Raw genomic sequence first — 63,187 nt, forward strand, 5'->3', positions numbered from 1 at the left:
CGCGGCTGCAGTACCGCTTTTCGGTCACAGGGTGGCAGCAGGGAGTACGGCTGCGCCGCCGGGGCTGCAGTACCGCTTTTCGGTCACAGAGTGGCAGCAGGGAGTACGGCTGCGCCGCCGGGGCTGCAGTACCGCTTTTCGGTCACACGGAGGCAGCAGAGAGCGCGGCAGCGCCGCCGCGGCTGCAGTACCCCTTTTTGGTCGCACGGTGGCAGCAGGGAGCCCGGCAGCGCCGCCGGGGCTGCAGTACCGCTTAAAGCACCCGATTCCAAAATATACCGTTCCCATCCGACTTGGGGGGGGGGGGGGTTCCTTACATCTGGGATCTGCACCGCCCAGGAGAGATTCCCCTGAACGGCCACGGGAACACGCTATCAAAAGCCAGACAGAAATGAAGTACTTCAGAGCGCTCCCTCCAAATACGGGTAAAAACACCCGTAACATTCAGCAGCCTCTCTTTTTTTTTAAAGAGAGAGAAGTACCGAACTGCTTAAACACCCTCATCAATCGTACCCTGCAGCTCTCGGGTGGTTACAGTTTAAACAAGAGAAGTCCATTTGTATATTACACAACCTGAACTGTTTGGGTGCTTTTTGGTTGTTTTTTTTTTTTTTTCCCATCAGAAGTGAAACTTATAAAAAATTAGTAAGATAACAGATCCCCCATATTATTTTACTTGGTGGGGGGGGGGGGAAGACAAATCCCCCGTGCTGCAGTACTTAAGGCTACCAAACAGGACTAGAAGATTTGCCAGAGAGAGGTGGTGGGGGGGAAACAAACACACACACACACACACACAACAGAGCCAAGTTCGGAATGCCAACACATTATTGGTGCTGTGCAGTACTTGGAGAGGTGGGGGCACGGCCGGCGCCTGGGGTGGGGACAAAGACATTATATTCAAGCAGCGTCAGGCACATTAGGAAGGCTGCTAAGCCCCAACACCTTACAACGGCCAAAATCTACACCTACAAAGAAGCAGATAGCAGGCAATCCTCTTTATGAACTCAATTTCCAATGCATTCTTTAAAATTTATCTTAAAAGAGATAGGGGATTAGATACTTTGCATCCTTTATTAATTCTCAAGCATGGAAATGGATGTGGAAGAAATATACAACACATAAACAAGGAAAACTCATTCAGACAGCATGCTTGATTGTTCACCTTGAGAAAGGCTGAAAATTTTCAATTCTTTGTTTTTTTTTCATGCAAGCGGAAATGATCCACAAGTCCTGACAATCCTCTTCCCGACTGTTTTTAAAAAGGAAAAAGTGCATACTTTTACAGTTGAAATTCCCCATGGTACATGGTAAGCACGTTGTAACAGTTTCCTCTCTTCCCTCCGTCCCCACTGGGTTAGTGTGTTGGCACAATGGTAGGATAACAATCACCAGATTTCAAAAAACACTCAAAGGTTTGGGGTAGCTTTTAAAAATAAATAAAACTATTAAGTCAGATAGAGAATAGATTTTTTTTGTGGATAATTTATAACACAAATTCATAAATATGATCACATTCAAATTCCTAAAAACTTATGCAAGTAACACCACTTCCCTTGTAATGCATGGATTTCAAGTAATTACACAAAGCTCTATTAGACAGCCTTTCACATACAAATTACACAAAATTACAGACGTATATGCAGTAACACATCAGGGATAATGCAACACTTCTGACTACTTAATGGTCCAAAAGTAATAGAAGTAATTCAAAAAAAGCTAGTTTTCAGTTTAATTGTTGGAGTGGAATGTACTGTGGGTGGTGGTTGCCTAGCAGCTGCTTTTGCTTTGCTGGCCTGACTTGCTCGGACTGCAGTTTCTAGACGTGCTTTTAATTCAGGAGCAGCTCCCATTACTGTCTTGAAAGCATGTGGGTAAAGTGGACCAATGTGCATTAGATTCTGAAGTGCAAATTCGTGAAGATCCTTAGATGCTGTAGATGCAGAAGCAAAGGCATTTTCATTCAGTAAATAGGAGATCAGCGTGGGAACGAGAAGGGCAAGCAACTGGACTCCTATAAGTGGAAAAAAAAAAAAAGTAATAACTGTATCAGAGAAGAAAACAAAACAAAATTAATTTTATCAGTTACTGGACTGATAAGGGTAACGTTGTTTTCAGAACCAACAATAAACACTGTAATGAAAAAATGATTACATAAAAAACAACTGAAAAGTAGACGGTTTCCTATGCTTTGGTCACTCAAATCTTTCTTACCAGGATTGTGTTCCAGACTTCTACTACTGTTCATCACAGTTATTTTGTTCCTGCCATTTCTCTGAAGATGCCTTTGCACCATCTGATTGCAGAGCATTGATAAGAGATCGTAAGAGGTAGACTGCCTATCATATCAAAGGATTTCAAAACACTTTTCAGGCAGACAGAAATATTATTCAACTTAATCCAAGTATCAGCCTCCCCAGTGAGCATAACAGAACTGCTGTGAGTACACAAGTTTGCTCCTTTTTTTTTCCACGAAAAAGTCAGGGACAGTATCTGCTATGTTACTTCATGCTGGAAGATTCCAATCCAGAAACTAGCACCACAGCCATCCTTGGGCTAGCGTGACCTAATGAGGCCACAGCCCAAAATGGCACAGGGATCAAAAGGGTTTATCTTTAGAACAAAAAAGCATCTGAATTTAAGCAACAGGGCTAATTTTTTCATTTAGCAAGGATACAAACGTATCCTTTGGAATGTGGAACATGTTAATTGTAAATTTTAAGCTCAAAGAACTTAAACATTAATGGTAACTCATTTATCTAAAATTTTGGAGGCTATTGGAGTATTAAAGATTTTCCCCTAAAGGTTTTGGCTAAATCCGTACTCGTGGGGTGACCGTCTCCAGTCAGCATTAGCAAAACTCTGATGTCTTGTCTCCTCATTTGCTTCAGTTACTCTCTCATTTTACATGTGTTTCCAACAACTGTGCAGAAACGGAATGAGGCTCAGGAAAACATACACTTTGTGTTTTATCATCAATGAAGAGAAATACAAACAGGGACTACATTGTGTGGAAAAAAACCAACCCCACACAAACACAACAGTAATATTTTTACAAGGAACTTTATCAGCATTTAAAGCCAAATGTCTGCAGAATAAGTCTTTCGGAAATGCAGCTGCAGTTACAGAATAACTGAACTTAAACTATAAATACTGTGTTCTATCTACTGAAGCAAACAGGAATCTCCATCTACAATCAAGATATTCTGACCAGTACAATTCAATTTCTTGGGCTTTTAAGAAAACCTTTGTTGACCTAGTAGAAGCAACCTGATAAAAGTGATGAGTCTTCTAAAATAAATAGAAGTTAACAATGGGAAAAAGTAAATTTAAATGGTGTGAACTATCCATTTCTAAACAGAAGAAAACATCACTCGCTACTAGAGTTCAGAATCTTTTTTTCCTGCAATCACCAGAAACACAAAGGCTACAGCATGTCATACTGTATGTGCTACACTAGGCCATGCATACAAAAGTTCTCGTACTGGAATTACAAAAGCACGTTGCGCAGACATGGTCCATTTGCGACTATGTCATCAAGTTCCTAACTGCAAGATTTCTCATGTTCAATATTCTATTTTAGCATTACACATTTCTCTAATAAAACTAAATACTTACGGTTCTGCTCTTCACCAAGGGCAACCAACGTTTCAAGGACTTTAATTCCTTCCTGGACTGCTAACAGCTCCAGGTTGTTGTTTGGGCGGCTCCTTTCCACAGCTTTCAACTTCTCAACCATGATAGGGGCCAATGAATGAATATATGGAGTTGACAGGGCACGGTTGGTGTGTTGGAACACAGAAAGCAAAAGCTGGTAACACTTGGCTTGAACCTAATCAAATCAAGATAAATACATTGTCCTGAAAGTTATTTGTTAACTTAGGAAATTCTAATAAACTCTGTTATCTATGTATGTGAGATACACGTGATACCAAAAAAAAAAAAAAAAAAAAAAAGACAACTAAAGAGGAAGGAAACATACTGAATAAGAGGAAAGCAGCAACACAGCCCATCTGCTAAAATAGTATTAGCCCAGCTTTCAACAAAAGGAAGGCCAGTTAGAAAGAACATGCAGGTACTCAATAGCAGTAAAAATATAAACTCAGAGAAAATAAAGGAATAGTTAATGTCATACCAGTCAGTCACACAGGTTCACAGAGAACTATATCTTTAAGTCTTAGAACTACCAGCACTAACAGTAGCTCTATCTGCAAAATCACGGAACGCTATTCCCATCTCAGAAGGGTAAAACACCCCATAACAGCAACTCAGATCAAAATGATCTTATTGCTCTGACATGAGCCAAGACTGCAGCCCGAAGTGGCACACCTGTCCATCCTTCCTTCTCATTCTTCCTCTTGTGCTGGTAGCAGCACAGGAGTATATATGTAGCCATACAGTCAGCTGGATCACAGAACCCTCTCCTCTCCTTGCCTTCCTTCCATTTTCTTTTTCCCTCCTCCCTCTTCTCTGGAAAGCAGGGATTATTAAAGTCAACATTTGGGAAAATGACTCACTGATGATCTTGTTTAGATGAACTTACTCGGGTGTACAAAGATCTTCCTCCAAGATCCCACATAACCCACAACAAACAGAAGGATAAAACATCGCACACGCTTTCAAACTACACTCAAGCCTGAACAGGATGAGTTATTGAGCACATGCTGAGCAGAAACAGTCTAGGGGAAGTATTACTGAACACAATGATCTGCGAGAAATCTGGGGATGACTGGAAATACAGATGTGTAAACAAAAATATTGACTAAAAATGATAGATAATAAAAACTAATAGTAAGAAAATACAAGTTATGCACCTCAGGTCACTGTTAATTCACTAGTATACGTCTGCAAATTTTCTATACAACTCAATTTTTAAGGCCTGAGGTAGTAACACTTCTAACATCATTTGTATGTTTTCTAACAGAAGTCCATGGAAGAACATTTTCTCCTTATGCCTTGACCTGTTTTGACAAATCGCTCTTCTATCTCTCCATATCACTCCAAATAATTCCCTTCCCTTTCTGTCGACATTCTTTACACTTTACTCCTTTTTAGCTGTTAAGATTATTTGGCTTCAAAATAAAGAGTGGAAGTCTTTTTTTCTTACATGCATGCATAATTCAGAGTTTTGCGAACGCATCTGAGCAGAATTTCAGCCACGCTTCTTTTATTCCATCTACATAATATAAAACTTTTGACTATTCTGCATCCACAGAAGTCTACGAGAACTCCTGTGAGGTAAAATCAGGGCTTTTGAAAGCATGTAAGGCACAGCCTCCTGTAAAACTTACCCATTAGCACCGAGAGACAAAGGTCTCTCAACTGGAGTTCCCTTGCTGGGGCAAAATGAAACCGAGCTCACCAGCCTTCTGGTTATTACTATACACGATATCTAACCTTTCAGACTTTTGCAGGTGGTAACAGCTTAAAAAATACTCCTGTATTTCTTATGAGGCAGCAGTATTTCTTTAGAAGATTTTTTTCTGTAATCGGTTCAGTACTTTCAGTACAATCAATATAAAGCTTTTATTACAAACAGGTTTCTAGTTCCTGACTCCAACAATGAGTGTTTCATATTTAAAAAACTAGAACGAACACACAGCGAGTATTACAGAGTACATGTTCTGCACATCGGTGAGGACAGCGGACACAATCTGGCTGCTGTCAAAGCACCCTCTGTGAATTACAAAAATAGTGATAAGTTGTAGCCCCCTGACAGTTTTCCAGCAGGGTGGTGGGCAAAGATGTACCTCTCTCACTGCTCATGTGTTTATGCAGAGCTGAGAGAAAGTACGACAAAAATTTCTGCTTAATACAACTGAAATTTCCATTCACACACTAGAATTTTAAGTAGCTTTCCACCCAAAGTCAAACTGCAGTTGGTTCTGAAGCCTATGTCCACGCTGGAAAACACCAGCCCTGCTGCAGAGAAGAATTATCAGTCTAAACAGGATTTAAAACACCTCACTGTGACCCTAAACACATCGGCATTTTTTGCATGTTTTTCTTCTCAGGAATCTCTGCACCACTCACTTGTGAAAACGCTATAGATTTTTCTCTTTGGTCCCACCTGAAGATTTGTACACCCACTCAAACAAACGGATGTATACATGGCTGGAACAGTTAAGCTTAACTATACAGCGCATCAGTGTGCTTGAATGTCAGCCTACAACTTCTCAGTTTCCCTCTTTAATGAGAAAATAATTTAGAAGATGAGTGATAAAGACAAACCAAAGGGCAGAAGTGCTATCAGGACATAGATGATTCACAATCTGTAGATGTTCTGATGGTGACCACAAAATTACATTTTTGCACTTTAACTGAGTTTTGTACGAACATGTAAAATAAGCACAGGTTTTGCACAAACGAATATAAAATTATTTAGAAATGTGGGCTGTAATTTTATCTATAGAAATAGTGGTTTAGCCTGTATTATAAAAGATCAACATTAATGCAGAAAAGTCTCCACTCTCTGATAACCAATCTTTTAGTTTGCTGAAATTTCACATACCAAAGATTTTTTTTTTTTTTCCTTGTAAATAGCTGCAAGTCAAGAACCTGGCACAAGGCCACGAACACACACTATCTAGAACCACTTAGTCTGGGTTGTTTTGCTCACTAAAGAGTTTCTATAACGCACTGTTGAAAATTCTAGTTGTTTTGACAAGCAGTATCTGTCTCTGAAGTAAAGGCACCACGAAGCGTTCAGGAAATATCGTTAAATACATCACAGTTAGTTTCTCTCAGCTGTATGCCATTCGCATTCCTATAACATGATCTTACCCAAGGATCACAGGAATTTAATGCACTTTTAAATCTGTTCATACATCCATTTTGTAAAGACTGCACTCCAATTACTTCAGTGCTTGCTGACCAAAGGAAGAGAGTGATAGCTGTAAGTATGCTTACTTCATCAAGAATAGGTTTAGAGGCTTCTGAAAAACAAAAATAAACACGCTGTTAGCCTACTCCAAAAAGCATTTAGAATTTGTTTAGTAAAAGCCAGTGAACACAGATAAACTAACAAAGAGGAAATAAAGGTACTTGGAATTATTTGCAATTGCAGAAAAATATGCATCTACTTATTACAGAATCACTTTCTTATTATTGACTGTAACTGACGAAAAGCTGAGCAACTCTATTCTAGTAGTTGTTTTAATAAAGTCAAACTTTCTGAAACTCAACCATCAAGGAAAAAAACATCACGCAGTTTCTCCGACCAAGTCATAGTTTTTATTTTCAATGTGCAAACAAGAAAGGAAAAATGTATTTTTTACATTATTTCCCCATTAAAAATATATTTTACTTTTTTCTTTTTTTTAATTCTCTTCAGGTGATGCAGCGGAGTAATAAGCTGGTATTCAGCATGGCAACAACTTCTGCTTAACACGAGGTTTCACATAACTGACTAGTTGATCTGACAGCTTCCCGTTACCAATAAGAACAGTCCTACTTACTTTAACCTTTCATGCTTTTCAAATAGTCTGTATTTGTCATCGTCATCCATTTTTTCCTTGCACAAGCTCTGTCTTCATGGATTCACTCATGAATTTACATCAATGGGGAAAAAAAAATGACATTTATATATAATTATTATATAAAGTGCTGTTCTGCTGGTTTTGTAGGCCAGATTGGTTCTGCTCTACCTCGACAGGCACAGAGAAACAGCAGACACATAGTCAGCAAAAAGAAAACCAGCATGACTGCCCTTTACAGATGTCAGCTAGTTACTCGATTGGCTTAGCCATGATGTGAAACCTCACTCCAAAAAAACACCTGAAGTGTATTAAGTGACAAATCTTTTAAAAATATTTTTAACTTCTAAATTTGTTTAAACATTACTGAATGATGAGACTTGAAATCCGTATGCAGTAGACCTTGCTTAGATTTTTGTGCGTGTGGTATGTCCCACTCCACAGAAGACTGGAAAGGAAAACATACATTTTTGCAAGGAACCAAGAAACATTTCTGAAGTCCACAAAAAAGCCTAAGGCCAGTAATGTTTCTTGAAAGAGGGACTGGGAAATCTTTACAGTAACAAAAAGCCAGAAGACAAGAGCTGATGCGACAAATCAAATTAGAAGTTTGACTCTGTTAACACAAATCTACTGATCCTTCCCCTACAGACGTTTTCAGGATCATTTGCAATTACCTACTTGCTCCCTCTCTCTCACAAGAGTAACTCCATTCAAGCCTCTCTTCAATCTCTCTAAATGGCTCCTTGGGGATGTAATGGGATTTTTTTTGGCTGAATGACCATTATGCAAATCTTTGTCTCTCTTTTGCTAACTACGCAGCTGAGACTGTTCATCTTTTTTGCTTTTCGAAGAGCAAGGCAAAGTACAAATGTGAACCGTTAGAAGTAGTCTGCAGTTCTCTAAAGAGACACAGTAGACATCCTGCTGGTGAGTAACAGATTTTTTTTTTGACAGGGGTAGAATTTTTTCTTATGACTGAAAACTTATAACATTATTGTAAATATCCTACTCTAGTATGGACCTTGTCACAATTATCCCTTGCTGTCTTCACACTCATTCACTTTAACACTCACTGTGATTAAGACTGTGTGAATTGTGACAGCAAACACTTAATTGCCATTTTTCTTGAGGTTTAACGCAAGGTGTCGAGTCCATACACAGTACTGAACAATTACAGTTTCAGTAAAGAGATCAGTGGCCCTACAAAGGCTGTTTTGGCAACTAAAATCTCCTTTCCTTTAAGCTAGCGGGTATTCTGTGGAAAGAGGAAAGGAAGGGTGGAAATGATAAGTTTGTTCAGGCCTTGCCAACACTTTTAGAGTTGCCAGTTGTCACAGAAATTGAGGCATAGTCCAGGAAATGAAGTGCATTCAGCTTGGAACACCTTTTGATTTTACTTGCAAGATACTCAGCAGATGTCAGAAAAACCCATCGATATCAGAAGGTAGATTTCCAAGTTGCTGAAACTATGAAGACTGGTAAGGCCAGACTGAGTAAAACCTAAAGCATAAAATAATCACATCATAAGGTGTAGAGGGAGGTGATTCTCCCTCTCTACTCTGCTCTGGTGAGACCTCATCTGCAGTACTGTGTTCAGCTCTGGGGCCCCCAGCATAAGACAGACATGGAGCTGCTCAAGCAGGTCCGGAGGAGGGACAGGAAGATGCTCAGGGGCTGGAGCACCTCCCCTGGGAGGACAGGCTGAGAGAGCTAGGGTTGTTCAGCCTGGAGAGGAGAAGGCTCCGGGGAGACCTTACAGCGCTCTTCCAGTGCTGACAGGGGGCTGCAGGAGAGGTGGGGAGGGACTCTCAGTCAGGGAGTGTGGCGATAGGATGAGGGGTAACGGTTTCAAACTGAAGGAGGTTAGATTTGGATGAGGTATTGGGAAGAAATGCTTCGCTGTGAGGGCGGTGAGGCACTGGCACAGGTTTGCCCAGAGAAGCTGTGGCTGCCTCCTCCCCGGCAGTGCTCAAGGCCAGGCTGGACTTGGAGCAACCTGGCGTAGTGGGAGGTGTCCCTGCCGATGGCGGGGAGGGGGGGACGGGACTGGATGGTCTTTAAGGTGCCTTCCAACCCAAACCAGTCTGTGATTCTACAATGGGATTCAAAATGTAAGGGAAGTCTGCACCAGTGCAGAAAAACACCCTACAGAAAGCACTTGAGAGAGGAGGGGCTGCACTATGAGTAGTGAAAGGCAAAATTTCTAACAGGACGTTATGATCAATATTGTCAAACAAAACAGGCGAACGAGGACAAATCGGGGATGGCAGCTCCTGAGATGTAACTATATTTTCTTAAAGCTAATGCTGTGCTTGTCTTCGATATGCTCTGTGCACTCAGGTCTTTCTCCCATTTCAATTTTAGAAGCAATTCATCATCACTTTTAGTCTCCAACCCTCAGACATGAAGCCGATTAAATTATAGGCAGATACAATACTTGCCTTTTCATTACAGCAAACCCCAGTTCTCTTTAATTTTAACTCTCCTGCACTTACCAGGTTGAGAGTATTCCAAGATAGATGCCAGAGTGCTACGGATAAGACCTGTCCATTGTTTCTGAGTTTTGTCAGTCTTGACTGTTGGAAGAGTAACAATAGTTTTTATCCCTTGAAGGGCTGCACTGACTGGAGGTGGGACCTGATTATCTGCTGATTTTACTGCTGTTTCTTTCAATACTCTTGTAATCAGAAACAGGATCGTGGGTAGGATTGTCATGCATCCTAAACAAACAAACAAAAAAAGTTAATTCCAGCAAGTGTGGTAGGTAACCTCTTCAGCTTTCCCAGTATGGATATATATGGCTAGGAGACAAAGGAGACAACAAGATAAACTGCAATTCAGGTAACAAGAGAGATGTGCCATTCATTTTACCACCATATTCATTCATTAGTACTACTGAAGGGTATCATAACAGAAGTCGTACAAGCCAACACTTAAAATGTTGCTGTAAATTCAGGAATGATGATTCAGCTATTGAAGTTTTGCCTTACATGGTGTGTATCATATTGAACACATCCAGATTGTTAAATATCTTAAAACAGGATCTGCATATTGCTAGGATCCTATAAAGTAAACAACACTAAGAGGTCCGCAAACAGGTATCCAAACCAAGTAACGGCACTTTCCAAGGAAGCTGGTGTGTGGTACAAGCCCCAGAAGTAAAGCAAGGAAGTTATCTGGGTGTCTCACACCATGGGCAAAAGCTGTAGCCACCCGGCTACACTACAGAGGAGATAAAATGATCCTCCTACTGCATTGCTTTTCTGAAGAAATCACTGCCTATCTATCTGTTTTGCGCAGCCAGGGCTCCAGACCCAAGTTAGGCTTACTCAAGAAATATTGGTCAGGTAACACATAACCTGAGTTTAGACACATGGGAACTTTATTAGAAGGAGTTTCAATAACACATATAGACTTTAAGCCCCTGTAGGACTGAAAGAACGGTGTTTGGTTTAGGCATGTAATATCAATCTACAGCTCACTTCAGACAGTCAAGTCTCATTCCATATCTTTTCTATGCCTCATGTTCCCATATCTGTGGAAACACAAATCTCACCATCTGCCTACTTCTGGGAATACTGTGAGGACAAATACACTACGTAGAATAATTACAACTGGAAGGGACTGCTGGAGGTCATCTAGTCCAATCTCCTTTTTCAAAGCAGCAGTTCCTCTAGATCAGATTTCCCAGAATCTAGTCCAATGGAGAATGCAAGATGCTCGTGTTTTAAAGAAAGAGGAAAAAAATATATAAAACCCACTCAATCACAGAAAGCAATGAATTCTCTTTGTTCAGTTTCCCCTCCAAAGGCTCAATTAACACAAATGTACTATTCCCCACTCCCTACAGATAACAGCTAGCTACATCTTCTGGATAAAAAAAAAACAAAACAACCAAACAATTCTAGCAGTCTCCATAGTCTAACAATAGTTGCTGAGCTACTGTGACTGGCCACTTGCCAAATGCTGGGAGTCATGCCTTCAGTCAACACATAAGTAGTACGGTTACTCTTTTTGCGCCTCCCCCCCGTCGCAACCCCTACCCCCAAAAAATAAAAGGGAGAAAGGAAAAAGAACGAGGAATCAAATAAAAAACAGTGCAGCACTCCAGATCAGCTCAAAATCTACTATTTTTTAAAGAATTGTAAGACTCAAATCGTCTGTTTGAAGACAGCTCATGCTCACGTGTTCTGAGCATGACTTTGTCCAAATATGTTATTTACCATGCATCTCACTAAGGGACCAACCTCTAAAATATCTTCTCTACATCACTGTGTCAAACTTCCCAGAGATCCACGAGACAACTCTTAAGCAATTTGTTCTCTGAAAAGCAAAACTCAAAGAGCACAACTTCCCATGGAATTGTGTCCTTCACCCCTGAACTCCACTCAGTGCAATTACCCTAGTTTACACATATCCTTTGTCACAGTCTCCCTGGCCAGAAGAAAGCTCCATTTAGTTTAGAGTCACATGTGGAACGACTGACAGCCAACAGCTGCAAGACCAAGTATACCACAGTGGAATTGTGCTGGTTTTTTTCCTCAGTAGGATTCTCTTTTCATCCAGCTGCTGCTTCTCATGAACTTCTCAGGAATTTATTTCCAAGATGACTACGGTCTTTTACACTACGATTAAAACTGGCCAAAAGGTTTCAAAATCATGAAAAAAGGAAGGGAAGAAAACCCAACAATAAAATCATAGTGATATGGAGCTCATTCCCTCAGCAAACTTGCAGCACACATGCAAATTTAAAATCAAATAATTTCCTTTATGTTGCTCACTGGAAAAGCCTGAATTCTTAATTTACTTTAGAACCTAAACATACTTTTTAAAAGATGGCCCTTAAAGTATCCCATAAAAATATATTTACAGTTTGCTTTTAGAACCATATGCTCACCACCCTTCCCCTCCAGCAACCAGTCATACGCGTTTTGTTACAGTTTCTTACCTGCTGGAGAACACAGAGAAGGCAGGTCAGACAGTATAGTCACAGTGGCAGCCACAAGACGAGCACTTTCCTCAGAGAGGTGGGATTTGGAAGCAATGTGACTTGGAGAATCTGACACTTTTGAACTCAGATGGGGCATGTGCCGTACTAGGATAAACATGAGCAATTCCATGGCTGCAAAGACTAGAGATTTTCCAGGCACAAGACCACCACTCTCACCTCCCTCTCCTAAAGCAAGAGGATTTTCCTTTTCCTCAATATCATCTTCGTCTGAAAAAAAGGAAAGAAATGTCTGAGGAGACAGTTAAGAAAAATCCCATATCAAAGACTATGTGAAACACTTAAAAAAAAAAAAAAAAAAGTCAAAAATCAAGAAGAAGTTGCTTCACAGCAAGATACTACAAACATGGCTCATGTCAATCCAAATGTTTTAGTTAGAACAACTTAAAGTGGTTTAAAATCCTAGAATAGTTTGGGTTGGAAGGGACCTTAAAGATCATCTAGTTCCCACCCCCCTGCCATGGGCAGGGACACCTCCCACCAGACCAGGTTGCTCCAAGCCCCGTCCAGCCTGGCCTTGAGCACTGCCAGGAAGGGGACAGCCACAGCTTCTCTGGGCAGCCTGGTCCAGCGTCTCACCACCCTCACAGTGAAGAATTTCTTCCTAATATCTAATCTAAATTTACCTTCTTTCAGTTAGAAGTATTGTAATTGCAACAATACTTAGTAAAAAATCCATCCAGAACTAGAGAAAAAGTAGTAATACTTACACAAAATAAAATTGCAGTAATTATTTTGCTTCTCATTGTAAAATTACAGCAATGACTGCTAAATAAATAGGCTTGACAACATTTTTTTCATTTAATGGCCACTAATTAAATGTTCCACCCTGACAAAATCTTGTTTCAGCCTAAATTGATTATGAAACAAGAGAACAGAAAAGCATTGTAGGATTCTGTGTCTGAGTTCATGATTTCAGTACATTCAGTTCAAAAGGTCTCTCTCTTGAATGGCAGCTTGGCCAGCTGCAGTCTTTCCTTCCCCCATTAAACAGCTACAGAGATTCAGTAAGTCAAAGCTGGCCTGAACTATCCCAATGGAGCTCCTATGAATTTAAATGACTACTAGTGTTATCACATTCACTGATTTGAAAAAGGCAACTTACGGCCTACAGTAGACAGTTCCATTAATTCATATGAAGGAACAGAGCTTGCATTTTTAGCTGTGCTGGTTCCTCAAGTTCCAGCAAAATCCTCTCTCTGTTTTTATGTGAAAAACAGGCAAAAGCTAACAGTTGGGGTTTTTCTCAACAGCATATTGTGCCAGACTAAGATGGCAGTTTTCCTTAGTAAAAGAATATTCTTTGGATTTTACTTTACTTCTTTCAGGTAAAAGAAAACATGGCAGACCTAAACTAATCAGATATCAATGAACTGTTTGCCAGGTTGTCACTTGGCAACTAATTTACCTGGCAAAGATGAAAACATTTTAAAGAAATGGTAGCGGGACAATTGAACAGGGACCTGCTCTGTTAAAAGGAAAAGGTTACTACAAGTGCCTCAGAAACTAACTTTCAGACTAATGCTAATACCCTTATCAAGGATATTCTTACATAAAAAGCAGAAACAAACTTACAAAATGTGCTGATGAAAAGCCTAAGCAAAACATCAGAAGCTGAAATATCATACCAGATGAAGTGGGGACAGAAGAAGAAAGAATTATTTTACTAAAGCTCAAGAAAGGCAAAATAGAGGAACAAGATGCTGGTATATCAACTCAAGGAATCTCAGAAAAAATTAAAAGGACCTCCATAAGTCATCCAAGTCCAACCTCCTGTTCAAAACGGGGACAACTTGAAAGCCAGAGTCAAGCATGGAGATGCTACGACATCCCTGGGCACCGATTCTACTGCTTCACCACTCCCATGGTGACAAATTATTTCCTTGTATCCCATCTGGATTTCCATTGATGCAACTTCTATCTGTTGCCTCTTGTCCTTCCCCCATATGCCTTTCAGAAGAGTCTGCATTGGTCTTCTCTTTCAATCTCCTTTAAGAAGGGGGATTGCTATTCTGTGCCATATTAACACTCTCTTCTGAGGACTAAACAAGTTTGGCTAGCTCAACCTCTCCTCATGTGTCACATACTTCACCTCCCTAAGCAGCTTAGCGGACCTCCACTGGATTTCCTTCAGTTTGTCAACATCTTTCTTATTCAGGACAAGGGGGAAGGGCGAAGAAAACGAAGACACTGCTCCATCTTCGCAAGCTCAAGTTGAAAGGACAATCATATCCCTTAATCTACTGATCATGCTTTTCTAACACAGCCCAGTAACAGGGCCTTCAACATTGCATAGGCACACCACAGATCCACACTCAACTCATTACCCATCAAGTCTGCTATGCAGCCTGTCAGCCCCCCAGCCTATACCAATGCACAGGGTTATTCCATCCCAAATGCTGGATTTTGCATTTGTCTTTGCTGAACTTCAGCATGTTCTCTGTCCTGCAGCTCAAGATTCCCCTGAAAGGCAGCACCGCCCTCCAGTATATCCATAACTTGCATAATTTGGTGTCATCCACAAATTTGCTGAGGGTGCACTCTGTCCTATCTTCCGGGCTGTTAATGATGATGTTCAACAGTAGCAAACCCAATGCTGAACTCTAAGGAACATCAGTTGCAACCAGCTGCCAGTTAGACTTGAATCACTGAACTCCAGTCCTGCCAGTTATTCTCCTACTTTCCAGTCCGCATCTCTCCAATTTGACAATAATACTATGGGGTACTGGGTTAAAAGCCTTGTAAAAGTGAAGGTAAACAATAACTACCACTCCCCCTTCATCCAAAGCCAGTTATTTCATCACAGAGGATGATTAGACATTGTTTGCCCTCGGTAAGCCTATCCTCACTATTTCAAATCACATTCTTCTACTTCATGTACTCAGAAGTAGTTTCCAAGGGAATTTACTCCAAAAATCTTTCAACACACAAAGTAGGCTTACTGGCTCACAGTATATCAAAACCCACCTCACATCTTCACTTTTGAAAGTTAAACATAGCGCCTACTTTTTGCCATTCAATGGAAAGCTTCCTTGAGCACCACAGCTTTTCAAAGACAACTGCAGTAGCCTTAGCATGTCATCTACTGTAGGTAGATGCTCATTAGACTTGCTCACTAGACACGGAGACACAGGAGGATTACGTAAGGAACGTAGCAGTGCCTCAGTTTTTCCCATGACAAGTTTTGTTATTAGGTCACCTGATCCATTCTGCATCAGGTCCAAATTGCCTTGGTCTTTTTCTTGCCACCATACCAATAAAAGTCCTTGTCACACTCGACATTCATCACCAGTCTCAGCTTCAGCCAAATCGTCGCTTTCCTAATTCCATTCCTCTGTACCTGAGCAGACATCTTCAGTAGTCTTCCTGGGCAGTTTGCCCCTACTTCCACCATCCACACACCTTCTTGTCACCTTTGAGCTTGGTCAGAAGTTCCTGTTCAGTCAAGTCAGCCTCCTGCCATGCCTGTTTGGCATCCTGCACTTTTCAGACAAGCTATTTGTTGTTACTGAAGATGAACCACCTCTTTTCCTTCGCCCTTCTAGGAAGCTTACCACAAGATGTCATCCGCAAGCTCCCAGCACAAGCCCAAGTCTGCTAAGTCAGGCCAAAGCTTTTGCTTTGCTACTTGCTTTCTGCATTTCTCTCAGGATCACGAACTCCACTACCTCATGGCTGCTACAGCCACAGCTACCATTAACCTTCATAACCCATTTCTTCTGTAGCAGATTAACTGAGCACCTCCTCTATTTGGACTGTCCTGCATCCAGACTGAAAAAACCTGCACCTCATATGCATCTGAAGGCTTCAGATCGTTAGTACCCTACACTGTTGCCCTTCCAGCACATGTCTGGATGGTAAAAGTCTCTCATGACACTCCCATAGCTTGTGACTGGAAGCCTTCTTTCAGTCGGTTTAATATGGCTTCACCCAGCTCCTCTTCTTGACTAGGCAGTCTGTGGCAAACAAGAGAATTCCTGACTGGTATCACCCTTTACTTTCTCTTAGTGGTATCAGTTCTGACCTGTCAAAGAGGGATGGCTGGCCCAGACGCCTACCCTGGCAGCTTGTTCCTCTTCTCCTTTTGCCAAATGTCTAGCATTCTCAACTGAATGTCTGGAGATAAAGCCTTTTGTGGCTGGAAGTCACAACCTTGCAGCCTCCACCTTCGTGCAAGTCGCCGGGGCTGTATTCCAGCATAGCCTATGGCTGTCCCTCCTTCTGTGACACATGGGGCTTGGGCTGCTGCACCTACAGGACCTCTGTGAAGAACACGTCATTCTTCCATTTGCCTTTCCTGACACTACACCATCTGCTCACCTTCACATGCATTTCCATCACATCTCACAATGTGACCTCCAGCCTTTGCTGCACAGACAAGCACCTGGAGGACAGTCACATCAGGACTTTCACCTCAATTTCAAGCCAGGTCACTAGACCTTTGATGGGCTAAAGGTGATCAGTCCTTAGTCAGCAGACTGTGTCTTGCTGTATGTCACTGCCATCATTATGCTGACTCTAGCAGTCTTGTACAGTCTTGAGCAGCACTTCTGGGCTACATGAGCATGCCTTTCCATGCCAACTGCCTGAGCATCCAGGAGCTCTGTGAGCAGGGTGTGCAGACACACCCTGAATGTCAGTGAAGTAAGAATCCAGATGCAAGCCTGCTCCACTTCCTGGCAACAACTCCTGGGCAGGCAATTTTTCAAACTGGTTCCAGTAGCAGTTCATTCACCTTACGAATGCCAGTTGTGCCAGGGATGTACCACAAGACCCTACACTGGGGGCTGAAACATTAAACTTCAGGAAAAAAAAAGGTAAATGAAGCACTAAAGAGGCAGTCAATAGAGAAACATTAATGAAACTGAGCAAGGTATTAGTAGGACCTTAAGTGGCATGCTGGGTATAATTTTCATCACTCATGTTCATGAAAAATGAATGAAAATCATGACATGGAAAGAATAACCGCTAGAATGATCAGAGGAAGAAAAACTACATCTTACAAGAGTTAAGAAATCAGCAGGTAAGATTATGAATACATTAAAAGTATCTGTGGAACACACAGCATTTTCCTTCTCAGCGTAACCATACCCTAACGTATTTGAGTTCCTTTCCCAACATGAAAATCTGTTGCTTATTTACTCTGCAAAGCAATCTGTGTTTTCAAAATCTTACTTAGGGTGTTCCTTTTTTCCTGCAAATAATCTTGAGCTGCTCTTACTATCTGCTGGACAACTCCTGTAACCAGTAGCTGGACTGAAGGAGGATCCCAGGTCAGGAGGAGTCGGTGAAGCACACTCAAGAGTTCAACACCAAGGAGCTACAGTAAAACAAAATACATATTAAAAAAATTAATTAGGACCTAACAATTCCTAATTGTTATGTCACTTACGATGAGCAAATACTTTTCTCGCACAAAAATAATTACAGCTTTTGTAATCATCACAGATTAAAGACCAAGACCTACAAAAAGCTGATTGTTACAACATGCTCATACAGTACCTGGTCCTCTGCAATATGGATCCTGGCACAAGGGGAGTCCAATAAAGTATGAAGGGCTTGTAAACAAGACGTAACATGCTCAACAGGCTCTTCAGGTCGTGGGGAACACAGAAACTGTATACTAACACCTGAAAAGAGCAATAATTAGACAGAATGTTCACATCATCATAAACCCAAGTTTTCTTTTTAAAATTTCTTTGTAAGTACAGCAGATTGTCATCAACTTTATAAAGGTACATGTTTTTCTCGATTCTTCTTCCTTTTAAAGGAAAAGAGAGTTTATGTACTAGAAACAGCAGAATTCTATTCACTTTCTTTTCTGCATCATGCCTTCCCCCAAAGCTGGCAGGAAAAATAATAAACAGCGACCGCAAGCAATTTAGATTACTGAATGGAAATCCACACTTTGTTCTAAAGATCTGTACGTGAGACTTCCAAATCCTTCAGTTGTAAACTGAGTTTTAGTTTATTGAACTCTTTTAAATTTAAAGACAACTGAGATGAAGTTAAGCCTCCAAAATTATGCAATATTCATTATTATACATATGGCACTTAATAAATATCTGTGTATCTCAGCAAACTGTCGGCATTCCTCAGAATAAGAGATCACATCCACTGCTAGATAACAAAAAAGAAACAGTGAGTGCTACTCACAGATGAAAAACTGATGCAAAAGCTACTCCATGTGACTTGTCAAATATCAGTCTCTACTGAACTGTGTTTTTATGAGGTGTATTTTAATTAACTTCACAGCTTTTGCGTCTTTGAAGCATAACATTTTGCATCGTCTGAATTACGTTACAGTGTAGAACAGTTTCTACTAATTTTATTTAATACATAAACCAGATACACAACTTGTCTATAAAAATCACAGTAATCACAGCAACGAATATTCTGTCAAAGCTATAAAGAACACAGGAGGCAGAGAGATACGAAGAGGAGGAGACAGGGATATTTCCAAACATTACTGTCCGGACACACAATGCATTTTAACTTCCCAGATTTCAAGCAAAGCATCTTTTGTTATTCCCATGCCATTTCATGCCATGTGCTGCTACTGAACGCTAAACTTGCAACTCTTACCCAAAATCAAGTGCATTCGATCTTTGTTTATCTCCAGCAAAGATTTAGTGGTAGGTGGAGTTCCAGGTGTCTGGTTTAACATAATGGATGTATCATGTTTCTGTGAATTAGGCATTGCTGCAGCAGTCTCTTCTGTTGACTCTGAAGCATTAAATCCTGTACTGTTTAGCCAAAGTGCCACTGCATGTAGTATGGGAGCCCAGGAGTTTCGGTAATGCAGTCTAGCTGTATCAATTGTTTCTGGAGTGTAAAATGCTCCCCCTGTTAAATTAACAAAGCAAAGGTAAATTCTGAAACTCTCTGCAAGCACGCACTCTAAATTTGTTAGTTTGTTTATTCTGGGTATGTTTGATATGTACATATTCAAAATTCATATTATCATCACGAGCAATCCTTGCTAGTGACGGTGCATTTCAGTTCTCCTTGTGAAGGAGAAACATCAGTACCTCTCATAAGAAAGTGCAATGGCCACGACGGAACAGTAAGCAGAGGGCAAGAAAGGCAGGCAAAGTCAGCAGGTCTTGCAGCATTTTTCATACGGAACAGTGATTCTTAACTCAGTAAAATATTATAAGACAGTATATGCTCTCACCTCAAGGGCTATGTTTTTCTTACAGTATAGCATTTGATATCAAAGTATTAGAAGTATAGAAGTATTCTTTATTCTACAAAGACATGGTTTTAATGATCTCTGTGATTCAGATAAACAATATCTTCATTCCAGATTTAAGGAAAAAACCACACTCAAACTTCAAACATACATTACTATTACACATTGGCAGAAATTTACCACTTGCATAAAAAACATGCCTACCAAATAATTTAAAGAGTAACTCGGAAGTCTCAACTGAGGGTTTCTTTCTGGTTTTCGCAACAACACAAAGAGAAATTCCAGTGCTTACCATCTGGTGGAAGCTGGGTAGCAAATTCAGCTGGTAAAGTTAAAAGGGCATAGTCTTTCAGTGCAGCTAACCAGAGACGGCTAAGTGCAGGCAGCTCAGGTTGCACAAGTGTTATCAAACTGTCTGGTGGCAACTCATCTACAGCACCAAAATCATCCTCATCCTCCTCCAAGCTCTTTAAAACACGCTTTGGTTTGGTCTCTGCTTCTTTCTTAATTTTCATGGCAACAACATACACCTAGAAGAAAAACAGATAGCAAAGTACATGTTGAGATATCCTAAAAAGAAAAAAGCAGCAGCCCTTCCCGTATGAAAGTAATAGATTCAATACACAGGCGACTCATCAGAAAATGACTGGGAAAGAGATTTGCAGTACAATTACATTTTATTTAGGTATTTAAAAACCCCCCAAACCCCTACCTGTATGTAACACTTAGGGGCATAAATGGCACCTTCATAAAACAATCTTGCTGCACACTTTTTTCCTTAAAAAGTGTCAATTAATGCTGGTTTACACAGACATACTGATTTAAATAACCAATTTCATTAAATCAATGCATCCTTATTGCAAAGATTTCTTTGAGAGCTACTAGATACATTAGAGTAATTGTCACTTTCTGGGAGCACAGTAGGTATCATAAAGACATGAAAATGGCTTTAAATGCATTACATCAATGCAAGAACATTTCTAAGTTTGTATTTGATAGATGGTATGAAAGGACAAAAGGATTTTCAAAAACTTATGTAAATATGGGCATAAGCAGAAATATCATAAAAATACAGTAAAAATAAGCATTTTTAGCAAAGAAATAGAATAGAAATAAGTGTCTTCACACAACAGATGCTCCTTATCAAAGCTGAAAACTACAGTATAGGGTGATTAACATTCCACAGCTGAAGGTTAATACTTTCCTTCATAATTTCAAAAGTAATTTCCAAGAAAATTTAATGAAAGAAAACCCGATCCTTTAAGTACTACACTAAAAGAACCCAAAATACCATTTGTGTAATGATATGCAGAGCTCTATAGCATGCAAGTAACATTTCAGGAAGCAAGGCAATGTAAGCAGTGCTAACTCTGTCTTTTGTAATAGTTGAAGATTTCTGGTGTTCCAGCAATTCTGCAACAATATCTACGTTAAGCCTGTAATTTATTATGAGCACTTCGACAAACTCCTAGATAATTAACTACAATATTTTCCCAGAATATATTTTAAGGTTGTTTGGGTTTTGTTTTTCTAAGTTCAAGAGCAGTAAGATGGGAGGAAAATCAAAATCTGATAGGGCATGAGTGTATACTTTAATACAGAAAGTGCAGTAAAACAAAGAACAGTCAAGCCTCGTCGTAAATATGGATCAACAGAATGGCAGAAAAAGGAACAGAGAAAGATATAGAGATGTAAACATCCCAGGAGTGGAATTGCAACAGGTAAGGAGGAGAGCAGGTGGAAGGCTCATTGGCTGACTGCCGGTGATGTGTGAGGCTGCTATTACACTGCAAAATCTTTTAAAACCTTTAAAATTTAATGGTCACTGTGTACCTCAGCCCATGCTTTCAGAACTGCAAGTTTTTCCATAGTAGTCGCACTCTCCCGGTAAAGCTGGCTGGAAGATCCCTTTCCCGCTTGCACTTTATCCAAGGAAGAGACAAGAAGGTTGTGAACTCGGCGGAGATCATTCAGGTCACTTACAACCCCGCTTCCGATCCAAGCGCTACATACCTAGACAACAAAATTTAGAATCATTCTAAGCCAGCAAAGAAACCAACAACCTTATAAATGAAAAAAAAAAAACCCAAACCTATAAGAAAACTAAAACCAAAACAACCACCACAAAAAAATTAGCAGCTCTCTTCCTGCTTAATACGAAAAAATCCCAAGATTTTCTATTTTTCTCCCCACCCATGATCACAGAATTGCTCAGTGGTTACAAAGGCTGTATTTTCAAAGCATATTACAATGGAACTTAATAGAGACACAGAAAATATTTAAAATAGTTTTTTAATCCTCCATAAACAGGTAATAACATATTTTTTTATTCTGTTCAAATCATGCAGGTAATGAGTCATTGCATTCACTTTGAAGAATACCTTGGACAGCGGTACAAAAGTACATCTTTAAAAACTCACACCTCTCAAATTATATATTAAGACTCCATACTAATGAGAAGCTTTCAAGATCATCAATGTCAAAAACCAAAACCAACACCCCCCCCGCCCCCCCCCCCCCCAAAAAAAACCCAACCAAAAAACCAACACCCAGAAATGAGTGAAATAAGTCTTTAAACAACTGAGCTCCGATCTGGAAAACAGTTCTAAATCTAGAGCAACCAATACAAGACATGGTGGGCAGACAGTTGGATGTCTCCCCACTTTTCATTTGAATTAAACAGACCCAAACAGGAACTTAAAATACAAACACCATTCAGATCGGCTGCTCTAGGGCTATACATTGGCATTCATCCTCTGAAACACAGTCACACCCAGACATAACACAGGCAACAGAAGAATTCTGGTGCAGCTGCTCTTCTACGAAAAGGGACAAATTCTTTCAGAAGAGCTGCTTTGATTCCGGTGGTGATTCTACAAGGATGAGGAACAGAAGTGAAAAAACCCCACAGAACTCAAGTGGTTCAGGTTTTACAAACTCTTTTTTCATGGCATTTTTGTCCTATCTCCAGTTTATTTATCTGGCTTTTAGAGAACCAGCTCCATGAAAGCCTTTGGCAAAGGGCCCTCATGATCTGGAATGATGGACGTATTTAAAATAAAGGCAAACACAAAAAGTGTCCTGAAGGTGCACAGGACACGGCTACTGAAAATCTATCAGAAATCCATAATTCATTCACAGTAGGACTAAGACCACCAGATTTACGCTTGCTGCTGGGCAAGTCAACAGCTGTTTCAGTAATGACATAAAACTATAAAACCACCAAAGTATAACAACAACAAACTCATCCAGTGCAGCTCAGTCCATACAACTTCTAGAGAGAGTTAAATTTCCAAACCTAATCTCCAACCATTTGATCCTGTAAGTGCATAGACCCACTTTGAAACTGGTTGAATAGGGAAGATTTTGACAAGTTATAAGGAGTATTATATGTTTTCACATGAACTGCCTCTTCCTCTAGGTTTAAATGTGCAGAAACATTCTGTAAGGTAAGATGACCATATTCTTTCCTATGTAGATACAAAATTAAGCCATATTTTATCTATCCTTACAAGTTTTGCGGGAAATTAAGATTATAAAACCACACCACAAAATCACAGTCCTGCTGGACCAAGATTTACAAAACAACACTCACATACACAAAGTTATTGTTTTAAAATCGATGTTTGCATAGCTAACTAAACTGCTGCTTTAAACTACAGTAATAATTTAGCTGTGTAAACCACACACCAGATACTACTACAGCTATGTTGCTGACAGCTGATTTAAACCATAGTAGCACAAGATCACACACAAGAAAAAACACACGCACAAAAAATCTTTCACTGATTTGTCACTGAGAGGTTGTTACTGCAAATGTAATGAGACTGTCTAGATCTTCTAATATCTAAAACAGAGTATTAATCTGAGTGGAAGTTCAGTGTTTAAAGGTAAATTATCAGACTGAAAGGCATCTCAATAAATACACTTCTATTGGTCTCATTAAGCAAGAGATTTTTTCTTTTTTCCTTTTTTTTTTCTTCTCTTTTAGCAACAAACGCAGAATTGACATACGGACATAATTAGTTTCAGAAGGACTAAGTATTTTCTGATGTAGCTCCCTAAAAGCACTTCTGAGGAACAAAATATATTACTAGAAGACCCAAAAGATGTTGCAAAACCATCATGGCTTAGGTTTACAAAATTTTCCAGCCATTTGCTACTACTTCTCTTCTGCATCCTTCTTCCAAAGAGACTGAAAATCAGTTTGGCTTATACTATCTCAACATTTTCCTCTGTACCTGGCAGGCCTTTGCAGTTATATCAGACGGTGTATCTTGGGAAAAAGCTGGCCTCAGAGCAGCTCCAACCTGTTGATGGCAAGAAAAATTTAAAAATCCAACTAAACCAACAGTGACACGACATTCTTCATCTCACCTTGTTTAAGGCTCAAGCACACACACAGAACAAGCAAGACAAGATTGCCAGTTTTGTCATTACAGTTACATCCCAAACTCATCCTTGCTGTCTAGCAAACATTTGCAATACTATTCTTTGAGCAACAACAAAGTCCTAAACCAGTTTTTTCCTGCTTGCCCACTGCCTTTTTAAGCCTCAACTACCTTTGTAAAGTATGTGATACTATCTTCCTTTTGTTAATGGGTATCCTTTTAATCATTAAAATATTACAGGTGCAATTTATGCTAAGGCTCAAGAAGCCAATGACTTTTTGACGTCCAAAGGAATAATGATGTGAAATCAAATGTATATGGTTGGATTTGCATCAAGCTCCCAAAGTGACAAATACTGACAAAAAAGCCTTTTAGGCAGCTGTCGTAAGGTGGCATTTTTCTGAAACAAAAGGGATCAAGTCAAAGAGACAGAAGTGATGGTTACAGCACTACAGTAGGAAGAAGAAAAAGGCAGGACGTGAAAAGGAGGAAAGCCTGCCTTTAAAGAGTATTTGCTGAGATCTTGAAGACATAGTGAAGACAAAAGAGGTCAAAGAGTTAAGCTATGCATCAAAATAAAGCAATAATACCCCAAAATAAATCTTCAATTGTCCACCTCCCATTCCTATACTTTTGTAGTTTTCATTTAAACAGAAGTATATTAATTAATTCCCAAGAAAACAGATTTATCAGATTCAATCTGGAACTGAATCAGCGTTATTCTCCAGTTCTTAATTCTACAAATGCAATGCCACTCTTGCTAAAAATTAAATGCAACTTGTAATATTTGGCTTTCAAGAACCAATAGCTACTGAACTTTAACGTTCATTAGCTACTAAATTATAATAAATAGGAAGAGATACAAAAATAAATTTTGAGGAAGTACAAAGTGTCTCTTCAGTACATTTTCACATACAAAAATCTCTTCGCAGGTCTTGTGAGGTTACAAAACACTCTCAAAGCTAATACTGGCATAACTTATAAAGGAGGTCTCACATTAGCCTGATACTGCTCCAGTATCACATGCCCTGGAAACTCTGGCTCAGGAACTGATGCAAATTTCTTGATAATGTCTTCAAGAGCTTGAAGACCCGCCATTCGTAATTGGTTGCTGTGATCAGTTGCAGCCATGAATGCCATTCGGATAAGGTCAGAGAGATGGAGTACTAAGAAGTCATCTTAGAACAAAAGAGAAAAAACTACTTAGTAACTTAAAAGATAACTAACCTGACAGATATTGATAACATTTTACTCATTGACACGTAAAAATTTTACCTATTCTTTGTCAAAGGTCTACATTCAGGTTGTGGAAGAAGGCAGGAAAGAACTAACCTACTTTTCTTTCTTTTTTTTTTTCCCCTTTAAAGGGATACAAGGACTTTCATTCCTAACACAACCTTAAAAACTAAGCACAAATTTGAAACAATGAAATATGCAATATACAGAAGCTGTATTGAATAGAGTATGTAAGTGTGTTGAGTAGCTAATTTTAGTGATCCCCCTCCAACTCTACAGAAAATTTTCAAGGCAATTCCTGTTCGAGTCCTACGCTTATAGTGACCCCTGCTGATAAAGTAAAACCTTCTCAAGTTTAAACACTAAAAACTGAGTACGCCTCTAGTTCTGCTCCCAAAAGCCACATCCAGGGCTCTAAGTAAGCAGCAGACAACATGCAGAAAAGAGCAACACAAAACTCAGTAACATTTCTGAAAGGATTATTCTTCTCTATTTATTAATTTTATTTCTTTCCTTACTCTCAATTTGAAATTACCACATGTTGAACAACTAATACAAAAATAAATTATTTAAAAACGTAATACCCAGGGCGACTAACAGAACCCACTAATTATGAAAGCTCTACATATTTTCAAGTCTCAAGGTAAAAAAGAAAACTTTATTTCGTAGCTGAATCTTTTCAGAGGCATGCCAGTAAAGAAAGACTGGAAATCACTTAAAAACTACAAACTCATAGAGTCTGCACTTACTTTTTCAGACTACCACAGACGTTAAAATTTAAGTATTTTGGCACCTGAAGTTGGGGGGGGTAGAAGTTTGCTGAGTTTTCCTTTTTACAATGATACCAAACACATCAAGCTAACTTTAAATAAATTCAGAGACATAAGTTCTCAGGATTATTATATGCAGTCCTCTGCAGGATCCTATAAGCAGCAGTTATTTTGTTATTTTCTCTATAATACAATGCCATCTCAAAAATAAACCTTCCCAAAACTCTTCCCTCTTAAGTCTTCAAATAGTGACTTCAGTCTCAACTCAGGTCAGAAACAAGATTCTCACAAAACCAACGCACAGTGCTGGAACCAGATGGCATCAAAGCAACACAGCAGAGACTTGATAGATCTCCACATTGTAACAGAGACTCTCAACAGCATAGACACCAAAGTCCATTAATCTCATGGGGGTTGGACTAAAAGACCTTTAAATGTCCCTTCCTAACCAAACTATTCTGTGATTCTAGGATGCCCATGATATTCATTCTACAAAGTCCTCAAGAGTTCCACACGGGTGAAAGCAATCACTATGCACCAGAACCAATATGCATGGACAACTCAAGGACAGACACCTCCCACTATCAGTTAGAAAAACGTTTCTTCACAAAACAACTATGTCATCTCTGACCCCTCAGTCTTGATCCTCTAACTCATAAAAGTATACTCAAAATATGAGCTTTAAAACTAATATTCATCACCCTCACGGATACCAAAAGAATTAACTTTATAAAGCAGCTGGGTCCACGTCTTATTATAACTGCCTCCCACATCCACTTCTCTGTAACCAATGCCACAGCAATAATTACCCGGCCTTACCTTTTTTTCTTTCCTAGCACCCCTTCAATCTGCAGATGCTAAAATAGCCTCTGAAGTCTACTTCACTGCTGTCATTACATTAAACTCAGAAACTGTTCCCTCAGCTAGAAGTTTACTGCTTCTATTTCAGACTGGAGAAACGGTTTGCAAATCTAAGGCGTTACTTGCCAAGCATATCAGTCTGTCAGAATTTATATTCTCCAGCAAACCTCATTCTTTGTGTTCACAGTATAGTAACTACAGTGGTTACACAATACAAAGTTTTATTGACTTTTGCTGACCATTTCCTTTCTTTTTAACCACCTGAATGAAAGGATAGCTGCTTATATTTTTTTCTTGGTTGTGTAATCTTAAGCCATAAAGAAGTGTCAACAGTAAAATAAAAGAAAAAAATAAAAACAAAACATGCACATTCTGCAATTACTTTTTGGGTTTTTAAGTCTGGCTGAACGAGCCAGTGCCAGATCAAAGTGCGCCTTGTTCGCATTCTCACACAGCATGATCACTCGGCACAGGCAGTCTGCGGCAAACACACGAGTTGCCCAACGAGGTGCTACGGAAGGCTTGGATTTATCCTCTTCACCCAAGGTAGTAAACATTGTATCGTCATCCATCTCATCCTTTTTCTCCGATTCCTCATCCTTCCCTCCTCCCAAGGCAGCAGCAGTGCTCATGTCTACAGCACAACAATCAAGAAAACAAACTGCAGTTACAATCTGCAGAAGACAGCTAAGGACATATTCAAGCCTTTGCTTACACTCTGATTCAAAACTGACTAATTCTGTTGAAACTATAACATTTGAAAAATGTCTAAAGGCATAGGAATATCAGTAAAATAAATGTTTTTCACTTCTAATCTGGGCTATATTACCCTTTATTTGGCTTACATAATATGAAATAAATTCCTGTGACATTGATTCTCCACAGATACCAACTACAGCTGAATCCTGTATTTAAACTTCTCAGCTTTGAAAATTAACCTACTAAGTTGCCAATAGGGTAAGGAGATTACCAGGCTCAGAAACAAAGAATTAACTTGGCTTTGAACTATTCAGCTCCTGTTTCAAGTAAAAGCTAAACTGAAACAAAACTACAAAGTTCCATGGCACGGGACAGATACGCAGCCAAATAGGAAGCTTATGGCACCCACAAACGTGCCTTACATTCAAAAAATTCTTTTCTCTAAGTGTGGCTGTGAGACTTCATTTCAGAAAATAAAATTACTTCAAGGGTCACATTAAAAAAAAAAGAAAATCCAAACAGGAACAAAAAACAACTTGCCAAACACGCATACACACTTCTACTATTCTGAAATGAGAACAATAAATCTCAATGACGAGGTCTAAATTAACAAAATGTGAAGACATTGACAAAAATTACCCTGGCAATAATTAGAGGAGAACAAGAAGAAATTACTGCAAGGATAACCCACCCTAAGGCAGGCTTCTTAGAAAGTTTAAGCAGCTAAGAGCCAAGACATTCAAGAAACAGACAAAGAGGGTATAGCAAATCAAACATGGGTGATTCCTGTTCACACCAAGAGTGTTTTGAGAAGGCATCCAGGACCTTATGTGGCTGATTTGTAAATCTCTGCTCAAAAAGTGAAGAGATTTTGTTCATGTGCAGTTATTTGGATCAAAGAAGTTCAAAATGAAGTTGCTGTCTTAAAGTACAGCTGAGAGAAATTCATATACATACGGTCCTCTCAGAGATTATTTCACCTACTAATAAATGAATAAATAAGAGATTGGACAACCTTGTTAAAAACTTTAAAACCCATCCCACGTGAAGTAAGAAAAGGACATGCCAACTTCAAACTCAGAAAACAAGGTCTTTCTCACTGAGCAGATACACGGTAACTACATTGCATAAAGAAATTGTAGGTAGCATTACTCATCAGTAAATGTAAAGATGGCAACATTTAGAAGGAGCTTCAGGATGAACTCACAGCATGGCAATAAACAAGTATAAACGCAAGGCAAATGAGCAGAATCTGCTTCACAACCATCCTACAAGCTGAAAAACAGGAATAAGGTCTCGGAGGACAAGATCTGTACAAACAAGCCTGCAAAGCTGAACCACAAGCCAAAGTTTCGTCACCACGGTGACCCCATCATCACATCAGTAACACACAAAACCTCATAAAAGAAAGCTCAGAGCATGTACAGCACTTCTTTCTGCATGGTCCTGATGCACAAAGGCTAAAAAGAATACGTCTGCCTTTTTACTCTGAAATGTCAGAGTAATAATCACACTGTTTCTCTGCTAGCAATCCTACTTTAAGGAAGTTAACTTTTTGTTCTCAAAAGCAATATTCTAAAACTTAACATAACATTGATGACTTCTTCTTTCTAAGGAAGTTTTAATGCACTATAATCAAAGTTTTACACACAATATAAGCTACATCTTAACTAGGATAAAACACACAAGCTCCAAACAAATATCGCCAGAAGATGCTAATACTAAGGACATACTGTCGTTTATGTAAACACTATAGAACACTTACCACTGGAAGCTGCAAGGACATCCTTACAAAGCATTAGCCAGTGAGAAAGGTTTTCTACTGCCAGCGACGAAAGCATATGTCCCAGAGTATCGTGGATATCTGAGCACAACTTCCGATCAGTCTCCCGATCCAACATTCCAAAAAGGACGCCTTCAAGGCCTGTCTCTGTTATGTTCACCCCCTGATGCCGGCAATGAGCATCTCGCCGAGAACCAGCTCCTGGTGCAAAAGGATTGGTATCTGTAAAGTGATGATAAGAAATTTTTCCTGAAATCATTAACTCGGCTTTAAAATTTGGAATAACAGACTAGAATTGGACATTGTGTCTTTGTGTGTGTATAGTTCAGGCAATGATACACCAAGATGCCACTGAATTCCTTCTGAATTAACACTAGAAAGATTTTAATACAGCAATTACTTAATTTACTTCATAACACCTCCTAGCATCACTTCCAAAGAAAAAAAATTTCTAACTCTCCTCAAGGTACATACCCCATGAACTTGTAAAAACCCCTAAAAGTACTGGACTCTATAAAGAATCTTTCCAGCAACAGGCTTAACTGGTGTGATTTGACTAAGTTCACAATTCTATGTTTGTATGAAGAGTGCGCTGATCACCACTGTTGAGCCTATTTTCAGAATAAAATCATACATGTAAGTATTGAACCCACCAGCAAAGTCCACATGCTGCTAACAGCATATAACACAACCAGATATCTCAATCAAATAGCATATAATTAAGTAAATTTTTAAAAGAGCAAGACCTAAAATACCAGAAAAACTGTAAAATGTTTCCACTGTATAAACACTGCATTCCCTATTTGATTGCCAGTCTTAATGGGACAGAGAAGTTTAAGTCTGAACTTTATAAAAAGTAAAATTATAAGTGAAATTCAAGAGGTAAGCAGGGAAGGGACCATTTTAGGTTGTTTTTCTGTTGTAGGGGTTTTTTTTCTCTCTCTCTGAAAGCAAACCACACATACACACACACACACACACATATGTGCACTCAACTGTTACGAAAAAGACGCTTGAAAGGAACACTTACTGATCCCACTGTTTTCTTTGTCTCCAGCATTTTTCGCTAAGCTCATGGCATATTCACATACTTCTGCTGCCTCTCTCTGAGCAAGCTGTCGTAAACATGCAACTGCAGCCCGGCGAAGCAGCAAGTGTGAGCTACACAAATGAACCTAAAAATCAGAACCATTACAGGTGAGTGAATTGCTGCACCCCCGTATCAATAAATCAGCGCTGCTAACGACTAACAGCATTCTAGTTTTCATTTATATGCCCATGTGTGAGCTGCTGGGTACCAAGCTCTTTACAAGACCTTGAAAGTTCTGAAGTAAGCACTTTTTACAATGTACAAATATGAAAATAAAGCTGACATACAGAGCTGACAGCTGTTATCTGGTTAAAGAGATAAGAGCTTAAATATTGGAACTACTGCGCCAGTGTGATTTAAATTAATTATACTTTCCAATCCGTTACACTCCTCAGTACTACTCAACCTCATATTCTGCTATAGTGTAAATCACATTCTTTCACACACAAAGCCATCATGAGGTGCACACACAGCTATCATAAAAACTTTTATCTCAGCTATCATAAAAAGTTTTATCTCAAACTTGTAACAGAATTCATAGCATAAGTTTTGTATGTGTCTCTCAATAAGACTGCTTCAGATTTCTTTGCTAACTAATATCGGCTTCTAAATCCTGTTGAATCACCTCAAGTACAAAAAAAATATTTTTCTTATAGAAGAATTGTGCATGGTCCCTATTTTCCTGAGGGGAAGTAGCTGCACAGAGAACTGTGAAGAGACGATGAGTGCTCTTTAAGAAACTCTGATTCTTTATTTACCCTGGGGAATTTGTTTTTAATAAACCAAATACACATTCGTTTTCTCGGTATTAGGGTATTATGTGGATGGAAATTGCTTTCCTAAATGAAAGGATTGTATGGTTTATAAAGCATTTTAACAGTAGATCTTTATTCCCCATACGAATAGACAAGATTTTAGCCCCCCCCAAAAAAGCAGACTTTAAAGAACCTCTAAATATGACACTGTGGTTGTTTTAATGGAACTAAACCACAGAACATTTGAGGGATTTAATTAACGGAAAGAATATTCCTCATTTTAAGTTACAAAGCAAAGAACTAAAGGTTATGAAGCCGATGCAGGAAGTAGAAATGAAACTAGATTGTGGAATTGTGTGGTTCAATTTTGATACCTGGCATTATTTCCACACAAAGGTGAACAACTAAGAATTTGCTAATAGGGCACGTAAGGCAGACCATGCCTACATATCTATGTATTTGTAGTATAAAGAAATGCAAAAAACACTTCAGAGGAATATTTATGAAACTAAGTAGGATTTACTTGGAAGCAGGGCATATAAGAAAAGAGAGGGAAAATAGCTTTTGTTCAGCAGAGGACCATAGTGGACAGGAAAGAGAGAGCAGAAAACCCTGGGGAAAGTTTTCAAAACAGCACTAGCCACTCCTGTATGAACTTCATTGTCTGTAATATTACTCACTTGTTCTTACACAGTAAGTGGCTATAGGGTTCATTTGTTATGTTACACATTGTACTGACATAAGAGGGCCTACTACTTTTGGGTACATTGCATCCCTTTCATGCAAGACTTTGTGAAAGGACAAGTGACAGATTCTGGGAACACAGTGCACTCCCAGGAGTGCTCTAGAGTGGGTGGGGGGTGAAGCAAGGGTCCGTGCCAGGGGCAGAGCATGTAATGATGAGAGGATGCCCTAGGGAAAGGCTGCATGGCACATTAAGTAAAAAGTCCAACGTTGACATAAGTAGGATCACACTCCTTCAGATAACACAGAACCACCAGTTCCACAAAGAATGGCACAAAGAACTTTGCGAAACAGACATTAGGGAGAAGCTTTCCAAATTTCTCAGTATTGGACTGCTGAACCTTCTAAAAAATAATTTTTAAAAAAGAGGAATAACAAAAATTAAAAAAAAAACCCCACACCAAAACGCACACCCACACAACACCTTTCCTCTTACAGCCATATTTGTATGTTTTGGGTCTGAGCCTCTGCCTCACTCCCAGGCTTAAGCCAGCACTTGCTGACAGAACACTAATGGAGGGAGAAAGTAGCTAACAATAGCAGCACAAGAATTTGAATGTCAGCATCTACTATGCTGACAGTGGTAAAATAAATCCAAATTCTCCTATCCTTCCCCAACTCACTCACTCCGCCCTGCGCGTGCAATCAGTTGGAAGAAATAGAGCATTTCAGCATCCTTTTACTCAGACATATTACATATAAATGCTTGCTATCTTGCACTATCTAGGGTGAAAGACAATCAGACCCTGTGACTTCAATTTGGGGAGCGTTCTGAAAAGATCTGAAATGGCTTGGGGACAGACATCCTTTTACTGCACTCCAGTGTTTTTGCAAATGTGACTTGCTTATCACTTACAGGTATCCTAGACATCCTGCTAAGTACTTCTCCTGTCCTCTACTAAGCACATGCATAAAACTTCGAGGAACAAAAGAGATGCATTTTATACTCACACAAAGACTGGGAACCAGACTGGACAGGTTGACATGCCGTGGTGCAAACATATGAAGCTGCTGAAGGCAGGATATGGCAGCTGCCTGAACAAGCGAGTCTGAATGGTCTTGTGTGATTGCACATCCCACCAAACAGGAAGAACGGATCGTTGAAATTGTAGCTCCATTACCTAATGATGGAATACAATATCCTTAACACAGCAAAATTTTTGTATGACAACTGTAGACTTGAAGCCTTTGAGAAACAAGAATTTTGAATGCTTCCAAGTTCATCACATATTAACATGCAACTTTTCTGCAAAATCAGTATCTACACAACTTCAAAGAAACATTAGAGAGTGTTTCAATATCTCTTTTTTAGCTCAGCTAATGTCCTGTCCAAATAAAATTTTGGATCAATGACCTTCAGTCAGAAATATTTTGAGAATATCTTCCCAGGACATGAAACCAGTAAAATTACCTGAATTTAAATTTTGAAAGTTTCTTTCATTCCATACATACAGGCAACATTTTCCTGCACCGAACCATTTCCTAAAATATCAGATAATGCTTAAGCTAGCATACATGTATGCAGGTGACTTTAGTCAGCTACATTAGATGTGTTACACTGTTCTAATAGGACAAACGTTCAAAAGGACAGTATTTAATTCGAAAAATAATCCCATTCTGTATTTTAAGAATTAACCTGCATCAGGTTTATAAAAAAACTTGAACCACAGAAAAACGTTAACCTGTGGAAGACATTCTACATAAGTTGTTTATCTAAAAAGTTAACAACACTCCAGAGCAAAAGGTTAGCACACAGCTAGCAGATACACAAGTTCAATTAAACCACCTAGCTATTTTTTGTAACCAGAAATTTAAGACCAGTTATTTAGAGTTAAAATTTCACTAGTGGCTGCCTCTCTGGCACTGCATCAAAGACCATCCTGTAAATATTCCTAAAAATCCCAGTTAGACAAAGTTACAAATCCATGTCTTTTGCCATCTGAGACGGAGAATTTCAGATATAGTGCTAGGCATGACAAGATCTTATTCTCTACAGTAAGGTAAAGTGATCTAAGAATATCAAGAATGAATGGAAATGAGCTATAGTTCACAATATTATCAATTACGTCAAACTTAAGATCTTGCCATCAGTTAAAAATAAAATCAACATGTGTTGAAAAGGTGGAGGAAAAATCCTGCCTCTTGCCACACCTATACACAAAAATATACGTGGCAAAATACGCAGCAAAGGTGTTTCCCATCTTTTGCCTGCTGTGCAAACTTGCCACTAGCCAGAACACCATACCTCACTGCAACTTCTTCATAGAAATCTCAAACTGCAGTCAAAAAAGCCCCAAGCAGTTATAAGCTGGATCAGAAGTGAGGCTGCTCGCAGAACTGTAACTGAATTTGTCAACATCCCCCCCCTCCCCCCTCCAATGCAACAGCCAAAAATATTTTTTTTCCATTTAAGATTGCAATATATTATCTTTATACAAGTTAGGTCTTTCGTTTTCTCTTCAAATTCCCACTAACCTTGCAGCTCAGGCCCAACAGTAGTTATTATAGCTCCAAGACATCGGCCTAAGCATTGATGCACTTCTGTATGCGATGGTGGAACAGTTAAGAGCAGAGTAAGGACTAGAGAAAGCGTTGGCTCCACATATCCACGATACATTGGTCCACTAGAATCTACTATCAAGGCAAGCGAATGGAGAGACCAGGTCTATCAAAAAAGCAAAGGAATATTTTTTCAGGGATACATTTAGGAAACGTAAACAGTTTTGTATGCAGACTCAGCCTAGCTCTGTAAGTCCTTGCTTGAACATGTCTAGTTAACTACTCTGGCTCCAAAAGTGTTTCAAAGGCCTCAGAATCTCAAGCAACCACCTGGGAGTTTAAAGATCTCTAGCATATTCTTTGGCTATCGGCAGTTTTGGGGGTAACGGAGATGAAGAAAACAAAGAATTTTAGCAAAAAAACGGTTAAGCACTTTGAGGAAGAAAAATGCAAACACAAACACGACACCCACTTAAGAGTCACTTTTTTTTTTTTTTAAGACAGAAAAAGAGAGAACCATGACACTGTAAAATTGGATGCAGAGTCTGAAATGGGCAGTTGACAAAGTCCTTAGTGGGGAGTGCATTTGACATTCCAGCAGAAACTGATTTTCATGACCAGCTGAAAGGTTCACATGCATTTTCTAATTAATTTTCTTATTAAAGGGTGCAAGAGACGAAAACAGTGCTGTTCATTCACAGTCTTTGTACTATAGGATGAGAAAAAAAAGGGTGAAAGATCAACCTATTTCAGTTGCAAGATAAGTAAGTAACAGAAGAAGAAAAGAATTTACCGTAACTGTCAAAAGCAAGAAGTGGGCAAGAGGGCAGTCTTTTTGGTCACTGACATTTGATAAGAAATAAATTCCCCTGACAGACCTGAAAGCATTAGCTATCTCTCCATAACGTCATACTAAACAATCATATTTGAAAATTTTCTTCCATTAAGTACATGCTGCAATTGCACTGAAAAGACTAAGATAAAACCGTAACTAAGTTACGGTTACAAAGCTAGACTCTTTGCAATAAGCTGGAAAACCTGCCTTTAAAATTGCTCCTTATTAATCCTCTCTGATGCGACCCAAAAACCATTAGCACCAGCAATCATGTAACTGCTTCTACAGTCCTCACCACATGGTAGCACATTACAGCTTATCTTTTCATTCCTGCAAATTTCTATTACTCATATTCCCATAGAGTTTTGGTGTATCCAGACTGATCTAGTGAAGGATGAGGCTTAAAAGCTTAGGTTTTGATAGTGGCCTGGTATTGTACTCTCAACAGAAAATAAGGTAGGTATACAAGTTCCACCCGGGCTTTCCCTTCAAATTTTTTTCATAGAGCAGTAACCCCTTCTATTTAATTTTTTAAATGAATGATACACAATTATATGCCACAAAATTACATACTCATATATGAAGTTACATATACAAACTGAACTTTGTCTTACCTTATAAAAGCTAAGAAAATTGAAAAGACACTTCAAATTGTACACCTAGATTATTATTTTTCAAACGCTATCTCCAAACAAAACTAGGCTTGTTTTCCCAAGTTATAAGCTTGATTATTTTGATTATTTGTTTTTATTGCCCTAAGGAAAAGGAATAAGAAGGTACTCTAGTACATGTTCTATCAAGTTAACAATTTAAACCAAGGTGGAAGTATGATTCTGTACAGTTACTAGGGGCTTCATCTTCTCAGTCTGCGGGTATAAAGTGCCCCTAGTCACCGGTGGCACAAAACTTCGCGCTGCTGAAGCGTAACAGTCACTCACTGTTGCAGATAATCGCTCCTTGCAGTAACTTGTGAAAAGAATGACAAAAACCTAACTGTTTTATCATGCAATTACACCATAATCTTTGAAGAACAATAATTACAGACAAGACACTTTGTTTTACTCAAAAAAGTTTTCTTTCTTTTTTTTTTCTTCCCTTTCTGAAGTAATTCTTTTATTCTAGTGCTTTGATGGATTTCATTGCTAGAGGAAAAAAAAAAAAAATCATCATCACTTTTCCCTCTACTATTTGACTTCTTACCATGAAGACAGATGTACTGGTCCATCCAGCCCTCTCTTCTTTTTACACCAGCAGCCACAAACAGATGGTTAAGGGTGAGTAAAGGTAGACCAAGAGACTGACCCCTCAAATTTCTCCTGGGAGAGTAAAGACAGCGTATTCTCCCCATTTTCAAGTATTTTCAGCTCGGGAAACTTTCTGAACTGCACAGTGTTTATATCTGTTCAGCAGCTCCAAAGGAACTGCTCTTTCAGCAGCGTGTTTAGTCCCCTTTTTACTCTACCAGCAACTTTCAGCAGTCAAGTTGTCCGCTTATGAGACTCCACATGTCTGTAGCCCATAGTGGATAGAAAACCCTCCCCACCTTTGCTTTGCCTTGCACTTAGCTCCTACTAGTTCCCCTTCTGTCCCCAACTTCAGTTTAGCTTGCAACAGATTTTTGTTGTCATAATACAAGTCCCCCAAAGATGATGTACTGTCATTCCGTGTTCACAGTATCCCATACAGAGAAATGACTTGGTAAACAAAGCTACTGCTCATCACCTGATACTCCAGTAACTGATCATGTACATGTTAACCCTCAGCTAGTTATTAAAAACTTTTGTTTAGGCAGCTAAGGTACAACAACCACATTTTGCTTTACAATTACAGTCAGTTAGGAATATGCCCACAGGGAATTACTCTGGCTCAGCTGACAAGCAGAAACCTGTCAGTCTGAATTAACGTGACCACTTGCAACTGCCTCCCTAACTAACAGTAACATTACATTTTAGTTGCAGTACGTACTTGGGACTCTATACTGCAAGAGTTTATAAGGAAAGTTCTGCTTCCTTCATGTTCCCTGGCACACGCTACATACATACGATTTGGCTTACATGTGACGATCTCCATTAAAGAACATCTGAACAGGTAATCTGATTTTTAATTTTCATCCTGAATATTTTAAAGTAGTTTTGTGGTGATTGTCTTTTTTACCTGGACTTCAGGAGAGGTTCCATCTTGTGCCAAAGCCAAGAGAATACTGACACTAGTCTTCAGATGCTGTCCAGAACCTATTCCACCAACATACCGATGAAGACAGCCCAGAGCTAACGAATGGCCCGTTCTTGATACAACATCTCGAGCAGATTTTAACCTATCAATGTTTAAACAAAAGGAAATCATGTAACTCACTAAGTTTGTTACAAAGAACCCTTCAAGTACCATAACAGTGCAAATGACTAACAAAATTTTGCAGGCCACTTACAAGATCTTGAGAAGCCTTAACAACAAAAGCATAAATAATGTGCTTAATCTATATTGCTATTAAACCAGATTACATATAAGGTCCACAAACACCACCCCACCCCACCCCCCCAAAATTGCTAGACCACTGCAGTGAAAAAGGAATCAAGAATGGAAAAAATAACACATATTGAGAAATGACACAGAAACCCACAGCTATATCTTCTACTGCAAAGTCAACTGAATAACTTAATATAGTTGTTTTCTTCTACAGCTGAATTCTATGGCTTTTCCAATAACCCTTTCTTTTTTTAAACAGTTTTATTAATGAAACTAAAACAGAATGAATAGCATTCTGAATGACCTAGTTGTATGAAGCAGTGACTTGTTCAGTATTTTTCACAATACTTCTGCTTCTGAATGCACGTCACATATACAGCTTTTCAATTAAAAACTTTTTCGGGGGGGGGGGGGGGGGGGGGAAGAGAAAAAAAGGATATCCTAATTAGAACAAAGAAAGATTTTTTGTTTTTTTCCCCTCGTTGAGTTGTCTGTCTATGAGAGGCAAGCATGCTCTTAGCCATCAGTGAACAAAGTAAATGCAAAGGTCAAATATAAAAAAATTCCTGGACAGTGTCAATAGACTGAATCCTAGATAAGAAACCAAGCAAATAGTCCCAGTAATAGAAATTCAAGGAAAGACAATAAAGGCGATGTACTTGATTATAAGATGAAATGACGGGAAAAACTGAATTACCCAGAGGCAGAAGAGCTGGACTGAGGCTATGTGCCTGCAGCACGCAGCCTGGCTAGCCAAAAACACAGGCTGCAGCCCTGAGGCAGGCACATTCTGATTCACAGACAGGCTGATGTCTCCGATTTAAGTCAAAAACTGGGCAATATGTTGTCTTGGTCTATCTACCAGACATCTTTCTAAAGACCTGAGATGATCAACAGAATATGGAAAAAAATTACGGGCCAGTAGTTACGTTAAATCAGTATGTTAAGAGGATGTTTTGATGAAACAGAACCACTATCACACAATTCATATTACAGACATACTTAGTGTAAGCTGCATTTATGTATCTGAAGCAGTTTAGTCACCTTTAAGCAACTCATCAAAAACTAGTCAATTGGTATCATTTCACGTTCCAAGGAGTTTAGCAACTAAGCTTTTATTCCTTGAAGAATCACATGAAATATACCAAAAGGGAAGACTGTTGGAAGATTTGTCAGATCTACATAATCACAGCAATCAAGCACGAAGAGAATAATCAATATGGTATTTAGTAGTACAGAATCTTCCAAACTATGTTAAGTTATATTTTTATTTCCTTTCCTGAATCAAAACCAACTTACTTATCAAAACTGTACTGAGCCATTCTAGCAATGAAAGAGGCTTCTCCAACCACTTGAGCCATTCTGCCGAGAGCTTCGCCTGCTGCACATCTCAAGATTGGGTTAGGATTATCAAGGGCACCCATTACCAGTGTCAAAGCAGACTTGCGGACTTCTTCTGGTCCTAATGTGCTTTTATTCTCAGCTAAACCCTACATGAAAAAAACATTCCAAAGCAGAGGAGAAAGGGAAGATGTAAGAGCAATTTTACTATAATTGAGATCTTCAGTTAAAAATTAGGCACTTTTCCTTTTGTTTACATTTGTGGGCATTTATCCTAAAATATACTGGCTGAAAATATTTGAAACTCAAAATCAACAACATACTCGGTCTTACGTTCGTAAACACACCACCTATTTCACATACTGGAAGACCTATTGCACCAGTCTTTTTTATCAAATGCATTACGGTGCTAGATGCACCCTAGTGCTACTGAACCTGAGCTAGCTTTACACAGGTTAATCCAGAAGGAAGAAAAAAAAAAAAAAAAAAGAAAAAGAGAGAAGCTTTAAAATCTAACTGCAACATCTCTTTCTGTCAGACAGGAAAACCACAGCTCATGTTTCTGCAAGAATCACTTAAATCAAAGACACTTAAGGTACATAAAAATATTTTTTTCTTAACAGTCACATCTTTGCAAACATTTATACAGCCTGTTACATGAACATTTTACGAAACAGTAACACTAAACACTGCTTCTGCAGCTTCTTTGGTTCCCATATTTCATTAGTAGTACATCACCTTTCATTACAACTTTCAAAAAGTCTTTTACTTCAGAAAAAATTATTAAACAGATGTAAAGTACAAACACTGCATGTATTATAAAGGAACAACTTGATGGCTCTACCACAGATTATCATCTTCTGTTCTGAAATCCTCATTTCAGCCTAACTTGGACAATTCTTTGGCCATTTGGCATGGCATGGGAAATTCCAGGCATCTGTCTCTGAATCTACTTTTCAACTTGTAGCAACATGGTTCACATTCCTAAGAACACAGCAAAGAAGAGAAGTGCTGTTTTGCCAATGTGTTTCGCTCATCAACCCAAGGCATGGAGCCCCAGTAACTACTAGCTTAAACTAGGCAGTCATTTTTTGTATGGCAAAAGTCAGACGAGAAGAAACTCATCCAATCTTTAATTACAGTTGGCACTTCTATGAGGGTAGCTTCCTCAGCGTACAGGACTTAGTTGCTCTGAAGATGAACAAGGATGACCACGACAGATGTTGTCCAACAGATTCACGAACTGGAAACTATATAAAACATCATCAGGAAAAAACTAGAAACGCCTTAAGAAATTTGACTAGTAGAAAGAAAATCCTACACTCTAAGACACTGTTCCACAAAGCCTTGAGGCGATGCAAGTCACTGAAATGAAGTATTTCATAGCAATACTATTTGTGACTTGCTGTCTAGCTTCCCAACTCGATACCATGAGGCCGGATTTCCATGTGCAGATAGAGAACAGAGCGCTGTAACTGTAGTCTGTGGGACTGGACATAAGAATCTAGAATTCTATGCAATATGACAAAGTACTTAAAATCAAAGTGCAAATAAAACTACAGAATTGAAAAAGAAAAAAGACAGTCTGAACACCACAGAGTGCTGACTACATGAGCCTCATCTGTGCTCTAAACTGATACATGCAGACAAGAGATACATTGGCACACAAGATACATCCAGACTAATATCTGGAAAAAAAAATAAAAAATCAATTTTGGTATTTTCAAACTTTTGAATGTTTAAGTGGTAGCTTTAGTAATGTTCTAACAGCCTTTTGTATCAAACACAAATCGATCAATCACATCGCTGAACTTTGGCGTCCATTACAAGTTTACAACTTTTACCTTCAAGGCGCTAAGAACAGCAGTAAAGATATTAAGCTGCACAGCTTGCTGGCGAACACCTTTAGCCTGCTTGACACATTCAGCAAAGTGATCCAACATCTGTAATCTAAAACAAAGGAAAGAACATAATTAAGTTACATTCTTTCAAAACACAAACTAAACCAGAGCTGGTAAAAAAACGCACAAACAACAGGGCCTTTTAAGCTTAGTCACAGAATTTATGCTTCAGGGGCTGCAGAAGATATTCACTTTAGGTAGAAAGGGTAGAGTTATTCTGAACGTCCCTCTGCTGGTTCTTTTAGCTCATCCACAGATGTTTACTATTCCTTTTGAAGAAAACACCAGCAAGACAAAAGCGAGTCTTCAGATACATTTGGCTGTATAACTAGAAAACTATGAGGACAAGAGCGGAAAAATACTGTCTCTCCACTACCATTCAAAACAGTGTTACCCTCCATATTCTTATTATTGTTCCTATTGTTCTCCTCATTTAACCTCCATTTTCCCCCCATCTAACCATGCCAGAAAGTGTTACTGGGAGGAGTACTCCCTATAGAAGACACCAAGAACAGGAGTATAACGAAAAACCTGTATTCTTAACTACTCGGCAGTTCCCCAACCAAATCTTTCCACAGCTACAGATCAAGTTGAATTACCGCAAGCTGGCCTCAAGTCTATCCTGTGCTTACTGCAAAATGAGATCGACTGCTAGGAAAAAACTGTTCCCATCAGGATTGCACTGAAGGATAATTTTACTTTGAAATGCGTATTAGAGCTGCCTTCACTCTGTGCTCACTGATGAATTAGCTAAACTGAACAACAACAGTAGTCCTGACAACTCATAACTCTGCAAAGATAACGTGGAACACAAAGGAAATAAGCTGAATTCCATTTCCTTGTTTTCATCATGATAAAATCATTTGCTGAGTATAAATCAAATTGTCTTACTCATGGAAGCCAAGTGAAATTCAATGGATACCACTGCTATGTTTTCAAAGCTGATTTGAAGTTAATTGCAGTGGATATTTTCGCAGGAAATTTTGGTTGCAGAGATATTACTACTGTTAAACGCAGGAAGAGGAGAGCAAGAATCTAGTTTCCACCTCTGAATCCTAATCTTCAAAACCGATAAAACTGAGGAAATCACCTTATTTCTAAGCCGAGTAGACATAGTCTGGAATAGAGACATAATGAACACCAAATACTGAACTCTGAATTTAAAAACAGTTGATATCAAAGTAGATTCTTATTTCAAGAAAAAAACCCAATATTTGAAACATAACACTATCCACAGAACAAGGCATTAGATTCTGAAATCGAACACTGATGTAAACTGACCTATGTTTGTAAGAGACATGAGGAAAAACCACACCAAAGAGAGCCACAGATGCATCGATGACAGATACTCCTAAAGGAAGGGGACCGGGCACAGCTTCACCAGCAGGGATGCGCAAATAAATGGAAGACGGATCATGTTCCAAAGCACCACTTCCAGATGCACTGTTCGGCTGAAGCTGCAAAATGCCACATAATAGGAATACCTCTGAATATACCTTCATACATAAAATCTGGAAATAGAGATAACCAAAACACGTATGCAGTAGCTTAGAACAACAAAATTTACCAACACCTGAATGCAACTGCAGTGTCCCCATGCATGTGCCCACTAGCATTTACAGAGCCAGCTAAATCCCAGAGGGTCAAAGCAGTAAACAGCTGGATAAACTATCACTCCTGGTAGTAAGAGATGAAAATTAAAGAAAAGCAGATTAATTCTGGTACTAATAGTAGCTTCTGAATCACTGACTACAAAGTGACATTTCAGAAAAAAGGTTATTCATTCACACTCCGAGCATTGCGTTACAACACAGTATATTACACAATCAGTTTTAGATGTGATGATTCCTTACACAGAAAGACTTAGAAACAGTACTAAAATTACTAACATTTCTCTCATCATGAAAATACTTCTTAATCATCATATTTCAGGAAGCACAATTAAACAATCTATTTTCTCTGAAGAAAAACTTATTTTCGTAACTTGTTATTCAATCATGAAACAAAATTAGAATCTAGTAGCTCTGTATTCTTATTAAAGGTCAGAAAACAAAGCAAACATCTGTTGAGACGGGCATATCGCTAAAAAATAAAACATGACCAAGTACAACAGAATCCTGTGATGCGCTACATGGCTTCAGTTACCAACAGTGACACTGTTTAACAGGTTAGAGGTTAATAAAAAAAAAACAACAACAAAAAAACCAAACAAAAACAAAAACCCAAAAAACAAACACCTCCACCACAAATGAGGGCCCAGGGCTGGGGGAGCACCCCAGAAAGCTCTGTGAATTGAAGACTGCACTGGAAGTCCATTATGTCCACCACAACAAACAAGAGAAATTTATGAAACCCTTTTTTCACTTTGACATGTTCATCTTTTCATAGAGACAGATTCCCCTTGGTTTCTCACACTTGGTATCAGTCTTGGCTTTTGGATCTGCTCAGTCAAGATAGCTGCCTTCTGAGAAACATTGCCACTAATACATATGCTGCAGCAGAAGGGGTGTTTTCAGCTGCCCCCTTCTTCTCACGCCAAGTAATTTATGAGAAGCTGAGTTGCAAAGTTTATGATGGCACAGTTCAGTAAATGCTCAGAACAGCCAGTTGTCTAGGGAATACAGTTCACTGAGAAATCAAAAACCAGAGCAGAATTATGAAGAAGACAGAGATAGGTTGGTGGATATACCCAGATGGACAAACATTTTTCTTCCATGTCATTAAATCCTGAAATACATGAGGGTAAAAGGCTGGAAAAGAGGCTGCCAGCCCCTTCCTAGTCACCACAAATTAGGAAAGCGAAGAGAACACTATTACCAGATAGTTTCTTACACTATTTAACTTTTACAAATTGTTCCCTATGCTACATTACTTCTCCAAGGGCCATATGAAAAAAAAAGATAACTGGATCAACATTACCAACATTTTATTAAGCGAGACCCCCCATAGCAATACTTGCTGCCTTGTTTTAAAATTTTTAGTTCCTATGTTTCAAAGACTCAGGGTTTTTTAGAAGTGTGGCAAATTCCTTACAACTCAAACAAAACTGTGTCAACACTTCCAAATGAAATGTACAATTTCATACTACACCTACAAAACCAGTTATATCTTTTTTTTGCTATAACACCATCTGCAATACTGGTATTTTCATTATAAAACATGTTAAGTGGAATTTACATTTCTTCTAGTTCAAAAAAATATGTAAGAGAACAACTGCTAGACTAGGAAGATGGGTGGGGCAGGGGGAGTGTTGTTTTCTTAGGTTAGCTCACTAACCACAACCACATGAGTAGGGTTATGAAATTTGTATCTCAGCTGTAGGCAGTTTTTAATCAAAACTGTCCACTGTACATGGAAGGCCTTATATCTAAGAAAACCTCTGAAATAAGACTAAAAACAAGGTGTGAAGCTGCAGTTTTAGAAGGCTTCTCCCACACATACATCACACGGACAGACAGTGCAGACAATGCATTATTCTTCTAGCTTTTGTTACCTGATCTTCAATTGACTTATGATCCGTTTCCTGCAGCCAAGAGCCAAGAAGAACACTATCATCATAATGACAAAGAGACCTTAGGAGTGATGTGGTTGTATTAGCAGAGTTGTCTGTCAAAGTAAATTCTGCTACCAACTCTCGAAGAAGCGCATTAAATGATCCTAAAAGGACAGACATTAAAAAGAATCATTGCTGCTGCTGCTTATCCAAAACATTTCAGCTAGTGATCAGAAGTTACAAATCAAAGCATGTACTATTACCAGGTAGCAAACAGACAGAGAAATAAACCTGACAAGACTGGAAAATTTATGTACCTTCATATGTCTTTGGAGGTAATAAAGCCAATATATCGTAAAGTCTTAAACGCACCATAGCTGCACTAGCTTTGAGATGAGCTCCATGGGCTTTAATTACTGATGGAATGCTATATAATCAAAAGAGAAAGAGAGACAATCAGAAATATTGCAGTTACTGAAAAGATTATTTCCCCATTTCTTTTCACATGTCCCTAGCCAAGACAAGAAAACAGTGTTCAGAGAACTACTCTGAGTAACACTATTCAATTATCAGTACATCTTCAGAGGTAATGGTAAGGAGCAAACTTTTTTTTTAAAAAAACCCCATACACTGATCTAAATCAGAGTCAAGTACCTCCCCAGAAGAAACTCTTATTTTAACAGGGGCGAAGTGGGGGGGAGAAACCAAACCACAAAACCCAACTCAAAACTTTGTTTTTTCTTTTATTCTGTAAAACTTTTAAAGTATTTTCATTAATACACTTCATAAGAGTATGTTGATTAACACCTAGGTCTAGTATACAGTATCTTAGCTTTCTCATTTCTTGCACAAGGATAAGCAAACCACGAATTCAAAAGCTCACTGAACTGGAAATCCAAAATACAGTTAACAAAAGTATACCACGGTAGGCCCTTCAGCACAGGCTATGCAATAATATACTTTTACAAAGCTAACGACCACAAACACAATGCTCACAAAAGCTTTTTTTCAACATGGACAGGCAGCAACAGCACAGTACTAGGTGAGATGATGAATTAAAACAAATTAGTTCTAGTATTTCAGGTCCAGGAAAAGACAAAACTAAATAAAGAGCAAAAACTGCCTACTTACTGAGACATCATTGTCATGGCACATTCTATGGGTGTCATCAATTTCCTGATCACATCCTCAGTAAGGAGCTCAGGACAGTGAGCAACAAAACTTCTCATAGCTAATAACAAAATAGTTTAAATTCAAATTTTACTGAAACAAACAAATACAAAGCATGAGCATGATACCGATCCTAAGATAATATAAAAAAGCAGCAATTAAAAATGTTTATTCAAAGACAGTGTGACGTTCATAAAACTATATGCCAAAACTAGGTCACGTTGATGAAAACCTGACACTTCTTACTCATTTTCAAAGAAAGCAGGGAAGTTACGAGAGTGCCCTCTGTAATACTTGCGATCACGTTTACTGGGCACTTGTAACCTCGAAGTCTGAAATTCTTACCGCACAGAGCTCCAGCACGCCCTTCCAGCGTTACTTGCCAGGTAAAAGAATCTCCTCTTGCCTTCTCTGCTTCCAACTCCTTTAGAGAACGTGGAAACACATTTCGCCACAGCAGCAACATCTTAGGCAGATGATACCGAACAACAGAAGGACCTACGCAAAAAAATAGAGTGACAGTGTAATAAAAACTTGTATTTAACCAAGTGTGAAAAATCTGCCATGAAGGCTTTTGCTCTTTAAGCTATTTTTCTCTTACTTCACTTTTCCTCCTTTTCTGCCTACTTAAACAATGAAAAACAAAAGAAATTCTTTTCAATTTCTAGATTGAAAGTGTGGCAAATAAATAGTATATATATAGTATTGATATCAACAAATGGACTTACCTAAAAATAGGAACTAGGCAATTCTATACATTGTCATGTAACACGTAACCTCTGCCAACTGTCTTTTTCCTATCTTTTTATTGACTTGGTTTTTTTCATATTACTATTTTGAAGGCAAGCTCTTTAGCCTATCCTAGCTTGTCCATTAAATGAGTTGAAAAATAACTTACAGTTACTGATTATGTAACTAGCTTAACTGTCAAGTCTAAAGAAAACTTCTGAAAAAGCTCCAGAAGATCCAGTGCAAGTGCCAGTACAAATATATCGGAGGACAACCAAAATAGGGCTACACTGTTAGAAAAACATGACAATAGGCTGCTAAAAAAAAAAAAAAAGAAAACATTTAGAGAAGTAAGATGAAATACAAAATGGTATTTGCTGAGAGATCAAAATACTGCAGAATGCATCAGAACTTTACCATATTTTCCGGTACAAAAAAACCCTCAAACAACAACAACAAAAACACCCCAAACCCCACTATTGCTGCAAAATTCAAGAGCATACTTAAAACCTCTCAAAATGTGGTTTCCGCTATTTCTGTGATGGCAGATAGGAAAAAAGTCATTCGGTTGTATTTTGAACTGGTAACACTCCTAATCAGTACTGTTGCCTATCCAGAGGCACACATGCAGCTTGTTGGAATGCTCATCACGTTTTATTTAAAGTCCATTTCTTCTGCACCACAGTATTAAAGAGGGAAGACTATGGGCAATTTTGCCCTTTTCACAGAAAGACTAAACGCTGAGTTTCTAAAAATCAAGCAGAATTTTGTTTAGGTAGGACACCTGCTATTATCCTTCAGCTTACATAAACACTAATATTTCACTTCTCCCCAACATAATCAGCACTGCTGAAATAAATGCACTAATACTCTGTTGCCCTTGGTATAAATACTCCTGTGCTAGATACTGGACTAATTATCTGTAGCGACCATTTGCCACAGTTGATAATCAGAAATATTGGACAAGCATTAAAGTAAAACAGAAAGCAACCGTTTTCACAAACCTAAAGTCATAAGTGCTCCAAGTAAAAGCCATCCAGCTTGAGTCCGCTGCAAGGAGAGTCTGCTGTTTTGTGCAGCCGTTCGTAACAGATCCTCAGCAATACTGACCACCATCTGCACCAATGACAAAACCAATGGATTTTAAAAATATAAATTAAGCTACTCCAAGCTACTGCTACGCATCCACCTTTACTGACTATATATAAAGATGTTCTCGAACCATTTAAATTGACCTTCCATAAAGAACGAATTCAGTTTACATTTCATGCAAATGATCAGTGTTTTGCATACAACAATACAGACAATAGTATTCTCTTCAGCAATTATTCATTAATATGCCAAACAAGAATGCAAATTTGAAAGAAAGAGGGGGAAAAAAGCTGTCAAATATTGTAACTGAAACACTACAAACACATGCTCTGGCCATTGCTCTCTCGTTAAGCACAAGTTCAATTTCAATAATGCTTTAACTCGTTACCACGTCACACATTCTGTAAAGCTATGACTTCTAGATTAGAAAGGTTTATCTTTTAGTACACTCACTGATGAAACACTCATTATCTCACCTTTCCTTTGGCATGAGGAATACCTAAGGGACACTGATGCACGCCACCTAACAAAGCAGCCATTGCAAAACTGTAGCCACTAACAGCTTCAGGGGAAGTCTTCAGATTGTTGAGTCTTTCTGCACATCTATCCAAAAATGGAGTCAACTGAAAAGGCAACGCCACAGCTACACACCGCAAACACCATGCGGCAGCAAGTCGAGCAGCCATGCTGGGATGAAGAAGAACTGAAGTCACTGTCTCCAACAGACCTAGAGAAAAGAGAGTTTACAGTCTTTTAAGTTATGATGTGCTTGTTAAAATATGCAGACAAGTAAATTGAATCAATACTAGACAGGCAACATGAAAGTTCAGAAAGTCAGAATTAAAGTACTTGAATTTTATGACTTTCCCTTTTTCTTTAAGGAAAGACAGAAGTGTTACTAGCATTATGCTGCTCCACATCAGGTTTTACCAGCAAAGCTGGAGCTGCCAGGGCCACAGCACTGACTTCTACTACTTGGCACAACCGAAAAGAGGCTGTAACCCTACATAAGGGAACAGGCACTGGATGATTCCTACAATCTGCCCATCTTTTACACAGATTGCCAATAACAAAGTAACAGTAAGGCTAATCTTGTGTTTTGCTTCACATTGTAGACAAACATGTGGTACAGATGTCACTGACCGCTGTGCTCTGCTTTTGGCACCGTCCTGCCTCCCTTGCACCAAGCCACCATCCTTCTACACTTTCTGAACCTCCATGCCTAGCTAATCCCACTTTCTAACTGTGAGCTCTTCAGTCCAATCTGTCTCCACACCAACACCTTCCTCAGGCCAGATCGCTAACTTTGCAAACTCCTACTTCAAAGCCCCCAGTGCTGCCTTACCTCTTGTTTTCTCTGTAGCTAGTGAACAAGTTCTACCTGCTTACTTCATAGCAGCTAGCAGAGATAACACTGATATAGTCCCCTCTGTTCTTATGGGGCACAGCAGCCAGAAGGAGTAAATACGAGCAGTCTTCCCCACCCCATAGTTGGAGCAAAATCAGCATGAGAAGAATGTCATACGCATTAACACAACAATCTACATAATGAAACGACTAAAGGAGCTTGCACTTCCATTGGAAAAAACATTGGTGTCCACAAATTGAAAAACTTGAAACTGCAACACTACAGTATAAACATGGATTCAGATGTTAAAACAAACAAGAAGAAAACCCCACACAAACCCTAGTCAACCAAAGCCAAACAATGAGCTTTTTAAAATGGGACTGTCCACAGCTTCAATCTCGACAAAACGCTCTCAACCTCCCCACATACATTTGGTCTCTGAAGGCAATACAGCTTTCCAGGAGCAAGTATTTCAGACCTTATATAGCAAAACAATGTATTTCCTATAAAACCATTATCGGAAACAAAGCAATGCTAAAAATCACAACTTTACTCACCCTGAAAAAGAGGTTCAGGCAGACTTTGATCAAAACAGTTGCTTAATACTTGGTCAAACTTGAACTAAAGTTAGAGTACTAAACAAAATAAGCTGGAGTACTACAGGGAGCACCAATTTCATCAATTCATTTCTCGCATATTAATTTATTATTTAACTAGATTTAATGATATTTCATATTCACTGCTCAAATGTCTCATTTAATCTATTTAAATTTATTTGCATACCAATAGAGGGTTCTTGAATAAGAGGAGATGCAGTGGCATTCAGACTCTGAACCAGACTACCCAGTTCCTGGAGGGCACACACCATTACGTGCTGGCTTGCGGCTACATCAGCAGCTCCTGATTTATTTTCACTGTTAGCATCATTCACTACTGCTTCTGCAGAAAAGAAAACAAAAATATATTGATTAACTACCATTTGAATCACACCTGACCATATACAGGATAGAAAGGGACAGTTCAGTTTTGACATCAACCCTACGTTAAAACAAAACCGCAAGTTTGCTCATTGCGTGAACTCACAAAGCAAACACATTCTGAAGAGAAATAGTTTTACAGCTATCAGCCAAACACAATCATTCACAGACCATGAAAAACAGATGCCCAGCAGTTACTATGGATGGCAGTGCACTAAGAGGTAGCACAGCAAAAGCAAGTATATACATATACAGCATGTGTATATTGTATCTATGCACAGTAACTAAAAATATAATCTTGACATATCTAGGTTCTGCATACAAATTTGCATGCATATATACGAAATAAAACTAAAAAAAGAAACTAAAAAACAACAGACCTTTGGTAAATAAGTAAGTACAACCTCTAACCATCTTAAAGTTATCCAATTAAGTTCCTAGATCCTACTGTAGGTTTTCTCCTACACAATATCCCAAAAGCAGAAACAGTCACTTCAAAGAAAAGGGACTTTAGTATCAGATTAATATTTATATGTCTACCACTGTACAAATTCAGAAAAGCATCACCCTTAGATGAAGGAAAGCAATCATTACCAGTTAAAAATCCTTCTAATATATCATCAAATTAATCAGAAGTGCTCAAAAAATAAAACAGTTCTTCTGATCATCCAAATACATAATGGAATTTCCTGCAACTAGACAAGATGGCAGGAGGAAGAATTTCTGCAACTGTTTCATCGCAGAAGTCGCATTTCCAATAGCTTATTTTCCTGGAAGAAATACTTACTGTAATCGGAACCCTTTTACTGTTCCATACCTACCCTACCAAAAAATCGTTCTGAGAAGAACCTGCAAAAGTTTCAAAATCAATTCCATTTCCACATGCTAAACATTACTTTAAACTCAAATTAGATGGCAGCAGAAAAGAAGAAGGAACAGATGTTTTGTTAAATGCATTGTTGTGCAATTCCAGTTTACTTTCTTAATCTCCAGCTCAAATTAACTCATTTCATAAGAAACAAATGTCAACACAGTTTTGTCAGTCCTCTTAGTGATTACATATTCCGCAAAGGGGCCACATTTATCTTCTCTAATTCCAGTCTTCAGATGGCCTCTTTATTTGTCACCTGTAAAATCCAATTGGATGTCAGTATGGATATTAGTGGGGGATATGCAAGGACCTACAAGAACCTGACCTACAGGATCTTCAATACTGGTAGTAAAGAACTCTGCACTACTTTCAACACAACCTATCCCAAGATCGATTGCAAATGCACACTTTTTTCCCCACTTCCATTCTAAGCAAATACAATGTCAAAAGCCATCACAGGATAACAAGGCAGTTTCATGCAATCACTTTTCAAGTAGAACTTACATTTTGCATATCATATTTCAAACAGAAAACAGCTGAATTATCTTTCAACATAACAACAAAATTACTTCCCATAGTAGAAGAAAGCTGAAAAATGGCTGACCCAGTATAATGACAGTAACCTTCATCTAGTCTCAAATAAAGAAAAATGGTTCTCACCCACTGCCTTCATTTGTTTACCAATGGCTTGACATATATCTTTGGCAGCTGCAATCTGTGCTTTCTCCCCAAGTAAGCTGCCCACAGTTGCTCTCAGGATAAAGGACACACATCTTCGAGAGTACACTGCCTCCACGTGGGTCTGAGTTGCACGAGGATGGGACACCAGATCAAGTACATGAGACAAAAACGTAGCAAAGTTGCGCTCCAACCACTGACCTCCTAATGTTGTAACAAAGACAACGTAGGCCTGCAAATTCAGAAGTTGCATACAGATCCAATTAAAACAGAAACAAAAGACTATATTCAGTCACCAAAGACTAAAGAGCACAATTATACTCATGCATAATGCAGTAAAGTAGCAATACCAGTTAGTAATAAGCAACCCTAGTGAGGCTAAGCAGGATGAATCAATCCATTAGCCAGGTCTTTTTCATTGAAGCTAAACTGTTTCCAGTGCCAAGAGCAACTTCTGTACTGTGAAGCGCAAAATACTCTTTGGGTGACAGCAAGAAAACCCAATCCTTTGCTCTAAATGTGTCTCTTTCTAAAAATTTTAAGAACGTAATGTCATTAACAGCAGCAACATGAACATGTTCTAATTCACAATGAAGACTGGGCATTTTTGCCAAGTTCACCTCAAAAAGGCTGAGAAAAACAAAAGGGTTTCACGAAATAGCCTAGGATCAAAAAAATCCGGATTCCGGCAAATTACTGCAGCATATTGAAACATATATCAGAGTGAGAACGCCTGAATTTGAAGAGATGCTGCTGCCACCTTTCTCTGTCAGACAAGTGGAGCTTTCACATTCAGCAGATTTCACCTCCTCAAGACAGACAACATGGAGAGAAGAAATGTAGTTTAACGAATCATGGCTGCAAACTACCCAGCAGCTGAAAAGAAAGCCAAGCACACACAGAAGGACAACAGTGTGTCCTCTCTAAAAAGAAATAAATTTAAATACGGAGCTCAAGTCTTTAACACACTAAGTTTTCAAATATTTTTGCAAGTTAATCCCACCTAATATACACTGATCACACTAAGTTTCCTTAGCACATATTTTAATCTATTTTTACTGCACATCAATAATAAAAGAAAGAAAGAAACTTAGGCGAACGACAGCACAGGTACATCTCTCAAAACATCTCACAAAGGTGAGTCAGACTAGACTTGTAAGTTAATTTATAACCAAATAAAGAAGTGTGTATTTTTACTACTAAAAGGGTTAGTTATGTAGAAATGTTACTTTATTTTTAAAAAAATATACAAAAAATATTACAGTTTATGACAAACCTGGGTAACACCAACTCGCACTTCCCTATTGACAGATCCTCCTACTTTTAACATCTCTCCACCACTCTTTAGGAAACCAGATCCTCCTCGCAGAAATCCTGTGGCCATGAGTTCCAAGACCTCCTCAAGCGTGGCTCTCTTCACATTCTGCCGCATCACTTTTGCAAAAAGAAAAGCAATCATTTAATCCCAAAGTTCCAACCAATACAAGCAATGATCTTGAAACGAGACTTACCAATTCAAAACCGTCTTGGAAACATAAATCTAGCCAACATTTCAGATAACAGCTTGCTTTCATGCTTAAAAAACAAGCTACTTTTCCCAGGTGATTTTTGACAGTTTGCTCTCTCTTTCTTTGCATGACTACAACAGGGATTCTGCACTCTTTACTCTTTTTAGCTTAGAGTTTATAAAACCAAACAATCCACCTACAACCTTCCTTCTACCAGAACAAAAATATATCCTGCAACATTGCCTTGTAATATGGTACTGAAGATGCAGTTTGTCCACTTGGAAATGCAATCCAGAAGGACTTGTACCTGTGGCTTGTTTTGGTATCAGTGCTGTAGCCATGACCGTCCCCAAAAGCTTTGACACTGCAACTCGCACACCATAGTTTGAGTTTTCCAGAGCTTTAAAGCACAGCGTTGCAACATTCTCTAGTTCAGCTGTCCACATAAACACTGCTTCATTCTGTAATTCCAGCAGACACTGTAGGAAAAAAAAAAGACTTGCTAAGCACCAATGGAGACCATTCTCACCTTTTGTCTAAGGATCAGTGTAACTGTCAGGTTTATTCAGCAAATATTTTAATATGAATATTTTAAGACTTAACTTCCCCCCCACACATACTCCTATTTACCTAATAACTCAGCTGAGTAAACAATCAGAGGACCCACGAAATCGGTTAATACATAAATAAAAAGAGGAAAGCACAACAAAAGAACTATGTTACCTTCTCCCACTGAGGCTCACAGCTAATATATTTATCTCCTATTATGAAGTGGGGAAGACACTATTACCTCCACTAGTAGTGGGGAAGACAGTAGTACGTCCATTTACATGAAATAAGTCAAATGTCTGAGCCTTCAGACAACTAGTAAGATCTTACCTTGCCCATGCAATTACCAAATTTCCTATAATAAACAGTTCAACTGCAGGTACTTCACAGCCACAGCATAAGAATTTCTAGGACTGGTGAGAAACACACCCACCTTAGCCACTGTGCATCGTACAGCCATAGATCTGTCCGTTAACAGAGATCGGGCATTCTTATAAATATCACGGTGACAAGAAGCTGCTGCTCCTCCAAGTCCATTTAGGACTTTCTGTAAACTCATCAGAATTTCACTGCGGCCCTGAGACTGAACACACACACACACAAAAAAAACATTTGTGCAAAAATGAACACAGTACTTCTATCAAGAACCAGATGCACAATTCTGCATTTTCCTGCTTCTGTGCAGGAATATTTTTGGAAACAAGCGTGTCCAGAGAAGGGCAGCGGAGCTGGTGACGGGTCTGGAGAACAGGTCTGGTGAGGAGCGGCTGAGGGACCTGGGGGTGTTTAGTCTGGAGAAGAGGAGGCTGAGGGGAGACCTTATGGCTCAACAGCTACCTGGAAGGAGGGTGTAGTGAGGTGCGGTTGGTCTCTTTTCCCTAGTAACTAGAGACAGGACGACAGAAAATGGCCTCAAGTTGTGCCAGGGGAGGCTTAGATTGGCCATTTGGAAGAATTTCTTTACCAAAAGAGAAGTCAAACATTGGAACAGGCTGCCCAGCAAGACGGCGGAGTCACCGCCCCCGGAGGTGTTCAAATAACGTGTTGATGTGGCACTTGTAGATACAGTTTAGTTGGCATGGTGGTGTTGGGTCAACGGTTGGACTTGATGATCTTAGAGGTCTATTCCAACCTAATGCAACCATTCCAACGATATGATTCTATGATTTATCATGTAGTTCACTGAAGTCATATACAACCAATACCCTGCTGGTTCTAGACAGCAGTAAGCACTATACATAGCTTTACTAAACTGCCTCAGTTGTCACATAAACTAAGATGAGCCCAGACAATCCAATTTATCTGCTGCAGCCTCAGGGAAAAAAAAAAAAAACAGTTGATATGAGAGAACAGGAAGCCCAAGTAGTCCACAACTTCCTACTATACCATCACACAGGTACAGCCAAAGAAAACAGCTGCCAGGACAAGATCCACACAATCAGTACTCCTTCCAACTTGCCACAGATTTAAAATAGAAACCAAACAACCCAAACCAGACAAACACTGAACAGAGCTATTTGTGTCAAATCAGACCCACTGACAGCCCCAGACACACTCTCTCAGTATTAGGACCACTCTCTCTTTTCAGAGCACAATGTATCCTGGTTACATGCAGAGTAAGTATTTATTATTCATTTTTAAACAACTGAGTATTTAGTCAGGGTACATAAGCAGAAATCCTAACACAGCAGTTAGAAATGGTACATACAACCATTTTGCAATTTTAAGTATCGATGGCGCTACGAAGCAACTACTAGAATATTCATGACAAAACTCCAAACTCTCTGCAGTAAAAATACATGCACGTGTTCAACTTGATACTAACTATGTAAGCAATTTGCTTTTTTCTAGGTAGAAGACAAACAAACCAGGCATTTTTGCAAACACCTTCGGAGGAAGCAGGTTTCAGTTTAAATAGAATCAAGACCGCATATATAAAATTATCTGAAACTTACCTCAGCACTTTTCAGAGACTTTAAAAGATTATTCACTGTTTCTGGAAAAGAACTACCCAGCATTCTGCCCATTTTTTCATAAAATGCTCCAACACATGCCACAGCAGCCCTATGAAAAAAAGACATTAGTCAGTGTACTCTTTTTCTGTATCATCTAAATGAAGACAAATACTTAAATAGAAATGTATGCTGTAATCACCATCGATGAATAAAAATCTGTTTATTCTCCACTAGTTATACTGGCTTAGTTTTAACACTGTGCATTTAAATAATTTTTTTGTTTTCAAGAAAAGTAACAGAAAAGTTATTAGCTTATATTATAAGAACAGAAATGTATTTGAATAGCTACTGCTACAGGATCTACACACAGAGTGGAAAATTCTGCAGAAGACAAGTATATGCAGAAATCTCAGCAAGATTAGAGTTTTGTGTTTCAATAAACTGTCTCTTTTTCAAGCACCTCCAGGATAATCCCTACCCGTTATACACATCCTGACACATTTTTGTAGATAATGAATGATGGGGTTTTTTTCAAGCCAAAGAACTTAAAATGCATAAACTATTGCATAACACAATTAAATTCATAGGCACTGCAGGAATCACTGGATCCATAAATAGTTACATATACATTTTCCTTGCCCTGCCATCTGAGATTAGCAATATTTTAAGTAATACTATGCTGCAGTTACATACACAAATTGCTCCAGGACAGTCACAGAAACAGCTCCTGAAAACCTGCACTTTTTCGTTAGGAAGGAGCAAGGCTTTTTTTAAAACCCAAAATTCTTGGGTAAATGACTTTTTAGCAAAGCTATTTGTTACAAACTCATTACAGCTGACCCCTTAATAGGCATGTTTCCCACACAACTCCTCTACACAAATGCCAAAAACTGAAACTCAAAATGACACAGTAAAAAACCTTCTGGACTACCACTTGAATGAGTAGCATAAGTTTCAGAGCATGTTACAGTATAAAACCCTTCCCAGTTATACAAGTTCCCCAGAGTTTTAACAGCTTCAAATAAAAGGAGGACGGTATCTACGCAAACAGTGACTATTTCAGATTTTATTGTTAAATCCTATTATTACAATAATGTCTGAAGGTAAGCCCAAATTGGGGTTCACTAGACACTGTGAACACATGAAGCAGTACATCTGGGAAAGTACTAAAAACCAGTTTCTACGGAAGCTGTGGCACTAACTAAATTCCTACCAGTGAGACTGCTCCTATAAGTAAAGGCAAACTGGATTGCACATACATGCACACACACATGCAAGTATACAGACTCTGTTGGAGAGACTTGTGCGGTATATCGCAGTAGGGGAATATAAACAAGCAGTGTTTGATGGGGAAAAAAAAGCGTGCTTACAAAATGGGGTTACAATTCTCTGGGCGTAGATAATGCCCGTTTGACAATGTGCAGGTTCCGTCTTAAATGGAGTACCTGAGCGCAATCAGCAATAATTACGCAGGTGGAATTTCTTCATTGCATTACTTCATGAACTGTTATCTTCTCCAGGACATAAGCATGTGAAGAAACATAAGATTGTCCCTTGCCTAGAGAAAAGCATCTCACTTTCAGATAGCCATGCATGGGTCACCTTTGAGTCCTGCCCTCCACAATCTCAATCCTGTTCTTTTCTCTGCTATATCAAGCATATGTGAACTCCAAATACACATGCAAAATATAAGTCAACATAACATGCACATATACAGGCAGGTTCTTCTATAAAATCCAGGACCACTTCGCTTAAAATTCATTCCTCTTTTCCTACTTAATATTAAACATACAGTTTTGTAGGCAGGTAGGCTGCAGTATCATCTTTGCTCTTGATGATGTCATTACACTTGTCAAGTGTCTGAAAAACAGTAAATGTGTCTCCAATGCTGTAGAGAGCAGCAAGGTTTTTTGCTAGTAGTTTTCGCGTAGGTGGCCCAGGGGAACTGCTGATGAGTCCTGTTAGCTGTTCTACAAGTTTCTTCTGTTTTTCCTTGACATCTGTCTGTTAATACACCAAAAATAAATAAGTTATTTAATACTGTGTCTTGCCTCCAACACCCAGAAAAACCTACAAGAGATTGACGTAAATCTTATACCACTCCCACTTGCATGTAATTCAGTAAATTGCTTGTCTCACAGAGATTTGAGACATGTTCAATAATAACAGAGACAGATTCTAAATGCTCAGAATTAGCTGTTACCCTATTTAATTTTTACATTTTTAAAATACTTCTTGAAAATACAGTAATACCTGTCTAGAACATCCTTTAAAGCTTTTTACCATGAAGAATCCCTACTCCAGGAGGGAAGGTTTTGCCTTCCAAATATTTATGACAACGAAGAACTCAAGCCAAGCTACGTGTTATATAACAGAGAGTCATACCAACTGCCTACAATTACACAAGTAGCTACAAACTAATATACAGACTTTTCAGGCTGAATCTGAAATGATACAGTTATCACCTGGCCATTACCTGTTAACTTTCTCTAGCATGAAATAAACAAAGGACTGGTTGGGGATGTGAAGGCTGGGAACCACCTTGACTGCAATGACCACGAGATGGTGGAGTTCAGGATCCTCCTGCATCGAAGAGGCAGGGCAGTAAGTAGGACTGCAACCCTGAACTTCAGGAGAGCCAACTCTGGCCTCTTCAAAGACGGACTTGGAAGAATCCCATGGGTTAGGGCTCTAGGAAGTAGGGGGGTCCAAGAGAGCTGGTTAATATTCAAGTACCATGTCATCCAAGCTCAAGATCGGTGTATCCCTGTGAGGAAGCAAAGGAGGCAGGAGATGGACGAGCAAGGAGCTTCCGGAAAAACTCAAAGGGAAGAAGGGACTGGCCACTTGGGAGGAATATAGGAACACTGTCAGAGCATGCAAGGATGCAACGAGGAAGGTTAAGGCCTGCTTGGAATTAAATCGGGCAAGTGATGTCAAGTTCAGTAAGAAGGGCTTCTTCAAGTACATCAGCAGCAAAAGGAAGTCTAGGGAAAATGTGAGCCTGCTACTTAATGAGGAAGGTATCCTGGTGATGGAGGATACAGAGAAGGCGGAGTTACTGAATGCCTTCTTTGCCTCAGTCTTTACTGCTAAGGCCAGCCCTCAGCAATCCCAGACCCTGGAGGTAGGAGAGAAAGTCTGGAGAAATGAAGACTTTCACTCAGTCGAGGAGGATCGGGTTAAAGAACACCTATGCAAACTAGACACCCACAAATCCACGGGCCCTGATGGGATGCACCCATGAGTGTTGAGGGAGCTGGCAGATGTCATTGCTAAGCCACTCTCCATCATCTTTGGCAGGTCATGGTGAACAGGAGAGGTGCCTGAGGACTGGAGGAAAGCCAGTGTCACTCCAGTCTTCAAAAGGGCAAAAAGGAGGACCCAGGAAACTACAGGCTAGTCAGCCTCAGCTCCATCCCTGGAAAGGTGATGGAACAGCTCATTCTGGATGTCATCTCACAGAATGTGGAGGAAAACAAGTGGTCAGCATGGACTCACCAAGGGGAAATCATCCTTGACCAATCTGATAGCCAGAATGGCATGACTGGCTGGACAGATGAGGGACAGCAGTGGATGGTGTCTACCTTGACTTCAGGAAGCCTTTTGATGCTGTCTCCCATCACATCCTCACAGGTTAAGCGTAGGAAGTGTGCGTTAGATGAGTGGACAGTGAGGTGGATCGAGAACTGGCTGAAGAACAGAGCTCAGAGGGCTGTGATCAGTGGTGCTAAGTCTAGTTGGAGGCCTGTAACTAGTGGTGTTCTCCAGGGGTCAGTCCTCGGTCCAGTCGGGTTGAACATATTCATCAGCGACCTGGATGAAGGGACAGAGCGCACCCTCAGCAAGTTTGCTGATGACACAAGACTGGGAGGAGTGGCTGACACACCAGAGGGCTGTGCTGCCATTCAGCAAGACCTGGACAGGCCAGAGAGTTGGGAGGACAGGAACCTGATGAAGTTGAACAAGGGCAAGTGTAGGGTCCTGCATCTGGGAAGGAATAACCCCACTCACCAGCACAGGCTGGTGACTGACCTGCTGGAGAGCAGCTCTGCAGAGAAGGACCTGGGAGTCTTGGCGGACAGCAAGTTAGCCACGAGCCAGCAACATGCACTTGTGGCCAAGAAGGCCAGTGGTATCCTGGGATGCATTAAGAAGTGAGTGCCTAGCAGGTCAAGGGAGGTTCTTCTCCCCCTCTGCCATGGTCAGGTGACATCTGGAGTGCTGTGTCCAGTTCTGGGCCCCCCAGTTCAAGAGAGACAGGTTACTACTGGAGAGAGTCCAGTGTAGGGCTACAAAGATGATGAGGGGGCTGGAGCATCTCTCCTACAAGAAAAGGCTGAGAGACCTGGGGCTCTTCAGCCTGGAGAAGAGAAGACCAAGAGGGGACCTCATCAATGCTTATCAATACCTAAAGGGCGGGTGTCAAGAGGATTGGGCCAGGCTCTTCTCAGTGGTGCCCAGCGACAGGACAAGGGGCAACGGGCACAAACTGGAGCGCAGGAAGTTCCACCTCAACACGAGGAAAAACTTCTTTACTCTGAGGGTGGCAGAGCCCTGGAACGGGCTGCCCAGGGAGGTTATGGAGTCTCCTTCTCTGGAGACATTCAAAACCCGCCTGGGTGCAGTCCTGTGTGACCTGCTGTAGGTGAAGCTGCATTAGCAGGGGGTTGGACTAGATGTGATCTCCAGAGGTCCCTTCCAACCCCTACTATTCTGTGAAATTCATACAAATGTCTTAGAAAGAAGGGGGAAAAAAACCAACATTAAGTTACCTTGTTAGCAGCTACCAGCACTTTATCCAAAAATCTTAACCACTCAAAGATAAAGACTGGTCTCTTTGCTTCTGTGATTTGAGCTAATGCTTCCTCATTCAATAACAAACTATGAGCCAGCTCCATAACTGGTTAAATTCCAGCTGAACTGTGAATTTGTGTAGCAACTCTGAAATAAAAATGTAAACATTAGTATAAAGTACAGCACAACGGTACAAAGCTTTGAAAATCAAATGAAAATATGAAGATGAAATCCATAGACTATCGTATAATGGTTCCAGCCTGCTTAGACTTGTCTTAGCTAAGCAGTCCCCCACAAAATCTACTGACATATTTACAACTGAGTGCATCCATTAGTATTTCAAAGAACAGAGTAGTTAACTGTAAAAAGGGCACCTACAGGCAAGAAACATATATTGAAGTCCCTGTTGGGACACACTAAAGAGGTAAAGAAATCACCTCACTGTCTCCTCTCACATAAAACAGAATAACGATTGTCCCAAATCAAGACCCTTGACCACACTCTTGAAGCTTGGGCATGAACCTGGCCACCTTCTCAACACCTTCAACAGACAAGGTGAGAGATGAGCCTAACACAAGCAGGAATTTCCATCCATCAGGAATTTGAGAGAGGCAGGAACAGCAACATTTGGCATCACTGATCTAAGACTTCCCAGATCCCACTAGCCTTGCTCTAAGTCCTGGACAAACAAGCCCTTTGAAACCCAGCAAGCCTTATATGTGACAGCCTGGAATACAAGCAGCAGCCAAATGACTGCAAGTCTCCTCAACAGGCAAAACACTACAGCTCAAACACTGGTGATCCTGCTCAAACGGTGAACGAGAGAGAGGCAGCAGCAAAGCAAATGCACACTGTCAGTGTATGCAAACACTCTGCAGACAACTTAACCTTAGCAAACCACATTTAAGCACAGTTTAGCTATTTAATGCAGAACAGATAGAAAAACCCAAAACAGATAGGAAAAAACCAAAATCACAAAATTAAGTCAACCATCTTCAGCAAAACCAAACCCAAACAGTAAAAAAAAACCCAACCCCAAAACCTGAATGCAGCAATGCTGAAACCAGGATCTCAGGCAAAACAGCAAAAGCAAAGCAACTAAGGAGTATTATGTAAGACATCATCTTTCGACAGCTGCACCATTCCACTTGTGCTCTCAAGTGCTCACAGCGGCTTCCTCACTCATGGCCAAACTCAACAAATCCTTAAAGGCAAATGAAGTGATTAAATTATTTTAATTTGTTTTTTTTTAAACAGTCCCCAGATTAGACAGTAGTGAAGGATGACATATTAACACTACCACTGCATTATGGCTCTAAATTCACCGTAATGATTCAGTGCTGATGAAATTAAAGCATCACAATGCCTGTAATACCAAGCTTGTTGCATGCTCTTTGGTACTTCACATTCAATGTTTTTCACTGCGTACACCTCCAGCGACACATCAGCCCAGGTGGAACAGCCAGACACAGAAGCACATACAGCCCTCCCATGACACCTCCAAAGACATCTTCTGGTGCCTTTTTTTTTTTTTTTTTTAAGTTATAAAGAAATGAGGAGGTATTGCCTGTCAATAAGGCACCATTGCCTCAAAACACCTTTACACGAGAGCAGAGAGAAATGCGATGAATGACAGCACTACGATTCTTTGGGCATCATCCAAGATCTACACTGCTAGTCACACCTGCACAGCACAGGAGTACCGCATGACAGCACAGCTCATTACTCCTTTTCCTCCTCAGATAAAAGTTTTAATTTTCCCCTGGCCTTTAGGGCCATGAACCCCTTATACACCTTCCACACACTCCCTTACCTCTTCATCTAAATTTAGGACTCACTAGCTCTGAGCAACCAGATCTCCACACACATTCAGCTGTGCCACTGAAACACAGGGGATCGGATACAAGAACAAGTACACGAATATTCGGCTAACCGAAGACTCCGAGTCTAACATACGGCTCTGCAGGTAGGCAATCCAAATGACACCTTCACTGGCCAAAGGCTTTCTCCAAAATTTAGCAAAAAACGCCTGCCAAGTTCCACAGATTCTGGCAAGGGGTGGGTCTTACTGTGGGTGTTACAAGTAATAAATACACCGTTATCTCCCACAGGATGCACAGCAAAAGCCTACCAAAGTCAAGTGGCACCCAGTAAGTTATGCTGGAGCATTAGAGAAATTATAAACTGTTCAGATGTGCTAGAGTTCCCTTCTGCTCTCCAGCTACGTTTCTGCAGCCTAAATCAACTGTTTACACCTTCATCGCACACGCACTCCAGTTGACTAACTGAGCAAGCTAACAATCAATCAACTTGAGAAGAGGTGACATCCACCTGAAGAACTGCACCAGGCGAAAAGGCTTTTGTGCCCGGGTCCTTCTCCTGTACCGGGGACTTTAATAACCCGCAGCACCTCTCTCAGTGCATCTTGCCCGGTTCAAAAACCCGTCAAGAAGCAGCGCCCTCAGGAAAGGAACTACGCCAAGAACAGTCAGAACCGCGCTGCCTCACGCACGCAGACACCCCACCCCCCCACCCCCCCCCCCCCAGCCCTGCCCCCATCCCCGCACCGCTCCTCTCGGGCCAGCCGGAGGCAGCAGCGGCGGCGCCGAGCCCAGCCGCGGAGGGGCAGCGCCAACCCAGCGGCCCGCTCCGCCGCCGCCCCGGGGCCGGGCCGATACTGCCCGCCCGCCCGCCGCTAACGGTCGCGGCGCGCGCGGCGCGCTCCTACCGTGCGGCGGCCGCGTCCTGCCAGCCGCGGGCTGCGCGAGGCGCGTGACAACGCGGCCGCGGACACGCTCCGCCGCACGCGCCCCCTCACCCCCCGCGGCGGAGGCCACCACCGGCGAGCCCGGCCGCTTCAAGGCCCCGCGCGCCCTGGTCCGGCTGGCGGCAGCCTTCGCCCCCAGGCCCCTCGGCAGCGCGGAGGCACCTGCGGCTGCGCAGCAGGAACGGGGAGGCGCGCAGGCGCTGG

At 39.8% G+C, this 63,187-nt stretch overlaps 1 protein-coding gene across 1 annotated transcript; it reads right to left on the bottom strand.

The window, feature by feature from the left end:
• Positions 1–1,055: 1,055 nt before the first annotated feature.
• Positions 1,056–60,331, bottom strand: HEATR5B (HEAT repeat containing 5B). Its single transcript, XM_086461811.1, has 35 exons — positions 60,195–60,331; positions 57,212–57,423; positions 55,420–55,528; positions 53,898–54,047; positions 53,223–53,394; positions 52,684–52,841; positions 51,390–51,639; positions 49,665–49,820; positions 48,010–48,260; positions 47,446–47,557; positions 46,058–46,210; positions 45,674–45,773; positions 44,860–44,969; positions 44,543–44,706; positions 42,331–42,506; positions 40,993–41,098; positions 39,107–39,297; positions 37,499–37,658; positions 34,486–34,675; positions 32,962–33,131; positions 30,452–30,596; positions 29,404–29,643; positions 27,322–27,573; positions 25,069–25,250; positions 23,923–23,991; positions 21,515–21,694; positions 19,974–20,211; positions 19,072–19,332; positions 17,989–18,116; positions 17,662–17,806; positions 12,427–12,696; positions 9,974–10,198; positions 6,784–6,935; positions 3,619–3,832; positions 1,056–2,014 (listed from the first exon to the last, which is right to left on the bottom strand). Exons 1-35 carry the CDS (start codon positions 60,318–60,320, stop codon positions 1,710–1,712), a joined length of 6,222 nt encoding a protein of 2,073 aa, XP_086317937.1. The 5' UTR covers positions 60,321–60,331; the 3' UTR covers positions 1,056–1,709.
• Positions 60,332–63,187: the final 2,856 nt, after the last annotated feature.

This window comes from Leptosomus discolor, chromosome 2, assembly GCF_034619465.1.
Source record: "Leptosomus discolor isolate bLepDis1 chromosome 2, bLepDis1.hap2, whole genome shotgun sequence".
In the NCBI taxonomy this organism is placed as follows: domain Eukaryota; kingdom Metazoa; phylum Chordata; class Aves; order Leptosomiformes; family Leptosomidae; genus Leptosomus; species Leptosomus discolor.

Bases quoted from the DNA above. Each gene is read 5' to 3' on its own strand.
- HEATR5B (XM_086461811.1), bottom strand. From the start codon at position 60,320: ATGGAGCTGGCTCATAGTTTGTTATTGAATGAGGAAGCATTAGCTCAA. The intron at 55,529-57,211 runs GTATGTTTAATA...TTTTTTTCATAG, and splicing joins GCCTACCTGCCTACAAAACT to GGCTGCTGTGGCATGTGTTG. The intron at 49,821-51,389 runs GTGAGAACCATT...TCTTTTCTGCAG, and splicing joins TAAACAAATGAAGGCAGTGG to AAGCAGTAGTGAATGATGCT.